This window comes from Vulpes lagopus, chromosome 3, assembly GCF_018345385.1.
Source record: "Vulpes lagopus strain Blue_001 chromosome 3, ASM1834538v1, whole genome shotgun sequence".
Classification (NCBI taxonomy): Eukaryota; Metazoa; Chordata; class Mammalia; order Carnivora; family Canidae; genus Vulpes; species Vulpes lagopus.
The window spans coordinates 78,252,135-78,323,492 of NC_054826.1; the positions used below are offsets into that span (position 1 = coordinate 78,252,135).

Here is a 71,358-nt window from a genome sequence, read left to right on the forward strand (position 1 = left end):
AGGAGGCATTCCCATATACTTCAGTATTTCTCACTAGGTCTTTGCTCACATTCCAGAATAAAGACGCTCTCACACTACCAGCATCCAAAGACTTTGATGGGTTCCCACTTTGTTTCTATGCTAAGTGAGCATAATCAGTCTCTGATACCCCCCCAAAACAATGGTCCTCCTATCTCCGAACACTTACTAAGAGCAATGATGAATAGCTATACAATCACCACACACATGCTACTTTCACACCTACTTATACCACATACAAATGCACACCATACATACACCACAAAATTGAGAGACACCAACGCTTTCATCACACATGAACAGCACAAACTACATATATACACCACAGACAACACATATAACACAGACACAACACGAATACATCACACACACAGTACCCATATACTAAACACCTACATATGATACATATACCACCCTCATCCTAGACATACACCATATACAATGCACAACTTATACACAGAACAGATACATATATACCACACTCACACTTCACACATAAAATATCCAGAATACATATATACCACACACTTCACCTACACCATACATGCATAAACACATATACCACACTATCACCATACACACAGTGCACATACACAACATACACCATACATAAGGCACATAAGGCACACACAAACCTCTCACACAACACACGTACCATACACATACAACAGACATACAGAACACACACCAAACACATTACATACACCACATACAACACACACTGCATACCACACACCCACTATACATACACCATGCAAATACCATACACAACAAACATACACCACACAAACATTTCATTTACCTCATACACAACACATGCACACCAAAAATGCCCAATATATTTACCACACATACAGCACATACACAGAGTACATACATTACATACACACAGAAGGCACACACAGCATATATTCCACAAAAACTCACCCACCACAAATACCATTTTCATACCATGTACATGACACATATCACTCATATATGACACAACTACATCACACACAAACCTCACAGACACAACACATGTAACACACACAACCACACACCCAATACATACAAACATGCACAACACAAATACTGAATACACATCGCACATACCACACACAGACATCACACTTGCACCACACAACTACACATACACTCCACACATACATAAACTGCACAAACACCACACACAAATACCAAACAGAGCAGAAATTAACCACACAAACTGAACGCACATACCAAGTGACAGTCATACCATATATACAACACCAATACCATGTAAATAACACAGACAGCTACCACACATATGTTACACTCACACATGTAGTATGCAGACACATGAACCCTTCATGCACCATACATAGTACACATACTCCAAAAAAGGCACCATACATATACAATATCACCTCCATTACAAACACACCACACACACCACACACGACACATACAACACACATACCACACATCACACATAATACACAATACAAACACCACACACATCCCAAATGTAAACCATTTGTATAATACACACACCAGATTCATACCACACATAGTAGACCCATTTTACCACATGTACATCACAAACAACACACACATGATACATACAACACATATGCCACACAAACGCAGAAATCACATGAACTAAATCATGCACACAACCATATACAACATAAACACTATGTGTATACCACACCTAACACACAGATCAAACACACACCACAACTCTATAAAACACAAAGACATAACAAATACATCACACACACCTATATAAAAACACACCAAATATTACACCTCACACACACCACACATGCGACAAAAATTCACCACACATACAACATCCACACACTGCACATACACCATCCACACACCACATCTATCCCACTCATACATGACTCACATACACCACAACTTACCACTGAAATACAATATATTTATCATACACACACATGTAATTATACACACACACCAAACTCACACACATACACTACACAAAAATCAACACACACAAAAACACTTTACACAATATACATCTACACCACACATGCAACTTAAATAATACACATATACTTCATACACACAGAACACATACAATACATGCCACATCTATACCAGAGACTCATAACACATACTGTAGAGAAACACACCAAACATATACAGTGCACACACACCATACATTCACAACAATACACCACACACACTATACATCTACCACAAACACACCACACATATACCACATAAAAATGCACCACCCTAAAAAAAAAAAATGCACCACCCACACACCATGCATACACCACACTCAGTACACATATACTACACAAAAACACACACTTACATCATGCACATAGCACACAAATAACACATATGTGACACATACACCACAGACAGACCATACATATAACATGCATACACAGCACACATACCCCCACATATTTATACCACACAGACACCAAACATACGCCATACAAAACACATCACCATCACACACAAACATACGGCACACAAAACACACACCTAGACAACACTCAATAACCGCACACACACCATACCCATACCACAAACTTACACCCACATATTCAACACACCTCCACACAGCACACAAGCAAGAGACACATATCAGATTTACGTCACAAACAACTCCAACTGCACACACAAACACACATATAGAGCACACTACACACTACATGTATACTGAACACAGGCTAGACATGCACACACGCACACATGCACATGCATGCACACACATACCTGCTTAGTTCTTGGCTGGTATAAGCATCATGTTAGGTAGCCAGCTTGTCTCCCTCCCCTGGCTGATTGACATGCCTTTGTTATAAAGAGAAGGTAATTCACCCATGCACAGAACCTTTCATGGCATGGCCAGCACAGAAATAGCCCTTTCTTGGACTATTGCACCAAGGTCCATCTCAAGTGCTTGAGATTGGGCCCCAAAGCACTCCTTGAGATTTACCCCCAAAGAGCTCCTGCTATCCCTGAGCCACTGCTACCCATATTCACTGATGGGAAGGGTAGGAAATATAGCCAAGACCAGAAGCTTTCTCTCTCTCTCTTGTTTTAAATATTTTATTTATTTATTCATGAGAGACACAGAGTGAGAAGCAGGCAGGGAGTCTGGCCTAGTCCTTGGGCCTGTGCAGTCAGTTGAGTCACAGGATCACTTGCAATTTGGTCTCAGAAATATATGGACACTGGGAAGTATAGGGCATTTTCATATGCTGGCATAGGATGTTTGCGTGTAGGCTGGGCCAGAGGTTTTGAGAGGGAACTGGCCACATTTCTGAAGCAAAGGGACACAAAGTTAACATCTTCCCAGATTTATTTCATTCCCACTGGAATGTAGAACTATGGCCCTCCGGGGAGTCATTCTCATAACCTTGATGTATTTCCAACTAGATCTTGGTTCACATCCATGGGATATGTAGCTATATCAGTCACACAGCCACCAGCCAGTGGTTGGTGGCAAGCTTCCATTCTGGTCCTGGGAAAGCAATCAGTGTCTGTTATCCCCAAGGAAAATGGGGCTCTTTTCTTCAAGTGCTTGATGCCTCATGCACGGAGTAAGTGCTGTAATGGGTAGTCAGCTTGCTGCTTTACTTTGGTTCACTGAGATGCCTATATTCTGAAGACCAGATGGTTCGGGCAGGCAGAGTATCTTCTAGGACCTGGTCAGTACAGAAAGAGCTCATTAAAAGAACTGAAGGCCTAGTTCCAAACACTTGGGCATCAGCAGAGAGCACTCACCTGCTTCCCTCAAACCATTTCTGTCTCTATTCACTGACTTGAAGGGCAGGAAAATCTTCCAAGGGCAGCAGCTTTCCTGATATTTCTGAAAGAAGGATGGAGGTCTCTTTCTAACTCCCTGGTGTAGCCAGGTTTCCCTTTGCCTGAGCTCAAAAGGGTTTCTTATTCCTGAGAAAGCCAACTTGTTAGGATATTATGCTAGTCACTCCATTCTCAACATTATCCCATTTTCACCTCTCTTGAAGATATTTGGCATTTTGTGTATCCATTTCCATTGTTTGGCTCCCTTTTAAAACTAGATTCACCTTTGGAAAAATTATGAGTCAGTATCTCAGAGCAAATTCATCTGCTTTAAATTAGGGAGCCTGGCCAAATCCTTGGGACTATGGGATAAGTAAGGACACTAAGCTCCTCAAAGTTTGGTCCCAGAACTCTGTGGATGTTGGGAGGCCTAGGGCATTTGAAGGTGCCCAGCAGAGCATGGTTGTGTGTATGCTGGGCAAGAGGTTTTAGGAGAGTGTTGGCCTCATTTCTGGGGCAATAGAAACAAATCTACATATCTCATTCCCAGATTCATCTCATTCCTATTCAAAATGTAGAACTTTGGTCCTCCTGTGGCCATTCCCAACACCTTGCTATATTTCTAACTAGTTCTTGGTTTCTATTTCCTGGCAATGAGGCTCTGACTGACACACCAACCCCTAGGAATTGCTAGTGAGTTCCCACTCTGGTCCTGTGAAAACCAAGTGAATCAGTGCCTGACATCTACCCCTTTACCCCCCACCAAATGTGACTGTGTTGTCCCTGAGTGCTTTCTGCTTACCCAGCTTAGCAAACGTAGTGATGGGCAGCCAGCTTGCTGACAACCCCTAGCTGACCTAGATGCCTGTGTTCTTAAAAGGAGGAAGTTCACACATATGAAGTTATGCTCTGGGACCTGGTCAATATAGAAAAAGCACTTTCAAGGAATACTACCCCAAACCCCAGTTCCAGACACTTGTGCATCAGTCCCAAGCACCTACCTGCTACCTCTGAACCCTCACTGCCTCTATCTACTGATAGGAATTGCAGGGAAAAAGAGCCAAGGCTGAAAGCTTTATCTCTTTGTGTGAAAGAAAATTGCAGGTGTCTTGCTGACAGAGCTCCCAGGTGTAGCCAATGGGGGTTTCCTTTAGCCAAAGCCCACTGGTGTTTCTTATTCCTGAGATGGCCAGTTTGCTAGGAGATTGTGTTGGTGACTTCATTTTCAACATTCATAGCCAGCATCTTAGAGCAGTATCCTCTGCTTTAAACTGAGGAGTCCAGCTGAGTCTGTGGGACTGTGGAATAGGTTGGGCAAGAGGATCCCTCAAAATTTGATTTCAGAAGGATGTGGACATCAGGAAGTCTAGAGTATTTGAAGGTGCCCAGGGAAAAGGAGACAAAATGAGTGGGAAATCGGAAAGGGTGACAGAACATGAGAGACTCCTAACTCCGGGAAATGAACAAGGAGTAGTGGAAGGGGAGGTGGGCAGGGGGATGGAGTGACTGGGTGACGGGCACTGAGGGGGGCACTTGACAGGATGAGCAATGGGTGTTATACTATATGTTGGCAAACCTAACTCCAATAAAAAATATACAAAAAAAAAAAAGAGAAGGTACCCAACAGAGAATGTTTGTTTATAGATTGGGCCACAGGGTTTGGGAAGAAGGTGGCCTTGTTTCTGTTATGAAAGAAAATTAATTTAGGCATTTGTTTCCCCAGTTGATTCAATTCCCACTTGAAATGTGGGACTTGGCCATTCTGGTTGCTATTTCCATTTTCTTGCTGTATGTACCTTGGTCCTCATTCATATTCAGGGGTGATAGGGCTGTAACTCATGCAGATAGCATAACAAGATTGATAGGCCTTTTTCTACTCTACTCCCATGCTAAGCAAGAGTGATTAGTGCCTGATATCTCCAGAAAAGATGGCCTTCCTGTCCCAGAGAACTTGTTCTTTGTCACCTGGAATAAGCCCAGTGATAGGTAGGCAGGCTGTCTCCAACCCCTGGCTGACCCAGATATTTTCATTCTGAAGAGCAGATGGTTTGCCCATGCACAGTTTGCTCCAGGAGCTGGTCAGTGCAAGAAGAGTCCTTTCAGATACTGCCCCAAAGCCTGATTCCAAACACTCGACCATTCACCTAAGCCACCCCCTAATACAACTGAACTAAAGCTTCCTGTAGCCACTGATCAGAAGAGCAGGAAAAACAGTACAAGGCCAGAAGCTCTCCTTCTCTTTCTGAAGGAAGAATGCAGTATTTTTCTAACAGGGTTCCCAGATGTAGTCAATTTCCCTTTGACCAAACCTACCACTATTTCTTAGTCTTGAGAGAGCCAGCTTTCTAGGAAATTGTGCTAGTTACTTCATTTTCACCATTATCATTCTTATCTCTAATGAAGAATTTTGGCTCCCAAAGTGTTTTATTTTCATCACTTTGATATTTTCTCAAATTAGGTTCTCCCTGGGGGCCATTCAGATCCAATGTCTCAGGACATACCCTCTCCATTGAACTGGGAGTCTGGCCAAGTCCTTGAGACTGGGGGACAATTTTGGCCACAGAGTCCTCTTATATTGGCTTCTGAACTATTTTGACATTGGCAGGACTAGGCGTTTGAAGGTGCCCAGCAGAGAATATTTGTGTGTAGCCATGGCCAGAGGATTTGAGGTGGAGAACTGCCTTCATTTGAAAGGTATTTCATTTGGAAGAAACTCAAACACGTGGAGGTTAAAGAGCATCCTGCTAAAAGATGAACGGGTCAACCAGGAAATTAGAGAAGAATTAAAAAGATTTATGGAAACTAATGAGAATAAAGATACAACTATTCAAAATCTTTGGGATACAGCAAAAGTGGTCCTAAGAGGGAAATACATCGCAATACAAGTATCCTTCAAAAAATTGGAAAAAACTAAAATACACACTAAAGGAACTTCGCACCTAAAAGGAACTAGAGAAAGAACAGCAAGTAAAACCTACACCAAGCAGAAGAGAGTTAATAAAGATTCAAGCAGAACTCAATGAAATAGAGATCAGAACTGTAGGACAGATAAACAAAACCAGGAGTTTGTTCTTTGAAAGAATTAATAAGATAGATAAACCATTAGCCATTTCTTCTTAAAAAGAAAAAAGACTCAAATTAATAAAATCACGAATGAAAAAGGAGAGATCACAACCAATACCAAGGAAATACAAACGATTTTAAAAACGTATTATGACCAGCCTATACACCACAAATTAGGCAATCTAGAAGAATTGGACACATTTCTGGAAAACCACAAATTACCAAAACTGGAACATGAAGAAATAGAAAACCTGAATGGGCCAATAACCAGAAGGAAATTGAAGCAGTCATCAAAAACATCTAAAGACACAAAAGGGGATCCCTGGGTGGCGCAGCGGTTTGGCGCCTGCCTTTGGCCCAGGGCGCGATCCTGGAGACCCGGGATCGAATCCCACATCGGGCTCCCGGTGCATGGAGCCTGCTTCTCCCTCCGCCTGTGTCTCTGCCTCTCTCTCTCTCTGTGACTATCATAAATAAATTAAAAAAAAAAAAAAGAACTTTAAAAAAAAAAAAAAGACACAAAAGTCCAGAGCCCAATGGCTTCCCAGGGGAATTCTATCAAACGCTTAAAGAAGAGACAATACCTATTCTACTAAAGCTATTATGAAATAGAAAGGGATGGAATACTAACAAACTCATTTTATGAGGCCAGAATCACCTTGATTACAAAGCCAGACAGAGACCCCACCAAAAAGGAGAAGTATAGACCAATATCCCTGATGGGGATGGAGCACACGCAGGCCTCCAGCTGGGCCATGTCTGTCTCATCGTCCCAGATGCAACATGTGTCTCATCGAACACAGATGCAAAAATTTTCAACAAGATACTAGCCAATAAGATCCAATAGTACATTAAGAAGATTATTCACCATGACCAAGTGGGATTTATCCCAGGATGCAAGGCTGGTTCAACACTCGTAAAACTAGATCACATCTATAAGAGTAAAAACAAGAACCATATGATCCTCTCAATAGATGCAGAGAAAGCATTTGACAAAATACAACATCCATTCCTGACCAAAACTTTTCAGAGTGTAGAGATAGAGGGAACATTCCTCAGCGTCTTAAAAGCCATCTATGAAAAGCCCACAGCAAATATCATTCTCAATGGGGAAACACTGGGAGCCTTTCCCCTAAGATGAGGAATACGACAGGGATGTCCACTCTCACCATTGCGATTCAACACAGTACTAGAAGTCCTAGCCTCAGCAATCAGACAACAAAAAAAAAATAAAAGGCATTCAGAATGGCAAAGAAGAAGTCAAACTCCCTCTTTGCAGATGACACGGTACTGTATATAGAAAACCCAAACACTCCACCCCAAGATGGCTAGAACTCATACAGCAATTCAGCAATGTGGCAGGATACAAAATCAATGCACAGAAATCAGTGACATTTCTATACATTAACAATGAGACTGGAGAAAGAGAAATTAAGGAATCAATCCCATTTACAACTGCACCCAAAAGCATAAGATACTTAGGAATAAATCTAACCAAAGAGGCAAAGGATCTATACCCTAAAAACTACAGAACACTTCTGAAAGACATTGAGGAAGACACAAAGAGATGGAAAAACATTCCATGCTCAGGGATTGGAAGAATTAATATTGTGAAAATGTCTATGCTACCCAGGGAAATTTACACGTTCAATGCAATCCCTATCAAAATACCATGGGTTTTCTTCAGAGAGCTGGAACAAATCACCTTAAGATTTGTACAGAATCAGAAAAGACCCCAAATAGCCAGGGGAATATTGAAAAAAGAAAACCAGAGCCGGGGGCATCACAATGCTGGTTTCAAGTTGTACTACAAAGCTGTGACATCAAGACCCTGTGGTACAGGCACAAAAACAGACACATAGATCAAAAGAGCAGAATAGGGAACCCAGAAATGGGCCCTCAACTCTATCGACAACTAATATTCAACAAAGCAGGAAAGACTATCCACTGGAAAAAGGACAGACTCTTCAGTAAATGGTGCTGAGAAAATTGGACAGCTACATGCAGAAGAATGAAACTAAACCATTCTCTTACACCATACACAAAGATCAACTCAAAATGGTTGAAAGAGGAGAACACAGGCAACACCCTTTTTGAACTTGGCCACAGCAACTTCTTGCAAGATACATATATGAAAGCAAGGGAAACAAAAGCAAATATGAACCATTGGGACTTAATCAAGATAAAAATCTTCTGCCAGCAAGAGAAACAGTCAACAAAACTAAAAGACAACCTACAGAATGGGAGGAGATATTTTCAAATGACATATCAGATAAAGGGCTAGTATCCAAGATCTAGAAAGAACTTATTAAACTCAACAGCAAAGAAACAAGCAATTCAATCATGAAATGGGCAAAAGACATGAACAGAAATTTTACCGAAGAAGACAGACATACACATGGCCAACAAGCACGTGAGAAAATTTTCTGCATCACTTGCCATCAGGGAAATACAAATCAAAACCTGAGATACCACCTCACACCAGTGAGAATGGGGAAAATTAACAAGACAGGAAACAACAAATGTTAGAGAGGATGTGGATAAAGGGGAACCCTCTTGCATTGTTGGTGGGAATGTGAACTGGTACAGCCATTCTGGAAAACAGTGTGTAGGTTCCTCAAATAGTTAAAAATAGAGCTACCCTATTACCAAGCAATTGCACTCCTGGGGATTTACCCCAAAGATACAGATGCAGTGAAAAACCAAGACATCTGCACCCTAATGTTTATAGCAACAATGTCCACAATAGCCAAACTGTGGAAGGAGCTTCAGTGTCCATCGAGAGATGAACAGATAAAGATGTGGTCTATATATAAAATGGAATATTCCTCAGCCATTAAAAGCCCACCATTTGCTTCAACGTGGATAGAACTTGAGGGTATTATGCTGAGTGAAGTAAGTCAATCAGAGAAGGACAAACATTATATGGTTTCATTCATTCGGGAAATATAAAAAATAGTGAAAGGGATTAAAGGGGAAACAAGAGAAAATGAGTGGGAAATATCAGAGAGGGTGAAAAACCATGAGAGACTCCTAACTCTGGGAAACAAACAAGGGGTAGTGGAAGGGGAGGTGGGCAGGGGGGATAGGGTGACTGGGTGACCGGCACTGAGGGGTGCACTTGACAGAATGAGCACTGGGTGTTATACAATATGTTGGCAAATTGAACTCCAATAAAAAAAATACAAAAAGAAAATATACAAATAAATAAATAAATAAACTAAAAAAATGAAAGGTATTTAATTTCTTATTTGAGAGGTAGAACTTTACGGATATTTCCATTTTCTTGTGGTTTTCTAACAAGGTCTTGGGTCACCATCAGGGGCCATGGTGCTGTCACTCACACAAAGAGCACCAAGGGATTGGCAGCAAGTTCCAATTCTGGTCCTGTATTAGGCAAGATATCAGTATTTGATATCCCAAAGGTAATATGACACTCTTCTTCCTGGGCACTTGATTCTTGGACAGCTAGGTAAAGTGCAGTGATGGGTAGCTAGCTTGCCTCCATTCCCTGGCTGTCAGAGATGCCTTTGTTTTGAAGAACAGACAATTCCCACGTGGGCAGCATGCTCCTGGAGCTGGTCAGTGCAGAAAAAACTTTGTCAAGGAATACTTCACCAATGGGCAGCCCAGGTGGCTCAGCGTTTTAGCACCACCTTCAGTCCAGGGCCTGATCCCTGCAGACCCAGGATCGAGTCCCACATCCGGCTCCCTGCATGGAGCCTGCTTCTCTCTCTCTCTCTCTCTCTCTCTCTCTCTCATGAATAAATAAATAAAATCTAAAAAAAAAAAAAGGAATACTTTACCAAGAAACAGTTCCAAATACTTGATCTTCAGGTGGGAGAACCCCTGAATCACTGCTACATTTAAGCACTTATGGAAAAGCAGGAATAAGAGCCACCATCAGAAGCATTCCTTACCTTTCTGGAGGAAGAATATAGGCCTCTGGCTAAAGCTTTCCTGGGGTGGCAGATGGAAGTTTCTCTTAACCCAAGCCTATGGGTGATTCTCTTTTTTTTTTTTTCTTAATTTTTACTTATGATAGTCACACAGAGAGGGAGAGAGAGAGGCAGAGACAGAAGCAGGCTCCATGCACCAGGAGCCTGATGTGGGATTCGATCCCAGGTCTCCAGGATTGTGCCCTGGGCCAAAGGCAGGCGCTAAACCGCTGCGCCACCCAGGGATCCCCTATGGGGTGATTCTTATTCCTGAAACTGACAACATTAGGAGATTGTGCTAGTCACTTCATGATCAACATTATCCTATTTTCATCTCTAATGAAGAACTTTGGCCCTCTGTGTATCTATTTCCATTCCTTTGTTCTTTTGTTCATAAGAGGTTTTCCCCAAGGATCATTCAAAGCTAGTGCCTCAGAACTATATCTTATACTTTAAACTGAAGTATGTGGGATTCCTGGGTGGCGCCGCGGGTTGGCGCCTGCCTTTGGCCCAGGGCGCGATCCTGGAGACCGGGGATCGAATCCCACGTCGGGCTTCCGGTGCATGGAGCCTGCTTCTCCCTCTGCCTGTCTCTCTGCCTCTCTCTCTCTCTGTGACTATCATAAATAAATTAAAAAAAACTAAAAAATAAAATAAACTGAAGTATGTGGCTGAATGCTTATCACTATGGGATAGGTTAGGTCAACATTCCTATGGTCACATTGACAACAGGAGGAATAGGGAATTTGAAGGTGCCCAGCAGAGAATGTTTGTGTGTAGGCTCAGGCAGAGGTTTGGGAAGGGAGCTGGCCCCCTTTTTCCACAAGTGGAAACAAAGGGAGATATTGTAAGATTTATCCCATTCTCACTTGACCTGTAGAACTTTGGCCCTCCTTGTAGTGATTCCCCAGTTCTCACTGTTTTTCAAACAATGTCTTGGGTCGTCTTCATGAGCCACCATGTTTGAACTCACATAGCACCCAGGGTCTTGTGGTGAATTCCCCTCTGGACCTGTGTAAGGTAGAACAATCTGTGACTAATATTTGAAAGAAAAGTTTGCCCTTCTGTCAAGGACAAACTTGAGCACTTGATTCTTGGCCAGCTGAGGAAGCACAGAGATGAGTATCTAGCTTGCTTCATTCTCCTGGTTGATTTAGATGCCTTCATTCAGAAGAACAGATGGACCGTGCATGCCTTCTATGCTCCAGAACCTGTTCCGTACAGAAATATAATGTTCTGTGTACCAGTTCCAAACATTTGATCATCCGCTGGGAGATCCAGCCCAGTACCTCTGAATCACTGTCTCTATCCACTGATGGAAGTGCAGGAAAACTCCCAATGTAAGAAGCTTTCCCTCTCTTTGTGAGGAAAGAATGAAAGCATATTGAGGAACCTGTGTGGCTCAGTTGATGAAGCATCTGACTCTCGATTTTGGCTCAGGTCTCACTTTCAGGCTCATGGGCTCAGCCACACATAGGGCTCTGTGCTGGACCTGGAGCCTGCTTAAGATTCTCTCTCACTCCCTCTGCCCCTCCCCCATCAAGTGTATGCTCTCTCTAGTTCTCTCTGTCTAAAAGGAAGAAAAGAAAGAGAAAGAAAAGAAAGAAAGCAAGAAAGAAAGAAAGAAAGAAGGAAGGAAGGAAGGAAGGAAAGAAAGAAAGAAAGAAAGAAAGAAAGAAAGAAAGAAAGAAAAAAGAAAAAAACAAAAAAAAGGAAAAAAAGAAAAGAAAAGAAAAGAAAAGAAAAGAAAAGAAAAGAAAAGAAAAGAAAAGAAAAGAAAAGAAAAGAAAAGAAAAGAAAAGAAAAGAAAAGAAAAGAAAAGAATGCAGGCATCACATTTACTCATTCCCCAGGTGTAGCCTATGGAAGTTTCCCTTTGGCCAAGCCCACTGGAGTTTCTTATTCCTGAAACAGCTAGATTTTTCACCTCCTTGTAGCCAATAGAGAACCTTGCCTCCATGTATAAATATTCATCCCTGTTCTATTTTTTCAAACTAGGTTCTTCCTGGAGGCCATTAAGTGCCAGTATTCCTAGCACAATATTTTCTGACTTAAACTGGGGAAACTGACGGAGCCCTCTGACTGTGAGATAGGTTGTGCTACAAGTCCCTTTGTAATTTGGCTTCAGAACAAGGTTGACATCAAGAGGGCCAGGGTATTTGAAGGAGCTCAAAAGATTGCGCATAGGCCAGAGGTTTTGGGAAGGAGCTTGCCTTTTTCTGGAGCAAAGGGAGATGAAGTTAGACATCTTACTCCCAGATAACTTTCATTTCCTTTTGAAATGGAGAACTTTGGTTTTCCTTGAAGCCATTCCCATCCTCTTGCTGTTTTTCTAGCTAGATTTGTTCACATACAGGAATAACATGATTGTCATCACACAACCAGCGCCCAGTGTTGGTGGCAAGTTCCCACTCTGGTCCTATACTATGAAAGAGCAAAAAGTGTCTGATAGCCAAAAGGAAAGCTTCCCCTTCTGCCTCTGAGTGATTTGTTCTTGTCCTGCTCCTTCTCATGCTGTGATTAGTAGCCAGGTTGTCTCCCTCCCCTGGCTGAGAGAGATGCCTTCATTCTGAAGAGCAGACAGTACAATATGCTCCAGAACCTATTCAGTATAGAAAGAGCTTTTTTTTTTTTTAAAAAAAAGAGCTTTTTCAAGGAATACTGCTCCAATGACCAGTGCCAAATACATCGTCAGTTGAAAGAACCAATCTTTTAGCCTTAAGTCATTTTTTTTTCCACTGGTGGAAAGGCAGAAGAAATATCCAAAACCAGAAGCTCTCCCTCTCTTTGTGAAGGAAGAATGAAGGTCCATTGCTTAACTGCCCCCTATGTGTAGCCAATAGATGTTCCCCGTGGCCAAGCCAACAGATGTTTCTTATTTCTGAGACTGCCAGCTTGCTAAGAGATTTTGCTAGATACTTTTAATTCTCAACATTATTTCATTCTCATCTCTAAGAAAGTCCTTCATTCCCTCTGTGTCTATTTCCATTCCTTTGCTCTTTTTCCAAACTAAGTTCTCCAGAATAGAGTTCTCAATCACCCAGGGGGAGGGAGGCACCCTGACCACCCATCAATGCATTGACCCAAGGTAGCCACGTATATACATCTTCTTTATACATTTACCTGTCGATGTGGACATATGGGCTCTTTCCATAGTTTAGCTATTGTGAATATTACTTATATAAGCCTCAGGGTGCATGTGCCCCCTTTGAATGACTATGTGTATTTCCTTTGGACAAATACCTAGTAGTGCGATCCCTAAATCATTGGGTCATTCCTTTTTTATACCCTTGAGGAACCTCCATACTGTTGTCCAGAGTGGCAGTACCAGTTTACATTTCCATGAACAGTGTAAGGGAGTTCCCTTTCCTCCGCATCTTTGCCAACATCTGTTGTTTCCTAAGTTGTTCATTTCAGCCATTTTGACCAGTATGAGATGGTATTTCATTGTGGTTTTGATATGGGTTTCCCTTAAATTTAGTGATGGTGAGCCTTTTTTCATATGCCTGTTAACCATTTTTGTATTTGGAGAAATGTCTTTTCATGTCTTTTGCCTATTTCTTGACTGGAGTTTTTAGTTTTGTGCTGTTGAGTTTGATCATTTCTTTATAGGTTTTGGATACTAGTCCTTTATATAGTGAGTCATTTGCAAATATCTTCTCCCATTCCTTGGGCTACCTTTTGGTTTTGTTGACTGATTCTTTTACTGTATCAAAGCTTTTTACCCTGATCAAGCCCCAATAGTTCATTTCTGCTTTTGTTTCTCTTGTCTTATATATGTGTCTTGGAATAAGTTGCTGGAGCCAACGTCAGAGAACTTACTGCCTGTGTTCTCCTCTAGGATTTTGATGGATTATTAGCTCCCATTTAGATCTTTCATCCATTTCGAGTTTGTTTTTGAGTAAGCTGTAAAAAAAAAAAGTGGTCAGTTTCATTCTGCATGTGGCTGTCCAATTTTCCCAACACAAGGATTTTGGTGTTGTCCTGTCTCACATTTAGGTCTTTCATCCCTTTTGAATTGATTTTTATGTATGGTGTAAGAGTGTGTCCAGTTTAATTCTTTGACATGTTACTTAATAGAGTCCTGGAAATCCTAGCCTTAGCATCTAATTGAAACTGCCCTGTGCTTAAACCGTGTGTCAAGCAACATATTCCCTTCATTAAGATATGATTGTTAAAATGTGATAAGTGATATCATATGTATAAATAAACTAGGAAAAACACATGTGTTTATATTCTTGAAACCATACTCTGCTTAAAGTGTCCCTCAATTAACATCTTCTTTTCATTTGATCCTTATGTGAAAACACATTAGTGGAAAATCTGCTTAACTCCTTTGAAACTACTCTGTTCTTAAATCATAGTTTAAGTAACAACTTCCTATATTACATATATGTTCATAAACTCATGTGTTTAAGCACTAGAAATAAGCCTTGTACTTAATTCCTTGAAGCTATAATACTTAAAACATCTTGAAGTAACATCAGAGTTTCATAATGTTAAGAAGTGTTTTTGACACCTGTATTGTTAACACAAGGAAGTGGCATTGTGCTTATTTTCCTGAAACCACATGGTTGTTGTTTTTTACCATACTCTAAGTAAAAATCTTCCTTTCCTCAGAATATGTGTTTTTAACTTATATGAATAAGATTATTAAAAACCATTTGTTTAACTCCTTGAAACAACACTGAGCTTAAACCACTTGCAGCTAACATCTTCCTTTCATGAACATATAGATAGATGATAGATAGATAGATAGATAGATAGATAGATAGATAGATAATGTATATAAGCATTAGGAAAAGCATATGCTTATCTACTTGGAACTATATGCTTAAATTGTCCTTCAAGTAACATCTCTTCTTTACTAAGATGTGTTTTTAAACTTATGTATATAAATACTAGTGGAAAGGCATGTGCTTAACTCCTTGAAACTACATTGTGTTTAAAGTTTCCCTAAAATAATAACTCCTTTCATTAAGATATAAGTGTTTTTGAGGTAGGTTTTCAAGGTGGCTGTGCAGTAGGGGGACCTGGAACTTCCCTTGTCCTTTGAATACAACTAGATCAACATTCAACTATTTTGAACTCTTAGGAAGCAGGAGGAGTAAGGAAAAAATCTCCAAACCTGGAGGGAGAGAATCTGGCAGAGAGGAGGTTCAGAGTCCTGAGTTGGAGGATTGGGAAGCCATGTAGCCAAAAAGGAGTTCCTGGTTAGTGGAACAAAGTCAGAAGCAGGAGAAGGTTGGAAAGAGCAGAGCAGGTTGTGATCACACAACAAGCCAGGGCAAGGAGATCCCTTGGGTCCTTCAAGAGGGATTGTTCCCCTCCTAGGAGGGCATGTGGAAGAGAGTATTAAGCCTCTCCAAAGACAAAAGGCTAGTTGGGGGGTGGGGGAGAGCAGAGCTCATCAACAGGGTCACAGTGGCCCACAGAGGGCAGAAAACCTCTTAATTTTTTATGTGAGCCACAATAGGCTCAAATCTCTATGCACAAAGATGTTATTTGAAAAATGCTTTCTATAGTGTTATTTCAATGAGTTACATATATGGCACGTTCCTTATGCTACCACACATACATTTACTAAGGCTACTATCTTCATGATAGATGTTAGTTGTAAGATGCTTTTCTACAGTGTTGTTTTAATGAGATAAATAATGGCACATTCCTTATGTTTCCACAGATACATTTGAAAACTCTTCTATATTCACGAAGGAAAACGTTAGTTGAAAGATGCTTTCTACCTGTACTGTTTCATTGAGTTAAGTATATTGCACTTTCCATGTCCTTCAACACATATATTCGAAAATACTACTATCTTCACCAAAGAAGATATCATTTGAAAGATACTTTCTACACAATGTTGTCTCATTGATTTCTAGTATTTTGCATTTTTCTTAGGCTTCCACAGATACATTTGAAAACATTCCTATCTTCATGATACATGTTAGTTGAAAGATGCTTTCTAAATGGTATTGTTTCAATGAGTTTAGTATATAACACTTCCTATATGCTTCCACACATACATTGAAAAGACTTCAGTCTTGATGAAGGAAGAAGTGATTTGAAAGATGTGTTCTACACAATGTTGTTTCAATGAATTAAGTATATGGAACTTTTCTTATGGTTGCACATACATATTTGAAAATGCTTCTATCCGCTCGAAAGAAGGTGTTAGTTGAAAGATGCTTTTTACGCAGTGTTGTTTTTTTGTTTGTTTTTTAATTTTTTTATTTGAGTTCAATTTGCCAACATATAGAATAACACCTAGTGCTCATCCCATCAAGCACCTCCCTCAGTGCCCATCACCCAGCCACCCCCACCCACCTCCCTTTCCACCACCCCTTGTTCATTTCCCAGAGTTAGGAGTCTCTCATGTTCTGTCTCCCTTTCTGATATTTCCCACTCATTTTTCTCCTTTCCCCTTTATTCCCTTTCACTATTTTTTATATTCCCCAAATGAATGAAACCATATAATGTTTGTCCTTCTCCGATTGACTTATTTCACTCAGCATAATACCCTCCAGTTCCATCCACGTCGAAGCAAATGGGTATTTGTCATTTCTTTTTTTTTTTTTTTTTTATTTATGTATGTATGATAGTCACAGAGAGAGAGAGAGAGAGGTAGAGACACAGGCAGAGGGAGAAGCAGGCTCCATGCACCGGGAGCCCGAGGTGGGATTCGATCCTGGGTCTCCAGGATCGCGCCCTGGGCCAAAGGCAGGCGCTAAACGGCTGCGCCACCCAGGGATCCCCCGGTATTTGTCATTTCTAATGGCTGAGTAATATTCCATTATATACATATACCACATCTTCTTTATCCATTCATCTTTCAATGGACACCGAGGCTCCTTCCACAGTTTGGCTATTGTGGACATTGCTGCTAGAAACATCGGGGTGCAGGTGTCTTGGTTTTTCACTGCATCTGTATCTTTGGGGTAAATCCCCAGCAGTGCAATTGCTGGGTCGTGGGCAGATCTATTTTTAACTCTTTGAGGAACCTCCACACAGTTTTCCAGAGTGGCCACACCAGTTCACATTCCCACCAACAGTGTAAGAGGGTTCCCCTTTCTCCACATCCTCTCCAACATTTGTTGTTTCCTGCCTTGTTAATGTTCCCCATTCTCACTGGTGTGAGGTGGTATCTCATTGCGGTTTTGATTTGTATTTACGCAGTGTTGTTTTGTTATGTATATTTCAATTTCCTTAGGCTTCCACAGCCTAAGGCTTCAGCCACAATTTCCTTAGGCTTTGAAAACACTTCTGTCTTAATGAAAGAAGATGTTTGTTGAAAGATGCTTTCTACACAGTGTTGGTTGAATGAGTCAAGTTTATGGCATTTTCCTTATACTTCCACACATATATTTGAAAACACAACTTCATGAATTCATGAGATTTTTTCCAAGATTACACGAGATCAGGCTAAGCCAGAGGTTGCTTATCAGGTGGAGACACAAACAGCCTTAACATGTTGAAAGTCTCAAAAGGCCCCCATAGAGCCTGTATATTCACATGGGTAGCTCCTGGGCTTGTTGTCCTGAGACTTCATGATATTTGGCCATTCATCTCATGAGAGCTGCCCCAAGATCTTATGAGATTTGGGTTGAGATGTCATGAGCTGTAGAACTAGAGAGAAGCACCCCAAACTTTCCTGATACCCCAAAGGGAAGAGGTGGCTTTTTTCTGCAAGTGTCGAGTCCCAGCCTGTCATGAATTGTTGAAAGCCTGAGCCAGCATCCAGGGAGCGTTTGTGTTCAGATGAGCCAGATCCCAGGGTCATTGCCTCTTCCTGCACCTACTGCCCTCCTGTGTCTATCTAACATAATGCCTCTAAGAAACCTGGAGGTCATTCATCTCTATTTTAGTGCTCCGTTTTGACCCCCAAATCAGAATGGCATCTGTGGGCTTTTGTGAAATGCCAGGTATTCCCAGAGTTTCCCAAACCAGAAATGTCCCTGTGCTACCTATAAGACTGTACAAGAATTGGTATTAGGGGTTCCAAATCATGTGAGTTCCTGTGAGATGTCTCCCCAGGCCTCATGAGGTTTTGCCATAGATTTTGTAAGATTAGGCCTGGCCTCTCAGGAAATTTGAGTGTAATTACATGAGATCTGGCGAAAGAAAGAAGTAACTTATCTTTTTTTCTGGGGGTGGTGGGTAGTGACTTGCACAGACAGAATTCAAGTGTTAAAAAACTGAGAAAGCCTCCAGGGAGTCTGCCTATGTGCTCAGATATCCATCTCCAGGGCACATTGCTTCTTCCTTTTCCTCTAGTCCTCTTGTTTCTACCACTTCCAATTTAGTGTGAATAAGAGGCTGCAGGGCCCGTTCATCTGGAATTAGTGCGATGTTCCCTTCCCCCTTCACCTAGGATGCTGAATCACTAGGGGTATAGGATGAAACACCTTATGTATTGGTGCAGGACGTGTCTGGGAGAATTTGTGAAACTGCAAATATTTCCAGTTGTTCCCAATCTTGGAATATGCCATACCTACGTACTTAAGTAGTTACAAAGCAGTCTTTCCTAGGGAGTGCCAGGTCCTACCAAGTGCCCAGGAGCATTGTCCAGAGATCTCATGAGTGTTGGACCTAGATCTCACTGACCATAAGACCATGATCTTTTGAGATTTCGATGAAGTCTCACAAGATTTGGACTGAGATCACTCAAGACTTGCCTGAAGATCAAGTGAGGTCCGGCAAAGGGAAGACGTTGCTAGATTCTGCATATGGTAAGTCTCAAACAGACTGTACTGAAATGTGAAAAGCCTGGGAAAGCACCCAGGGAGACTTCTTGTGTTCATATAAGCCAGCTCCCAGACTCCTTGCCTCTTCCTGCACCTTATGCCCTCCTGTCTCTCACCTATAACAATGCCAGTAAGGTATCTGGAGACCATTCATCCCTATTTCATTTTGACCCCAAATCAAAATGGCTAAGATCCCACCCCTGCCAAATTCCTATGAGATTTTTCTCCATGTCTCATGAAATTTATCCATATATCTCTCAAGACTAGGTTTGACCACTTGAGAGATTTTGGTCAAGTTCCAAGGAGTAAGCTTTGATCTCTCAAGATTTGTCCAGAGATCTCATGAGATTTGGTCCTAGGATTCCTGAGGGGTAGCCTGAGAGTTTTTGAGATTTGTCCAAATATTATAGGAGACCTTGCTAAGGAAAGAGGTGGCTTATCTTTTTTTACTAGAGTGAGGTGAGACAAACACAGAGAGCCTTAACCTGTTGAAAGACTAGGAAAGCCTCCAGGGAGTCTGCCTGTGTGCTCAGATATCCAGCTCCAGGGCACATTGCTTCTTCCTTCTCCATCTGCCCTCCTGTTTCTATCACATCCAGTTTAGTGTGTCTAAGAGGCCACAGGGCCCATTTATCCTGAAATTGCTACTACCTTGTTACCCCCACTTCACCCACGATGCTGAAACACCAGGAATTTGAGTGTGAGACACCATGTGTCTCCCTGCAGTTCCTATCTGGGAGCATTTGTGAAACTGCAAATATTAGCAATTGTGCTCAATCGGGGCATGTGCCATCCCTACCTAGTTATGCAGCACAAAGCAGGCTCTGCTAGGGAGTGCCAAGTCCCTCAAGGGACTGGAAGCTTTGGCTAAAGAAAGGTCTCATGAAATTTGGCCCTAGATCTTGATGGCTGGTTCCAATATTGGGAGATTTTGATGAAATCTCATGAGATTTGAACTAAGATCGTCCAAAACATGTTCCAAGATCATGTGAGATCTGGCAAAGGGAAGAGGTGACTTGTCTGCAGGTGAATCTAAAACAGGCCTTTCTGAAATGTCAGAAGCCTTGAAAAGTACCCAAGGAGCCTTTCTATGTGTTCAGATGAGCTAAGTTCCTGGCTCCTTGCCTCTTCCTGCACCTAATGCCCTCCTGTGTCTATTACCTCTAAGGTCATGTCGATAAGGGACTTGGAGGCCATTCATTCCTATTTTGGTGTCCTGTTTTGAACCACATATCACAATGGCATCTGAGGGTATTTGTGGAATGCCAGATGTTTCCAGGAATCCCCAAAATATGAATGTCTCAGTGCTATTATCCAGCACAGGAGTCCTGCCTAGGTTGTTCCCACCCTTGCCAAGTTCCCATGAGGTTAGCTCCAGGTATTGTGATATTTGGCCATAGATCTTCTGAGATTTGTACAGATGTCTCAGGAAATTTTGGCTTAGATCCAAGTAGTGGCCTTTGATCTCAAAAGATTTGTCTAGAGATCATAAGATTTGGTCCGATGATTCCTGAGATGTAGCCTGAAAATTCCCATGATTTGCTACAAGATGACATAGATCTGGCCAAGGAAAGAGATGGCTTATCTTTTGGGGGGGATGGCAAGAAAGATGGAGATAGCCTCTAAGTCTTGAAAACATGGAAAAGGCCAGGTCTCCAGGGAGCCTGCCTGTGTGCCCAGATGTCTAGCTCACCTTTTGCCTTCACCTCCTGCCCTCTTGTTTCTATTGCCAACATTTTAATGTGAATAAGTGGTCACAGAGTTCATTCGTCCTGAGTTCAGTGCTACCTTGTTATCCCCACAGAACTCAGGGTGTTGAAACTCCAGGGTTTAAGTGCAAAGCACTTCATCTCTTCCCGCAGTTCATGCCTTTGTGCATTTGTAAAACTGAAAATATTGGCAGTTGTGCCCAATCCTGGCATATGCCATCCCTATCCACTTAAGCAGTCCAAGTAGGCTCTGCTAGAAAGTGTCAGAGCTGCTGAAGGCCCGGGAGCTTTGACCAGAGATGTCATGAGTTTGGGCTCTTGATCTCCCCAGTGAGGCCCATGCTCTCACAAGATTTTGAATAAGATCTCATGATATTTGGACTGAGATTGCATGAAATTCCCCGAAGATCAACTGAGATCTGGCAAATAGAAGAGGTGGCTTATTTCTGCAGCTGGTGAGTCTCAGACATATTGTCCTGAAATGTGGAAATCCTAGGAAAGCACCTGGGGAGTCTTCCTGTGTGTTCAGATGAGTCAGCTCCTATGCTCATTTGCCTCTCCTGGTGTCTACTGGACTCCTTTTTCTATCACCTCTAACTTAATCACTGTAAGAGATCTGGAGGCCATTAATCCCTATTTCAGTGCTCCGTATTGAATCTTAACATCAGAATGACATCTATGGGCAGTTGTATAATGCCAGGTGCTCCCAAGGTTCCCCAAACCAAGAATGTTCCAACATTAGCTATTAGTTGCACAGGAGTCAAGGCTAGGGAGTTCCCAGTCCTGCCAAGTTTCCATAAGATTTCTCATCGGTTCTCCCAAGATTTGGCCATAGATCTTGTGAGATTAGGCCCGACCTCTCAGGAGATTTTGGCTGAGTTCCACAATGGCCTTTGATCTCTCAAGATATGTCCAGGGATCTCCTGAGATTTGGTCTGAGGTTTTCCTGATAGGTAACCTGAGAACTGGCATGATTTGCCCCAAGATTATGTGAGTTCTGTCTATGTTAAGAGGTGGCTTATCTTTATCTTTTTTGGGGGCGGGGGCTGGGGTTGAGGGGAAGACAACCACAGATTATTATTTGTATACCACAATGCTTTGATACTTGAACTCAATCACAAGAGGAAATGGGAAAGGAACTAAAATATTTGGAGGGTAAAGAGCATCCTATTAAATAATGAAAGCATCAACCAGGGAATTAAAGAAGAATTTTTTTTAAATCATAGAAAGAAATGAAAATGAAAACACAACTGTTCAAAACCTTTGGTATGCAGCAAAGGCAGTCCTAAGAAGGAAGTACATAGCAATACAAGCCTTTCTCAAGACACAAGAAAGGTCTCAAATATACAAGCTAACCATACATCAAAAGAAGCTGGAGAGAGAACAGCAAATAAAGCATAAACCAAACTGGAAATGGGAAATAATACAGAACAGAGCAGAAATCAATGAAAGAGGAACCAAAAAAACCCACAATTGAACATATCAATGAAGCTAGGAGCTGGTTCTTTGAAAGAAGTTATAAGGTCAACAAGCCCTTAACCAGTCTTATCAACAAGAAAACAGAAAGGATCCAAGTTAATAAAATCAAGAATGAAAAAGAAGAGATCACAACAAACACCAAGGAAATAAAAAACATCATAAGAACATATCATGAGCAAATATATGCCAACAAGTTAGGCAATCTGGAAGAAATGGATGCATTCCTGGAAACTTATAAACTACCAAATCTGAAACAGGAATAAAGAGAAAACCTGGGACCCCTGGGTGGCTCAGTGGTTGAGCATCTGTCTTCAGCTCAGGGTGTGATCCTGGAGGCCTGGGACTGAGTCCCACATCAGGCTCCCTGCATGGGGCCTGCTTCTCCCTCTGCCTGTGTCTCTGTCTCTGTCTCTATCTCTCTCTCTCATGAATAAATAAATAAAATCTTAAAAAAGAGAGAGAAAACCTGAACACACCCATAGCCAGCAAGAAATTAAAGCAGTCATAAAAAAAAAAATCTCCCAACAACAAACAAGAGCCCAAGGCTGGATGGCTTCCCAGGGGAATTCTACCAAACATTTAAAGAACTAATACCTATTCTCATGTAGCTGCTTCAAAAATAGAAATGGAAGGAAAACTTCCAAACTCATTCTATGAGACCAGCATTACCTTGATCCTAAAACCAAAGACCCTACCAAAAAAGAGAATTACAAACCAATATCCCTGATGAGCATGGATGACAAAATTCTAACCAAAATATTAGTCAATAGTATCCAAAAGTACATTAGAAGGATTATTCACCATGACCAAGTAGGATTTATTCCTGGGCTGCAAAGGTGGTTCAACATCAGCAAATCAATAAATGTGATATATTACATTATCAAAAGAAAGGACAAGAACTAAATGATTCTCTCAATTATTGCAAAAAAAGAGTTTGATAAAATACCTCATCCTTTCTTGACTAAAATTTTCCATAGTGTAGGGATGAAAGGAACATATCTTGGTATCATGAAAGCAATATACAAAAAGCCCACAGTGAATATCATTCTCAATGGGGAAAAACGAGTTTTTGGATATGACAATGCTCACTCTTACAACTGTTGTCCAACATAGTACTAAGAGCCCTAGCCTCAGCAATCAGACAACAAAAAGACATAAAAGGCATTCAAATTAACAAAGATGTCAAACTCTCACTCTTTGCAGATGCCATGAAAACGCAAAACCCAAAAGACTCCACCCCAAAATTGCTGTAACTTACACAGCAAGTCAGCAATGTGGCAGGATATAAAATCAATGGACAGAAATTAGTTGCATTTCTTTACACGAACAATGAGACATAAGAAAATAAATTAAGGAATATATGCCATTTACATTTGCACAAAAAAAAAAAAAAACCCACAAGGTACCTAGGAATAAACCTAACCAAAGAGATAAAGGATCTCTGCTCTAAAAATTACAGATGGCAGTTGAAGTCTCACCACACTTGGTGAAGGAGATATCACAAGATTTGAACTAGGATCCAACGAAATTTGGTGGAGAAGATATCGCGAGATGTGCGCTGAGATCTCTAGGTAAGAGGTGGAAGAGATCAAGATACGGTAGAGACCTCAAAATACTTGATAGAGGATATCTCAAGAGGCATGGGCCAAAATCACACGATAATTGGACAGCGACCTCATGAGACTTGGTAGAGGAGAACTGCAAGATGTGGGTAAAATCATGCAAGAATTGGATTAAGAACTCATGAGACTTGGTGAAGGAGATCTGATGAGATATGATCTAAGATCTCCCAAAACTTGGTGAAGGAGATTTCACACAATGTGGGCTGAGATCTCACAAAAATAGGCGGAGATATCTCTACCTATATTTGTACTGTGATCTCTCGAGGCTTGGTGGAAAAGATGTTGCAAAATGTGGTCCGAGATCACGTGAAATTTGGACTAATACCTCATGTCACTTGTGAGACATGGGCCAAGATTATGCAATATTTAGACTGTGATTTCATGGGCAGCCCCGGTGGCCCAGCGGTTTAGCGCCGTCTTCGGCCCCAGGGCCTGATCGTGGAGACCTGGAATCAAGTCACACGTAGGGCTCCCTTCATGGAGTCAGCTTCTCCCTCTGCCTGTGTCTCTGCCCCCCTCTCTCTCTCTCTCTGTGCCTCTCATGAATGAATACATAAAATATTTTTAAAAAAAGACTGTGATTTCACGAAGCTTACGGAAGAGATCTCCAGAAACATGGACCAAGATTTCGCAAATTCGGGTGAAGATCACGTGAGATTTGGACAGAAACCTCGTGAGGCCTTAAGGAGTAGATCTCTGGAGATGTCGGCTGAGATCTCATGAGATTTGGACTGAAATGGGGGGGGGGGAGCTTGAGGGAGCAGAGCTCACGAGCTAAGATATCACCCAAGATTTGTACTGTGATCTCACAAGTACAGTGGGAGGAGATTTCAGGAGATGTGTAATGAGATCTTGCAAAATGCCTGTGAAGATCCTGCAAGATTTGAGAGAGATCTCACCAAATGAGAGCTGTTATCACGTGAGATTTGGACAGAGATATAAAGACTTTTTCAGAGTAGACCACTGGAATTGCAGGCCAAGATCTCATGATCTTGGCGGAGGAGATCTTGGACAATCCTGGTGAGACCTCAAGAGATTTGTGCTGAAGTCATGCGAGAATTGGCGGTGACTTCTTGAGATATGGACTGAGACCTCTCGACGTTTAATGGAGGAAATATCACCATTGCCAGGACAAGATCACATGAGACTTGCACTGAGATCTTGCTAGGGTAGGTAGAAGAGATCATGCAACATGCTGGCTGAGATCTTGCATATTTGTCCTGATACCATGTCAGGCTTGAAAGAGGAAATCTTACAATATGCGGCCTGGGATCATAATAGATATGGAATGAGATCTTGAGAGGCTTTTCAGAGGATACTCTGCAGAATTGCCAGCCGAGATCACATGAGATTAGCCCTGAGATCTAGTGAGGCTTGGCAGAGGACATCTTACCAATTGCTAGCTGAAATTATGGGAGGTTTGGCTGGAGACCTCGCAATACTTAGCAGAGGAGTTCTTGCAAGATAGAAGACCAGATTACGTGAGATTTGGAGTGAGATCTTTCAGGGATTGGCAGAGGAGATCTGCATCAGCACTGCAGGCCGAGATCAACAAAGATTTGGACTGACATCTCACAAGAGGGGAAGCAAAATCATGCGAAATTTTAATGAGATCTTGTCAGGTTTGGAGGAGGAGATCTCATGATTTGAGGGCTGAGATCATGAGAGATTTGGACTTGAAATCTCCCAATGCTTGGTAGAGGAGAGATCACAAGATGTGGGAGGAGATCACATGACATATCATGATCACATGATATCTTATGAAGCTTCCTGCAGTAGATTTCATGAGATGCCTGGCTAAGATCACAGGAGACTTGAACTGAAACTTCCTGAGGCTTGGCAGAGGAGGTCACTAAAACTGTGAGCCAAGACCTCACAAGATTTACACTGAAGTCTTATGATATTTTGCGGTGACCTACTGAGATTTGGACTGAGAACTCACAGTACTTGGTGGAAGAAATTTCACAAATGCCTGGACAGGATCACATGCAATTTGGCCTGAGAAATCATGAGGCTTCACAGAGGATAACTCACGAGACATGAGATGAGATTCTGTGAAATTTAGACAGAGAACTCAAGAAATGATGGGCACAATCATGTGAGATTTGGATCACCCAATACTTGTCAGAGGTGATCAAGGAAAATGCAAGTGAGAGTTGCACAGAAGTCACATGAGATTTAATGGAGTCTACATGATTTGGTCTGAGATTTCCTGAGGCTTGGTGGATGAGACCTCACAATTTGAGGGTAGACATCTTGTGATATATATACGTTTTTTTAATGTTAAAGTTTTTATTTATTTACTCATGAGAGAGTCAGAAACATACGCAGAGTAAGAAGCAAGTTCCCTGCAGGAAGTCTAAGCAAGCCTCCATTATAGGACCCCCCCAAAAAAATGAATAAAGCCAAAGTTAAATGCTCAACGAATGAGTCACCCAGAAGGCATGATCAAGCCAGATTTAAACTGAGATCTCAAGAGGCTTGGAGGACTAGATCTCGTGAAACACTGGCCAAATAATACAAGGTTTGGAATCAGATATCTCAAAGCATCAGAAAGGAGATTTCACCAGATGTAGGCAGAGATCAGGGAAAAATATGTACTGAGGTCTTCCAGACTTTTAAGAGAGAAGGGGGATTGATGACCAAGATGAAATAATTTGGACTGAGATCTCAAAGCCTTGAAAGAGGAAATATCAAAAGTGCGGGCAGAGATCAAAACACTTTTGCACTGAAGTCAAGGAGATTTAGTCCTGTGCTCCAAGGAATATAAGTAAGAACTTGCATTCCCTGATAGAGAAAATCGTGTGAGATACCAAAGGTATAACATCTAATATTGCAGTGAGATGAAGTGAATCTACCTATCTGTCTCAAAATTTGATAGCCTATTTCACAAGACTTCAAGGGAGATAACAAGAGGATTGGGGGAGAAGATCTCCCATGGAAGACAAGATCCTGAACATAAGAATATAAATAATAAAGACATGCACAGGATATTTACAAAATATGGACTGAAGATTTCCGAATTTGGAAGAATACACTGACAGAACTCACATACAAAATTCAAAAAACCAAACGATAATAACAAGAATTGCATTTAGAAAACTAAAATATAAAAAAAAAAAAAAGAAAGAAAGAAACCTAAAATATGGACATGGAGATTACAAGTATCAGCCAAACAGATGACTTTTCTACCAAATTATGAGACTCCCTGCCTCCACTATACCCCAAGAAATAAGCAAGTTAAGCAACGCCCCCGCGTTGGTCGAGGGGGGCGTTGGCGGCCAAGGGACAGACAGGAAGGCAGGCAAAAGGCCGAGGAAAAAAAGCCTACAGCACCCGGTATTCCCAGGCGGTCTCCCATCCAAGTACTAACCAGGCCCGACCCTGCTTAGCTTCCGAGATCAGACGAGATCGGGCGCGTTCAGGGTGGTATGGCCGTAGACGTCCGCGGCTGCCGCTGGGCGCCCCAAGAGCCTGCTCTGCGCCTCTCCGGGCCAGGCGCCCGCCGCTCCTCAGCCCTCCTCCCGCCCGATCGCGCCTGCCCGCCTGCATGCTCGCCTGCCGGCCCGACTGATTGATTGACTGACCCAGCCTCCCGCGCCGCGCCCGGGGTGGCGGAGGGCGCCTGCCCCGGGCCGGGCGGGGGGGGTGGGGGCCAAGACGCCTCCCGCACCCCGGAGCGGAGGCTGTCGCCGGAGCCCGGGCGCGCTCCCGTCCCCGGCCTGGCGGGCGCGTCGCCGCCGCTCGGCTCGCCGGATGGCACGCCGCCCCCCACATCGGACCGCTCACTGGCTGGGGGGGTGCCGCGGGCCGGCGCCGGCCGGCTCCGGACGACCCCTGGCCTCTCCTGTTCTTCAGCCGGCCTGGCTCAAAGCCAAGCCGGGGCCGCCCGCGCCGCCGGACCCCATCCTCGGACAGGCAGGGACACAGACACAGGTGCCCACGACAGACAGACAGACAGACACACACACACACACACACACACAGACGGAGGGACACGGGCACTCGGAGCTGGGCCACAAGGCCTGTGGGGGCGAGGCAGCCACCCCGCCGGAGGGGCGCAGGCCCTGGAGCTGCCTTAGGAGCCCTGGCAGCCGCGGGCCCTGCAGCCACGGTGTCAGGGATGCCGTTCTGCCCCCATTCCTGCCCATCAGCCGAACCGCCGCGGGGCCGTGTGCCTGTGTGCGTGCGCGGCGCCCACGCCCAGGCGCGGAGCGAGTCTCTCTTGTGTCTCTTGCTGTGTTCCGCGCGGCCCTTTTCGGCATGGGTGCCGGCCGCCCCCGCGTCGCTGTGGCCTTGGCTGTTGCGGGGCCACGGAGCGCGCAGCCCGGTGCCAACGGGGCCTGAGGCCCCGGGCGGTCGGGCCATCTGGTGTCCTGGGCCCGCGGAGCGTGGACGTCGTGGCTGAGGGCCGAAGGGACGGTGGTCCGCGGGGGAGGGAGGGCATGTCCTTCGGTGAGAAGGTGCAGGCGGGCCCGGGCGGAAGGTGGGGGGCGGGTTGCGGGTGGCCTGGTGGCTTGGTGGCTGGGGGCGGTGCCAGGGAATTGCTAGGGGCTGGGGGCGGGCCTGGGGGCGGGGATTGGGGCGGGGCGAGGAGGGCCCGCAGGCAGGCCCGGCCCGGCCCCGGCCCCGGCCCGGCCGAGTCCCAGGCCCGGCCCCGGCCCCGGCCCCGGCCCCGGCCCCGGCCCCGGCCCCGGCCTGGGCCCCCAAAGCCCCGCCCCGGCCCCCCTGAGGGGCTCGCAAGCCTGCGGAGACGGGATCCGGCCCCCGCCCGGCTCCCCCCAGCGACCGCCCCCTCCCCGCCCCGGCCCCGAGGTTCCTGCTGTCGCCCCGTCCCCTCCGTCGGCCCCCTTCGGGCCCCCTCCGCCCCCTGGGACGCGCGGCCCGCTAGGACGTGGGTGGGCGTGCTTGAAGGGCTGCGAGGTGGAAGGGCTTGAGAGGAAGAGGAGGTGGTGCATGTGTGTGGCCTCCTGCCGGTGCAGCGGGCGCGCTCGGTGCTCCGCGGCACCCTGCGGTGCTCCCGGCGGGGCGGGGGCCATGCCACGGGTCGCCCGGAGGGGGGCGCCGCCGCCGCCGCCGCCGCCGCCGCCGCCGCCGCCGCCGCGTTGGTCGAGGGGGGCGTTGGCGGCCAAGGGACAGACAGGAAGGCAGGCAAAAGGCCGAGGAAAAAAAGCCTACAGCACCCGGTATTCCCAGGCGGTCTCCCATCCAAGTACTAACCAGGCCCGACCCTGCTTAGCTTCCGAGATCAGACGAGATCGGGCGCGTTCAGGGTGGTATGGCCGTAGACGTCCGCGGCTGCCGCTGGGCGCCCCAAGAGCCTGCTCTGCGCCTCTCCGGGCCAGGCGCCCGCCGCTCCTCAGCCCTCCTCCCGCCCGATCGCGCCTGCCCGCCTGCATGCTCGCCTGCCGGCCCGACTGATTGATTGACTGACCCAGCCTCCCGCGCCGCGCCCGGGGTGGCGGAGGGCGCCTGCCCCGGGCCGGGCGGGGGGGGTGGGGGCCAAGACGCCTCCCGCACCCCGGAGCGGAGGCTGTCGCCGGAGCCCGGGCGCGCTCCCGTCCCCGGCCTGGCGGGCGCGTCGCCGCCGCTCGGCTCCCCGGATGGCACGCCGCCCCCCACATCGGACCGCTCACTGGCTGGGGGGGTGCCGCGGGCCGGCGCCGGCCGGCTCCGGACGACCCCTGGCCTCTCCTGTTCTTCAGCCGGCCTGGCTCAAAGCCAAGCCGGGGCCGCCCGCGCCGCCGGACCCCATCCTCGGACAGGCAGGGACACAGACACAGGTGCCCACGACAGACAGACAGACACACACACACACACACACACACACAGACGGAGGGACACGGGCACTCGGAGCTGGGCCACAAGGCCTGTGGGGGCGAGGCAGCCACCCCGCCGGAGGGGCGCAGGCCCTGGAGCTGCCTTAGGAGCCCTGGCAGCCGCGGGCCCTGCAGCCACGGTGTCAGGGATGCCGTTCTGCCCCCATTCCTGCCCATCAGCCGAACCGCCGCGGGGCCGTGTGCCTGTGTGCGTGCGCGGCGCCCACGCCCAGGCGCGGAGCGAGTCTCTCTTGTGTCTCTTGCTGTGTTCCGCGCGGCCCTTTTCGGCATGGGTGCCGGCCGCCCCCGCGTCGCTGTGGCCTTGGCTGTTGCGGGGCCACGGAGCGCGCAGCCCGGTGCCAACGGGGCCTGAGGCCCCGGGCGGTCGGGCCATCTGGTGTCCTGGGCCCGCGGAGCGTGGACGTCGTGGCTGAGGGCCGAAGGGACGGTGGTCCGCGGGGGAGGGAGGGCATGTCCTTCGGTGAGAAGGTGCAGGCGGGCCCGGGCGGAAGGTGGGGGGCGGGTTGCGGGTGGCCTGGTGGCTTGGTGGCTGGGGGCGGTGCCAGGGAATTGCTAGGGGCTGGGGGCGGGCCTGGGGGCGGGGATTGGGGCGGGGCGAGGAGGGCCCGCAGGCAGGCCCGGCCCCGGCCCCGGCCCCGGCCCCGGCCCAGTCCCAGGCCCGGCCCCGGCCCCGGCCCCGGCCCCGGCCCCGGCCCCGGCCCCGGCCTGGGCCCCCAAAGCCCCGCCCCGGCCCCCCTGAGGGGCTCGCAAGCCTGCGGAGACGGGATCCGGCCCCCGCCCGGCTCCCCCCAGCGACCGCCCCCTCCCCGCCCCGGCCCCGAGGTTCCTGCTGTCGCCCCGTCCCCTCCGTCGGCCCCCTTCGGGCCCCCTCCGCCCCCTGGGACGCGCGGCCCGCTAGGACGTGGGTGGGCGTGCTTGAAGGGCTGCGAGGTGGAAGGGCTTGAGAGGAAGAGGAGGTGGTGCATGTGTGTGGCCTCCTGCCGGTGCAGCGGGCGCGCTCGGTGCTCCGCGGCACCCTGCGGTGCTCCCGGCGGGGCGGGGGCCATGCCACGGGTCGCCCGGAGGGGGGCGCCGCCGCCGCCGCCGCCGCCGCCGCCGCCGCCGCCGCGTTGGTCGAGGGGGGCGTTGGCGGCCAAGGGACAGACAGGAAGGCAGGCAAAAGGCCGAGGAAAAAAAGCCTACAGCACCCGGTATTCCCAGGCGGTCTCCCATCCAAGTACTAACCAGGCCCGACCCTGCTTAGCTTCCGAGATCAGACGAGATCGGGCGCGTTCAGGGTGGTATGGCCGTAGACGTCCGCGGCTGCCGCTGGGCGCCCCAAGAGCCTGCTCTGCGCCTCTCCGGGCCAGGCGCCCGCCGCTCCTCAGCCCTCCTCCCGCCCGATCGCGCCTGCCCGCCTGCATGCTCGCCTGCCGGCCCGACTGATTGATTGACTGACCCAGCCTCCCGCGCCGCGCCCGGGGTGGCGGAGGGCGCCTGCCCCGGGCCGGGCGGGGGGGGTGGGGGCCAAGACGCCTCCCGCACCCCGGAGCGGAGGCTGTCGCCGGAGCCCGGGCGCGCTCCCGTCCCCGGCCTGGCGGGCGCGTCGCCGCCGCTCGGCTCCCCGGATGGCACGCCGCCCCCCACATCGGACCGCTCACTGGCTGGGGGGGTGCCGCGGGCCGGCGCCGGCCGGCTCCGGACGACCCCTGGCCTCTCCTGTTCTTCAGCCGGCCTGGCTCAAAGCCAAGCCGGGGCCGCCCGCGCCGCCGGACCCCATCCTCGGACAGGCAGGGACACAGACACAGGTGCCCACGACAGACAGACAGACAGACACACACACACACACACACAGACGGAGGGACACGGGCACTCGGAGCTGGGCCACAAGGCCTGTGGGGGCGAGGCAGCCACCCCGCCGGAGGGGCGCAGGCCCTGGAGCTGCCTTAGGAGCCCTGGCAGCCGCGGGCCCTGCAGCCACGGTGTCAGGGATGCCGTTCTGCCCCCATTCCTGCCCATCAGCCGAACCGCCGCGGGGCCGTGTGCCTGTGTGCGTGCGCGGCGCCCACGCCCAGGCGCGGAGCGAGTCTCTCTTGTGTCTCTTGCTGTGTTCCGCGCGGCCCTTTTCGGCATGGGTGCCGGCCGCCCCCGCGTCGCTGTGGCCTTGGCTGTTGCGGGGCCACGGAGCGCGCAGCCCGGTGCCAACGGGGCCTGAGGCCCCGGGCGGTCGGGCCATCTGGTGTCCTGGGCCCGCGGAGCGTGGACGTCGTGGCTGAGGGCCGAAGGGACGGTGGTCCGCGGGGGAGGGAGGGCATGTCCTTCGGTGAGAAGGTGCAGGCGGGCCCGGGCGGAAGGTGGGGGGCGGGTTGCGGGTGGCCTGGTGGCTTGGTGGCTGGGGGCGGTGCCAGGGAATTGCTAGGGGCTGGGGGCGGGCCTGGGGGCGGGGATTGGGGCGGGGCGAGGAGGGCCCGCAGGCAGGCCCGGCCCCGGCCCCGGCCCAGTCCCAGGCCCGGCCCGGCCCCGGCCCCGGCCCCGGCCCCGGCCTGGGCCCCCAAAGCCCCGCCACGGCCCCCCTGAGGGGCTCGCAAGCCTGCGGAGACGGGATCCGGCCCCCGCCCGGCTCCCCCCAGCGACCGCCCCCTCCCCGCCCCGGCCCCGAGGTTCCTGCTGTCGCCCCGTCCCCTCCGTCGGCCCCCTTCGGGCCCCCTCCGCCCCCTGGGACGCGCGGCCCGCTAGGACGTGGGTGGGCGTGCTTGAAGGGCTGCGAGGTGGAAGGGCTTGAGAGGAAGAGGAGGTGGTGCATGTGTGTGGCCTCCTGCCGGTGCAGCGGGCGCGCTCGGTGCTCCGCGGCACCCTGCGGTGCTCCCGGCGGGGCGGGGGCCATGCCACGGGTCGCCCGGAGGGGGGCGCCGCCGCCGCCGCCGCCGCCGCCGCCGCCGCCGCCGCCGCGTTGGTCGAGGGGGGCGTTGGCGGCCAAGGGACAGACAGGAAGGCAGGCAAAAGGCCGAGGAAAAAAAGCCTACAGCACCCGGTATTCCCAGGCGGTCTCCCATCCAAGTACTAACCAGGCCCGACCCTGCTTAGCTTCCGAGATCAGACGAGATCGGGCGCGTTCAGGGTGGTATGGCCGTAGACGTCCGCGGCTGCCGCTGGGCGCCCCAAGAGCCTGCTCTGCGCCTCTCCGGGCCAGGCGCCCGCCGCTCCTCAGCCCTCCTCCCGCCCGATCGCGCCTGCCCGCCTGCATGCTCGCCTGCCGGCCCGACTGATTGATTGACTGACCCAGCCTCCCGCGCCGCGCCCGGGGTGGCGGAGGGCGCCTGCCCCGGGCCGGGCGGGGGGGGTGGGGGCCAAGACGCCTCCCGCACCCCGGAGCGGAGGCTGTCGCCGGAGCCCGGGCGCGCTCCCGTCCCCGGCCTGGCGGGCGCGTCGCCGCCGCTCGGCTCCCCGGATGGCACGCCGCCCCCCACATCGGACCGCTCACTGGCTGGGGGGGTGCCGCGGGCCGGCGCCGGCCGGCTCCGGACGACCCCTGGCCTCTCCTGTTCTTCAGCCGGCCTGGCTCAAAGCCAAGCCGGGGCCGCCCGCGCCGCCGGACCCCATCCTCGGACAGGCAGGGACACAGACACAGGTGCCCACGACAGACAGACAGACAGACACACACACACACACACACACACAGACGGAGGGACACGGGCACTCGGAGCTGGGCCACAAGGCCTGTGGGGGCGAGGCAGCCACCCCGCCGGAGGGGCGCAGGCCCTGGAGCTGCCTTAGGAGCCCTGGCAGCCGCGGGCCCTGCAGCCACGGTGTCAGGGATGCCGTTCTGCCCCCATTCCTGCCCATCAGCCGAACCGCCGCGGGGCCGTGTGCCTGTGTGCGTGCGCGGCGCCCACGCCCAGGCGCGGAGCGAGTCTCTCTTGTGTCTCTTGCTGTGTTCCGCGCGGCCCTTTTCGGCATGGGTGCCGGCCGCCCCCGCGTCGCTGTGGCCTTGGCTGTTGCGGGGCCACGGAGCGCGCAGCCCGGTGCCAACGGGGCCTGAGGCCCCGGGCGGTCGGGCCATCTGGTGTCCTGGGCCCGCGGAGCGTGGACGTCGTGGCTGAGGGCCGAAGGGACGGTGGTCCGCGGGGGAGGGAGGGCATGTCCTTCGGTGAGAAGGTGCAGGCGGGCCCGGGCGGAAGGTGGGGGGCGGGTTGCGGGTGGCCTGGTGGCTTGGTGGCTGGGGGCGGTGCCAGGGAATTGCTAGGGGCTGGGGGCGGGCCTGGGGGCGGGGATTGGGGCGGGGCGAGGAGGGCCCGCAGGCAGGCCCGGCCCCGGCCCCGGCCCCGGCCCCGCCCCGGCCCCGGCCCCGGCCCCGGCCCCGGCCTGGGCCCCCAAAGCCCCGCCACGGCCCCCCTGAGGGGCTCGCAAGCCTGCGGAGACGGGATCCGGCCCCCGCCCGGCTCCCCCCAGCGACCGCCCCCTCCCCGCCCGGGCCCCGAGGTTCCTGCTGTCGCCCCGTCCCCTCCGTTGGCCCCCTTCGGGCCCCCTCCGCCCCCTGGGACGCGCGGCCCGCTAGGACGTGGGTGGGCGTGCTTGAAGGGCTGCGAGGTGGAAGGGCTTGAGAGGAAGAGGAGGTGGTGCATGTGTGTGGCCTCCTGCCGGTGCAGCGGGCGCGCTCGGTGCTCCGCGGCACCCTGCGGTGCTCCCGGCGGGGCGGGGGCCATGCCACGGGTCGCCCGGAGGGGGGCGCCGTCGCCGCCGCCGCCGCCGCCGCCGCCGCCGCCGCGTTGGTCGAGGGGGGCGTTGGCGGCCAAGGGACAGACAGGAAGGCAGGCAAAAGGCCGAGGAAAAAAAGCCTACAGCACCCGGTATTCCCAGGCGGTCTCCCATCCAAGTACTAACCAGGCCCGACCCTGCTTAGCTTCCGAGATCAGACGAGATCGGGCGCGTTCAGGGTGGTATGGCCGTAGACGTCCGCGGCTGCCGCTGGGCGCCCCAAGAGCCTGCTCTGCGCCTCTCCGGGCCAGGCGCCCGCCGCTCCTCAGCCCTCCTCCCGCCCGATCGCGCCTGCCCGCCTGCATGCTCGCCTGCCGGCCCGACTGATTGATTGACTGACCCAGCCTCCCGCGCCGCGCCCGGGGTGGCGGAGGGCGCCTGCCCCGGGCCGGGCGGGGGGGGTGGGGGCCAAGACGCCTCCCGCACCCCGGAGCGGAGGCTGTCGCCGGAGCCCGGGCGCGCTCCCGTCCCCGGCCTGGCGGGCGCGTCGCCGCCGCTCGGCTCCCCGGATGGCACGCCGCCCCCCACATCGGACCGCTCACTGGCTGGGGGGGTGCCGCGGGCCGGCGCCGGCCGGCTCCGGACGACCCCTGGCCTCTCCTGTTCTTCAGCCGGCCTGGCTCAAAGCCAAGCCGGGGCCGCCCGCGCCGCCGGACCCCATCCTCGGACAGGCAGGGACACAGACACAGGTGCCCACGACAGACAGACAGACACACACACACACACACACACACAGACGGAGGGACACGGGCACTCGGAGCTGGGCCACAAGGCCTGTGGGGGCGAGGCAGCCACCCCGCCGGAGGGGCGCAGGCCCTGGAGCTGCCTTAGGAGCCCTGGCAGCCGCGGGCCCTGCAGCCACGGTGTCAGGGATGCCGTTCTGCCCCCATTCCTGCCCATCAGCCGAACCGCCGCGGGGCCGTGTGCCTGTGTGCGTGCGCGGCGCCCACGCCCAGGCGCGGAGCGAGTCTCTCTTGTGTCTCTTGCTGTGTTCCGCGCGGCCCTTTTCGGCATGGGTGCCGGCCGCCCCCGCGTCGCTGTGGCCTTGGCTGTTGCGGGGCCACGGAGCGCGCAGCCCGGTGCCAACGGGGCCTGAGGCCCCGGGCGGTCGGGCCATCTGGTGTCCTGGGCCCGCGGAGCGTGGACGTCGTGGCTGAGGGCCGAAGGGACGGTGGTCCGCGGGGGAGGGAGGGCATGTCCTTCGGTGAGAAGGTGCAGGCGGGCCCGGGCGGAAGGTGGGGGGCGGGTTGCGGGTGGCCTGGTGGCTTGGTGGCTGGGGGCGGTGCCAGGGAATTGCTAGGGGCTGGGGGCGGGCCTGGGGGCGGGGATTGGGGCGGGGCGAGGAGGGCCCGCAGGCAGGCCCGGCCCCGGCCCCGGCCCCGGCCCCGGCCTGGGCCCCCAAAGCCCCGCCCCGGCCCCCCTGAGGGGCTCGCAAGCCTGCGGAGACGGGATCCGGCCCCCGCCCGGCTACCCCCAGCGACCGCCCCCTCCCCGCCCGGGCCCCGAGGTTCCTGCTGTCGCCCCGTCCCCTCCGTCGGCCCCCTTCGGGCCCCCTCCGCCCCCTGGGACGCGCGGCCCGCTAGGACGTGGGTGGGCGTGCTTGAAGGGCTGCGAGGTGGAAGGGCTTGAGAGGAAGAGGAGGTGGTGCATGTGTGTGGCCTCCTGCCGGTGCAGCGGGCGCGCTCGGTGCTCCGCGGCACCCTGCGGTGCTCCCGGCGGGGCGGGGGCCATGCCACGGGTCGCCCGGAGGGGGGCGCCGCCGCCGCCGCCGCCGCCGCCGCCGCCGCCGCCGCCGCCGCGTTGGTCGAGGGGGGCGTTGGCGGCCAAGGGACAGACAGGAAGGCAGGCAAAAGGCCGAGGAAAAAAAGCCTACAGCACCCGGTATTCCCAGGCGGTCTCCCATCCAAGTACTAACCAGGCCCGACCCTGCTTAGCTTCCGAGATCAGACGAGATCGGGCGCGTTCAGGGTGGTATGGCCGTAGACGTCCGCGGCTGCCGCTGGGCGCCCCAAGAGCCTGCTCTGCGCCTCTCCGGGCCAGGCGCCCGCCGCTCCTCAGCCCTCCTCCCGCCCGATCGCGCCTGCCCGCCTGCATGCTCGCCTGCCGGCCCGACTGATTGATTGACTGACCCAGCCTCCCGCGCCGCGCCCGGGGTGGCGGAGGGCGCCTGCCCCGGGCCGGGCGGGGGGGGTGGGGGCCAAGACGCCTCCCGCACCCCGGAGCGGAGGCTGTCGCCGGAGCCCGGGCGCGCTCCCGTCCCCGGCCTGGCGGGCGCGTCGCCGCCGCTCGGCTCCCCGGATGGCACGCCGCCCCCCACATCGGACCGCTCACTGGCTGGGGGGGTGCCGCGGGCCGGCGCCGGCCGGCTCCGGACGACCCCTGGCCTCTCCTGTTCTTCAGCCGGCCTGGCTCAAAGCCAAGCCGGGGCCGCCCGCGCCGCCGGACCCCATCCTCGGACAGGCAGGGACACAGACACAGGTGCCCACGACAGACAGACAGACAGACACACACACACACACACACACAGACGGAGGGACACGGGCACTCGGAGCTGGGCCACAAGGCCTGTGGGGGCGAGGCAGCCACCCCGCCGGAGGGGCGCAGGCCCTGGAGCTGCCTTAGGAGCCCTGGCAGCCGCGGGCCCTGCAGCCACGGTGTCAGGGATGCCGTTCTGCCCCCATTCCTGCCCATCAGCCGAACCGCCGCGGGGCCGTGTGCCTGTGTGCGTGCGCGGCGCCCACGCCCAGGCGCGGAGCGAGTCTCTCTTGTGTCTCTTGCTGTGTTCCGCGCGGCCCTTTTCGGCATGGGTGCCGGCCGCCCCCGCGTCGCTGTGGCCTTGGCTGTTGCGGGGCCACGGAGCGCGCAGCCCGGTGCCAACGGGGCCTGAGGCCCCGGGCGGTCGGGCCATCTGGTGTCCTGGGCCCGCGGAGCGTGGACGTCGTGGCTGAGGGCCGAAGGGACGGTGGTCCGCGGGGGAGGGAGGGCATGTCCTTCGGTGAGAAGGTGCAGGCGGGCCCGGGCGGAAGGTGGGGGGCGGGTTGCGGGTGGCCTGGTGGCTTGGTGGCTGGGGGCGGTGCCAGGGAATTGCTAGGGGCTGGGGGCGGGCCTGGGGGCGGGGATTGGGGCGGGGCGAGGAGGGCCCGCAGGCAGGCCCGGCCCCGGCCCCGGCCCCGGCCCCGGCCTGGGCCCCCAAAGCCCCGCCCCGGCCCCCCTGAGGGGCTCGCAAGCCTGCGGAGACGGGATCCGGCCCCCGCCCGGCTACCCCCAGCGACCGCCCCCTCCCCGCCCGGGCCCCGAGGTTCCTGCTGTCGCCCCGTCCCCTCCGTCGGCCCCCTTCGGGCCCCCTCCGCCCCCTGGGACGCGCGGCCCGCTAGGACGTGGGTGGGCGTGCTTGAAGGGCTGCGAGGTGGAAGGGCTTGAGAGGAAGAGGAGGTGGTGCATGTGTGTGGCCTCCTGCCGGTGCAGCGGGCGCGCTCGGTGCTCCGCGGCACCCTGCGGTGCTCCCGGCGGGGCGGGGGCCATGCCACGGGTCGCCCGGAGGGGGGCGCCGCCGCCGCCGCCGCCGCCGCCGCCGCCGCGTTGGTCGAGGGGGGCGTTGGCGGCCAAGGGACAGACAGGAAGGCAGGCAAAAGGCCGAGGAAAAAAAGCCTACAGCACCCGGTATTCCCAGGCGGTCTCCCATCCAAGTACTAACCAGGCCCGACCCTGCTTAGCTTCCGAGATCAGACGAGATCGGGCGCGTTCAGGGTGGTATGGCCGTAGACGTCCGCGGCTGCCGCTGGGCGCCCCAAGAGCCTGCTCTGCGCCTCTCCGGGCCAGGCGCCCGCCGCTCCTCAGCCCTCCTCCCGCCCGATCGCGCCTGCCCGCCTGCATGCTCGCCTGCCGGCCCGACTGATTGATTGACTGACCCAGCCTCCCGCGCCGCGCCCGGGGTGGCGGAGGGCGCCTGCCCCGGGCCGGGCGGGGGGGGTGGGGGCCAAGACGCCTCCCGCACCCCGGAGCGGAGGCTGTCGCCGGAGCCCGGGCGCGCTCCCGTCCCCGGCCTGGCGGGCGCGTCGCCGCCGCTCGGCTCCCCGGATGGCACGCCGCCCCCCACATCGGACCGCTCACTGGCTGGGGGGGTGCCGCGGGCCGGCGCCGGCCGGCTCCGGACGACCCCTGGCCTCTCCTGTTCTTCAGCCGGCCTGGCTCAAAGCCAAGCCGGGGCCGCCCGCGCCGCCGGACCCCATCCTCGGACAGGCAGGGACACAGACACAGGTGCCCACGACAGACAGACAGACACACACACACACACACACACACAGACGGAGGGACACGGGCACTCGGAGCTGGGCCACAAGGCCTGTGGGGGCGAGGCAGCCACCCCGCCGGAGGGGCGCAGGCCCTGGAGCTGCCTTAGGAGCCCTGGCAGCCGCGGGCCCTGCAGCCACGGTGTCAGGGATGCCGTTCTGCCCCCATTCCTGCCCATCAGCCGAACCGCCGCGGGGCCGTGTGCCTGTGTGCGTGCGCGGCGCCCACGCCCAGGCGCGGAGCGAGTCTCTCTTGTGTCTCTTGCTGTGTTCCGCGCGGCCCTTTTCGGCAATGGGTGCCGGCCGCCCCCGCGTCGCTGTGGCCTTGGCTGTTGCGGGGCCACGGAGCGCGCAGCCCGGTGCCAACGGGGCCTGAGGCCCCGGGCGGTCGGGCCATCTGGTGTCCTGGGCCCGCGGAGCGTGGACGTCGTGGCTGAGGGCCGAAGGGACGGTGGTCCGCGGGGGAGGGAGGGCATGTCCTTCGGTGAGAAGGTGCAGGCGGGCCCGGGCGGAAGGTGGGGGGCGGGTTGCGGGTGGCCTGGTGGCTTGGTGGCTGGGGGCGGTGCCAGGGAATTGCTAGGGGCTGGGGGCGGGGCTGGGGGCGGGGCTGGGGGCGGGGATTGGGGCGGGGCGAGGAGGGCCCGCAGGCAGGCCCGGCCCCGGCCCCGGCCCAGTCCCAGGCCCGTCCCCGGCCCCGGCCCCGGCCCCGGCCCCGGCCCGGGCCCGCAAAGCCCCGCCCCGGCCCCCCTGAGGGGCTCGCAAGCCTGCGGAGACGGGATCCGGCCCCCGCCCGGCTCCCCCCAGCGACCGCCCCCTCCCCGCCCCGGCCCCGAGGTTCCTGCTGTCGCCCCGTCCCCTCCGTCGGCCCCCTTCGGGCCCCCTCCGCCCCCTGGGACGCGCGGCCCGCTAGGACGTGGGTGGGCGTGCTTGAAGGGCTGCGAGGTGGAAGGGCTTGAGAGGAAGAGGAGGTGGTGCATGTGTGTGGCCTCCTGCCGGTGCAGCGGGCGCGCTCGGTGCTCCGCGGCACCCTGCGGTGCTCCCGGCGGGGCGGGGGCCATGCCACGGGTCGCCCGGAGGGGGGCGCCGCCGCCGCCGCCGCCGCCGCCGCCGCCGCCGCCGCGTTGGTCGAGGGGGGCGTTGGCGGCCAAGGGACAGACAGGAAGGCAGGCAAAAGGCCGAGGAAAAAAAGCCTACAGCACCCGGTATTCCCAGGCGGTCTCCCATCCAAGTACTAACCAGGCCCGACCCTGCTTAGCTTCCGAGATCAGACGAGATCGGGCGCGTTCAGGGTGGTATGGCCGTAGACGTCCGCGGCTGCCGCTGGGCGCCCCAAGAGCCTGCTCTGCGCCTCTCCGGGCCAGGCGCCCGCCGCTCCTCAGCCCTCCTCCCGCCCGATCGCGCCTGCCCGCCTGCATGCTCGCCTGCCGGCCCGACTGATTGATTGACTGACCCAGCCTCCCGCGCTGCGCCACGCCCGGGGTGGCGGAGGGCGCCTGCCCCGGGCCGGGCGGGGGGGGTGGGGGCCAAGACGCCTCCCGCACCCCGGAGCGGAGGCGGAGGCTCTCTCTTCCCGGTCACGGAAGGGCGTTGCCCTTCGTGGTACTGGCTTCCCCTCGTGCCTCCCCTTGACTCTAGGATCTCCTGGAAAGACAGGGAGAGCTCTGGTCGACGGATATGCGGGTCGACTCTCATTTTTGACACACATGCTCACACTGCGGGAGTTTAGAAACAAAGGGAGTCAGGGTAGCGTCGAGGGGGTGCAAGAAATGCGGCCTAAGAGACAGACCCTCGAGGATCCAACACACAGACCCCATCGCACCCCAGGATGTACACGCAGGCCCTGTCCCGGACCAGCACGGGACACGGAGAGGCAGGTTTAGTGTCTCAGTTGTACCCCACCCTCTAAATGTGGTTCCATTTGCTACTGCTTTTATCTTGAGTAAATGGCTCTGTGATGCTTGATCTAGATCTGTTCTTTTGTAAGAGAATTGGAATGTTCGCGTTGTCTTCTTCCTGAGTTTCTGTTGGTGGTAATCCGGGCTGTGGTGTGAGAAGGCCAAGGTATATAAATGGACCACTTATGCTTTCTCAGTTAAAATGTCGTGCTGAGCTCCCTGTCATCCAGGAGAAGCATTAGCTGTTGTGTTTTCCAATTGTCCACGATTCACTTGAACCTTTAGATGGCTGCTGCTTCATCTACCATTTCATTGCACCAGCAGGTGAAACTCTAAGCATGATCCACTTAGTTGTGCCCAGGCCTCACACAGAACTATGATTTAACTTTAAATATTTTTAAACCACTAAGTATGTCGTGGCCAGGAATACCAGTTTGTTTTCTGTAATAATTGCTTTAATAATTGCTTTAAAGCAAATGTATCCTTGAAATGAAGTATAAGTCCCTTAAGAGCTCCAAGGAGGTTTATTTGTGTTGGTTCCTTTTACTAAGCACAGGAAATGCAATCTTCATTCTTTGAGAAATGCTCTTGGGCAGCTACTATTGTTAGTGGATGAAGTTCAGTTCTAACAGGATGCCTGGAGGCCAGGAAAGAGGGAGTTTTTGGTAGCTATCCTTAAGGCCACAGGCCCTCTTGCAATATTCCAAAACCAAGCCACCAGAAGCTGGATCAAACCAGGTAGGCCCAAGATGGCAGATGCTGTAACGCAGAAAACCCTTTACCAAATAATGAAGAAAGCATAAACTCTGCTTCTAAGAAATTCAGTCCCCAAATAATATTTCACTCTCGTTAATCACTGTCAATTAAAAATAGAAACCTGTGGCACGCATCTCTCTCTCCAGCTCACCTGCTGTTACATCTTGAGAGTGTACTTTCACTTTAATAAATTTTTCTGCTTTTACCACTTACTTGCTGTGTTGTGTCTCTCCTAGAATTCTTTCTTGTGACAAGACCAAGAGCCTTCCATGACATCTTTGGGATGGGCTGAGTTGAGGCTTCAAAGGCCTCCCAAGTTCATCCAGCACTGTTGTTGTTTCAGGTCATGCTATAGGTACTAGAGTTTCAACAATGCATAAGAAAATCCCTAATGAGGGCATAGACATTCACCCAATGAGGAAACCGTAAACAAGACCATTTCAAGTCACAGTAAGCATTTGTTGAGCCCAGCACTGATTTCTGATGTAGGCAGGGCAATGACACAACCCCTGCTGCACCTGTGAGCCTGGCATTATGGGGAGGGAGACAGACAATGTATGTAACACAACATGTTAGAAGGGATAAGTCCTATGGAAATGAAAGAAGGTCTCAGGGAAAACCCTATGCCCCAGACCTCTGAAGTTATTTGAGTTAGCTGATCCTAAATATCGGCCTACTCTGCCTTGCATGCTCCTTCTGTTAAGAAAATTTTTTAACTGAATAAATTTTAATGATTTTATTAGATTTGTTTATTAATTTATTTATTTGACAGAGCAAGAGAGCACAAGCAGTGAGAAGGGCAGGCAGAGGAAGAGGGAAAGGGAGAAGCAGGGTGGACAAGGAGCCTGATACAGGACTTGATCCCCATACCCTAGGATTACGACCTGAGCCACACAAGCACCACAATTTTATTGGCTTTAGTCAATAATTCATGAAGCCAGTTAGCATCCCATCTAGCAGATAGAAAGGTGTTCCAGGGGTTATATAAAATGAAAGGCTTTTATAGGTAGAAGGAAACAGGAACAAGGAAGTTATAGTAGCAAAAGTGGATTGGTTGTAGCCAGGTCACTTTCCTTTAGGGATAGCAGGAGATCTATCAGGCATATAACCTCACCAGTGCTGACCTAGTGATTCCTGATTGACTGGTTTAAGATTCCATTTATGAAAGAGCCAAAACTGTAATTAAGTCACTGGTGACATGGGGCCTAGCACCATTTTGTCATTTCATTTTGGACCTGTTATCTTGTTTTTAACACTTAGTTCAGAGACCACAGTAAAGATTCTTATCTGTACTCCCTTCCTCTCTCTTTTCCTCTTTCTGGTGCTTTCTTTTCTGGTGCTTCCCTCATGGCATGCCCCTCCGCTTGGGTACTGTAAGAAACAAACTATATTTTCAATGGCAATTGAATAACTTATTGGTCTTAGTATAACTGAGATTTTCTATTAATATACTATATTTTAAAACAGCTCCAAATGACAAGACACTTTACAGGCATTTTGAAGAGTGAACAGATAAAGAATGGATGAACAAGGCACTTTTTTAGAATTGTTAAAAATTAACAACAGGCCAAGATGGAATAACTTATGGTAAACTCTACAAGACTTAACCACCATAAGAGTATCACCTTAAACCCAACTTCAGTTTCAGCCTCTCTCAGAAGTGGAATTTTAAACCAATTAGCCTGGAATTTCCTGATCAGTACCCGAGAGGTAATCTGCATGATAAGAACCCCTGCTCTTCCAGCTACTGCTACCTGGAGGTGACCTTTCCTCAAATAATGGTTTCTTTTCTTTTACTAATAACCTCCTTGTTCTGCCTCAATTCTACCTATAAAATCCTTTTATTATGTACAGCTCCTTGGAGTTTCCTTCTCTTTGTTAGATGGGATGCTGTCCAATTCAAGAATCATTGAATGGGAATCCCTGGGTGGTGCAGTGGTTTGGCGCTTGCCTTTGGCCCAGGGCGTGATCCTGGAGACCCGGGATCGAATCCCACATCAGGCTCCCGGTGCATGGAGCCTGCTTCTCCCTCTGCCTATGTCTCTGCCTCTCTCTCTGTGTGACTATCATAAATAAATAAAAATTAAAAAAAAATTGATAAAACTCAATAAAAAAAAGAAAAAGAATCATTGAATGAAACCCATTAAACCTTTAAATTTCCTCATTTGAATTTTTGTTCTTTAAGTCAATATTCTGGGACTCCTGGGTGGCTCAGCGGTTGAGCGCCTGCCTTTGGCTCAGGGTGTGATCCTGGAGTCTGGGAATTGAGTCCCACATCAGGTTTCTTCTGCCTGTATCTCTGCCTCTATGTGTCTTTCATCAATGTATTAAAACAAAACAAAACACAATATTCTCAACAAGTTTCATATTTTAATACATATTAGAGTTTCTTTTCTCCATAAAATTACAGATTCCGTCAAGTGGAGGACATATAAGACTTTATATGGGGGAGAAAAAGACTTCATATGGAAAAGACCAGACTTTTGGAGGTCTGGAGAGACAGGGTTAAGTATTTGTCACCCTAAACTGAGCATCTCAGATGAAGACTGACCCAGTCTCTGCCTTTGTCCTGAAAAAGGAGTTTGGTTTATTTTTTCTTTTTTGAAAAATTAAACTATTAAAAACAAGGTAACCAGCTCAAAATGAAGCCCTATATCACCAAACTAAGAATTAACTTAATTGCAGTTTTGGCTCTCCCAGAAATGAAATCTTAAACCATTTAATCTGGAATCACCCATCAGCTCTAATTAGGTAATCTGTTTTATGCTTATAAAGAAAGTAAATTTAAGCAATTTTTAAAAAAGATTTTATTTATTTATTCATGAGAGACAATGAGAGAGAGACAGAGACACAGGAAAAGGGAGAAGCAGGCTCCACACAAGGAGCCCGATGTGGGACTCAATCCCGGATGCCAGGATCACGCCCTGAGCCAAAGGCAGACACTCAACGGCTGAGCTACCCGGGTATCCCAAACTTAAGCAATTTGATTTTTGCCTAGCATAACTTCCTTGTTCCTGCTCTCTTCTTCCTATAAAATTCTTTCATTTCATACAGCTCTTCAGAGTTCTTTCCTATCTGCTAGCTAGGATACTGCCTGATTGATGAACCATAGAATAAAGCCAATAAAATCTTTAAAATCTATCCAGTTGATTTTTTTTTTATTTATGTATTATAATCACAGAGGGAGAGAGAGAGAGGCAGAGACACAGGCAGAGGGAGAAGCAGGCTCCATGCACCGGGAGCCCAACGTGGGATTCAACCCCGGGTCTCCAGGATCGCGCCCCAGGCCAAAGGCAGGCGCCAAACCGCTGCGCCACCCAGGGATCCCTTTTTTTTTTTTATTTTTTTTTTATTTATGATAGTCAGTCACAGAGAGAGAGAGAGGCAGAGACACAGGCGGAGGAAGAAGCAGACGGTTTGGCTTTTAAAGAGCTACTAACAATCTTAAAATATTCAATTCATTTTTCTTTAAATTCTGAATGATTGATCTCAGAATGATGCTACAACTCAACCAACATCATGATAATAAATGAAATGTGTTCTATTGCATAAGACATAATAAGGTACGTTATTAATACATCTATAAAGCTAAAAGGAAGATAATTTTAATTATATTTTCCCCAGTAATATTATCAGCAGATTTCTCATCAAAAACCTTAGAGGCCAGAAGGAAAATAAGTGTCAACCAAGAATCCTATATCCTGCAAACTTTTCTTCAAAAATGAGGGGAAAATGAAGACATTCCCAGATAAACAAAAGCCTGTACTACAAGAAATGCCAAATGAAATCCTCCAGAATGAAATGAAAGGACACTAGACACTAGTAATTAGTAGCTAGAGAGCAGTAATTTGAAACTATATGGAAAAGGAAAGATCTCTGATAAAGCTAAATATGTGGATAGTTATAGAAGCTAGTATTATTGTTACTTTGATTTGGTAATTCCACACTTTTTCTATATGATGTGAGACTGATGCTTGAAAACAATTAATAGTCTATGTTTTTGGACACATAATACATAAAGATGTAATTTTGTGACATTAATAACTGAAAGGAGATGGAAATTGACTTGTATAAGAAAAGATTGTATGTTATTGAACTTAAGCTATATAAATTTAGTGATAACTTTAAGATGTTGCTGTAGACTGAATGTTTGTATCTCTCCAAAATTCATATGTTGGAACTTAACTCTCAATCTGACGGTATTTGGAAGTGGGGCCTTCAGGAGATACTTAGGTCATAAGGGTGGAACCCTCATAAATGAGATTAGTGCCCTTATGAAAGAGATCCCAGAGAAATCCCTCCCCTCTTCTGCCATATGAGGACACAGTGAAAAGAGCCTATGAACCTATGAACCAGGAATTTCATTCTCCCCAGATATCAAATTTGCTGGTGGCTTGATTTTGGACTTCAGGGCCTCCACAGCTATGAGAAACACATTTTAATTATTTACAAGCCACCCATTCTATGGTATTTTGTTATAATGTTAGAGTAGGCGATTAGTTAGGTTCTAAGAGGAAACCTGGAGGTCAGTAACAAGAAAGTCATAACCAGCTATTGGGAAGGTCAGAGGCCTGTCCAGGCAGCACTCCACAAGAAGCTGGATCAAACCAGACAAGCCCAAGATGGCAGGTACCATGACAGGAAACCTGACCAAATTAGAAAGAAAAAGCATGTTTCTCTGCCCCAAGTAATGAATATTCCACACCTTATTTTTTTTCTCAAATATTTTATTTATTTTTTCATGAGAGACACAGAGGCAGAGACATAGGCAGAGAGAGAAGCAGGTTCCCCACAGAGAGCCCAATGCAGGACTTGATCCCCAGACTCCCAGATCATACCCTGAGCTGAAGGCAGCTGCTCAACTGCTGAACCACCCAGATGTCCCAATATTCCACCCCTTAGTTAACAACTGTCAATAGAAGATAGATAGAAATGCAACCCCTAGGGTGCACAGCTCTCTTTTTCTTCCTCTCTCTCTCTCTCTTTCACCTATTCTCATATCTCGAATGTACCTTTTGCTTTAATAAACTTTCTTGATTATGTCTCTTGTAAGTTGTGCTGCATGTCCATCTTTGAATTTATTCTCATGACAAGACCAAGAACCTTTGGGTCTGTCTGGGTTGAGGCTCCAGGGCCTGGGGTCTCCCCAGTTTACCTGGCAATAATAGACTGAACAGGCTAAGACCAGTCTGATCCTATCAGGATGTGGATAGACCCGGGTGGATGACAAAGTACAGATTGCAGATCCAAACTGGCCAGCACTTTTTTTTGTACATAGTTTTTACATTTTTACATCTATCTATCATCTATCTATCTATCTATCTATCTATCATCTATCTATCTTCTACCTATCTATCTATCAGGGGCAGGGAGAGGCAGAGGGAGTAGGAGAAAGAGAATCCTAAGCAGACTCCATGCTCAGCCCAATGCGGGGCTCTGATTACCCTGAAATCATGACTTGAGTGAAAACCAAGAGTCTGACACTTACCTGATTGAGCCACCAAGGCACCACTGGTATAAAATTTTCTAACATGTGAAAATTATGAGAAATTCAAATCCCATCTTTTATTTTTATTTATTTATTTTAAGCGTTCTGGATTCTTTCTTTCTTTCTTTCTTTCTTTCTTTCTTTCTTTCTTTCTTTCTTTCAAGATTTTATTTATTTATTCATGAGAGAGAGAGAGAGAAAGGCAGAGACAGGCTCCGTGCAGGGAGCCCGATGTGGGACTCAATCCCAGATCTCCAGGATCACTCCTGGAGCCAAAGGCAGATGCTCAACCACTGGGCCACCCAGGCATCCCCAAATGTCATCTTTTATGAGAAAAGCTTCATCAGAACACAGAGGGACATTTGCTCATTTCTGTATTGTCCTGCTGCTTTGACACATTACAAATCAGAGTGACCTGGTTTTCATACCACAACGTTTCTGGCAAGTGCTGCTTGCCACAGAGCTATGCTGGCAGTGCTGAAAGAATGACTAGATCAGGGAGTCATCCCAATATTCTCAACTCACAGGAAGGCAAAAATCATGAAAACTAGAAAGCTTAAACAGGAATATCTCATCATAGCTAATTTTCTCCATAAAAATAAAAGTTGGAAATGAGGCTGCAGCCAAAGTAAGTTGCCAAAGTGGCTTGTTATTTTGCCACATGAGGAAAACCATTTACTGAGAGTGATTTAATTCGATCATGTTTGAACACAGGAGCCAAAGAAATGTGCTCAGAGCATATAAACTTGTTGAAGATTATTAGCTTTTTTTGCTGGATGAATTGGGGACGAGAAGTTAATTTCTTTCTTTCTTTCTTTCTTTCTTTCTTTCTTTCTTTCTTTCTTTCTTTTTCTTCTTTCTTCTTTCTTTTTCTTTCTTTCTTTCTTCTTTTTCTTTCTTCTTTCTCTCTTTTTTTTTTTAGAAGTTAATTTCTAAAAATGCATAGCTATCCAGCAGAGGGCAGCATTACCCCACAGAGCTAACACCTTCACAGGCAGAAAGCATCACCTTCCAGGGGCCTGAAGTGTGGATATAGGCTCATTTGCCAAGATTTGATAACCAATGTATTAGCTTATTTAATCTTCATGAAACCCCTGTAAGACAGGTGTTATTTTTATCCCTTTTTTTTTTTAAATAAGGAAGCTGAAGCTCAGAATTTTTTTTTTTTTTTTCAGAATGGTTAAGTCTAGCCAAGTCTAAACCATTTGTCTGACTCTAGGACCTGTATTTTTATTTAAGAAAGCAATTATAAGGTGCTTGCTATGCACCAAGTATTGTCTAAGCACTTTGCATGTTTTCACTCCTTTCATCCTTATACTAATCCTAGGATTTAGGTACCATTATCATCACCCCCATTTTCCAGATAAGGAAACTAAGATATGGAGGTTAACAATTTTCCTAAGGTAATTCCACCTGTCTCAGCCCTGCCCCAGCTTTCTGCTGGTGAGCTCATTATGATGATAAGCCAGGGCTTCTCAAAGTGGGGGTTAGTGTCACCTGGGAGCCTTTTAGAATTGCAATTTTGAGGACACACCCTGGACTTCCTAAATCTGAAACTTTGTGGGTACAGCCCAACAATCTGAGTTTAACAAGCCCTTGAGGTGGTTACAAACCACACTAAAGTTAGGGACCACAAGTTACTGATTCTCACTGTGGTCCTTCCACCCCAGTGCCCTCAATGCACACAAGTAAGTATGTAACACACATCTGCCAGTTTATATACTTTGACTAAGGGATGATTTGAACACACACACATGTTATGGGTTGAGGCAAATGTGTTTGTGTTGAATCTGTATCGTGTCTTGCTTTTAATTACCAGGAGCAAATTTTCTGGGATGTGGTCTTAGGCTACCTATGTAACAGATTATTACAACAGCAATACCCTTTCTTCTTCCTGCCTTGTGTCTGTGTAGCTCTTTTCTCATTATAAAGCTTTTATTCCTTTTCTTATCATTTATCCTTATACACAGAAATGGTGATTTCCAAACAAGTATCAGGAACTTTGTGACTTACTCTGAGCTAGCACTTTCTGAAAGAGAGATACTAGCCAGACTTCTACAGAAAGGCAAGGGAATGGTGCTGCTCTGTGTGGCCAGGACCAAGTGAGGCAGGCAAGGGTCCCACTTCTGGCTAGATAAAATAGAGAGCTGCTGGGGTCTGAGCGAGGTGTCAACTCCCTCAGTGAATCCCTAGCCAGGCTTCTGAAGGACTTGGTTACTTTGCATGAGGGGTAAGGAGGTAGGACGTCAGTGCAGTGGGAAGTGGGGACTGCCTGAGCAAACAGGAAATAGGAGGCTGTCTTTTCCTCACCTGCCCACCCCTGTTTCATTTTCTTTTGCTTCCTTACTTTATTTTCTTTTAGCTGTTTATTGTCTCTAATCTTTTTTTCTACCTTTTTTCCTTTTCTGTCTCTTCTTTCCATCTTTGCCCTCTCTTTTTCTTTATCACAAAACTGAGGCAATTTGTACTGTATCAGTACAAATCCAATCAGGAGAGAGGAACCACATATTGATTTCAACAGGAAGGATTCTGTGTAGTAACTGCACCGCGCCGCCACCGCCCGCCCCCCCACCCCACCTCTGCCTTACCTAAAGTTTCACTTTCCACAGTTTTAGTTACCTGAGCTTGACTGAGATCTGGAAGCAAATGATCCTCCAGACATATTGTCAGAAGGTCAATAGTAGCCTAGCACTATGTCACAATGCCTGCATCATTTGCCTCAGTCTTATCATATGGGCATTTTATGACATCATCACAAGATGAAGAAGAGTGAATACAGTACAATAACATATTTTGAGAACGAGATCACATTCACATGACTTTCATTACAGCATAGTGTTATAATTGTTCTATTTTATTATTCTTGTTTATCTCTTACTCAGCCTAATTTACAGTTAAGCTTTATCACAAGTATGTATAGTATAGGAAAAAACAGTATCTATGGGATCTGTTATTGTCCATGGTTTCAGGCATCCACTAGCAGTCCTGGATTTTATCCTCTGTGGAGAAGGGGTGGGGGGGGACTGTTGTATTGATAATTATAGTGATATATATATATATATATATATATATATATATATATATATATATAGAATATTAGCCATCAAAAAGAATGAAATCTGCTATTTGCAACAGCCTGGATGGAGTTAGAGGGTGTTCTGCTAGGTGAAACAAGTCAGTCAGAGAAAGACAAATACCATATGATTTCACTCATGTGGAATTTAAGAAACAAAACATGAACAAGAGGAAGGGAAGGAAAAATAATCTTCTAGTTCTTAGACTTATACTTTGTCATGTCTGCCTTGCAGATGCTTTTTCTGAAGCTGATAATAATGGCATGACTGCTCAGTAGGGAAGGGTGTAATTTCTTAGAAGTTAAAGATATTTTATTCTCAATTTTTAAATTTAAATTTGATTAATTAACATATAGTGTATTATTAATTTTAGAGGTAGAGGTCAGTGACTCATCAGTCTTATATAATATCCAGTGCTCATTATATACGTGCCCTCCTTAATGTCCATCACCCAGTTTCCCCATCTCCCCACCCACCTCCCTTCCAGCAACCCTCAGTTTGTTTCCTATAATTAGGGGTCTCTTGTTGTTTGTCTCCCTAATTTTGTGTTGTTTTATTAAAAAATATGGAATGCTTCACAAATTCACATAGCATCCTTGCACAGGGGCCATGCTAATCTCCTCTGTATTGTTCCACTTTTAGTATATGCGCTGCTGAAGTGAGCACAAGTTAAAGACTTCATTGTGAAATGCAACTTAATTGTGAAATGCATTTCCATCCAGAATTCTCCCAAAGTCATGGTATGCCTTAAGGGTAGGATTCATTCTTTTGTATGCTTTAGGCTGAAAATCATACTGAGATGTGTATTAAAGGATACCATCAGATTATAAACATGAAATTCATTTAACTGCTTGCTTTTGGAAACCCTCTGCTAGCACAGAGCAGTCGACTGGTCAAACATAAGCCCCTTCTGGGGCCTGGCACTGCTCTTGTCAATGAGGGTAAACAAAGTCTCTGCTGTTGAGGCTATCGCTGGGCCAATGAGTAGATAAGTTAATGGCAGGTGTTGATAAGGACAATGACAAAGATAAAATAGAGTAACATGGCAGAGAGTGAGCGGTGCTGATTAGTTAGGGTGATCAGAGGAGGCCTCTCTGAAGAAAGTTATGTATGTCTAAGTTAAAACCTGAATAAACATCCTTGTCAAAATTTGGCCCAGACATCAACATTACCATCACCCCCTATCCTCAGCAGAACTGGACTAAGAGGTGGTCTCTCCACCTGCTGGGCAGTTGTCCAGAGTACTAATAAGAGGAACAATAGATCACTAGAAGAATTCAGCAAAGTGTGAATCAGTCCTTCTAACAAAGTTGGGGAGAACTTCCCAATGGGAATAGAAACTGCTGGTCAAAGTAGAGCTGTCTCTGTACCGAATTTTTGCACAGCTGCTTGCAGCCTCAACCCACCAGCTAAGAAAGGGGAGGGTGAAGGGCTGATTATAAGGAAGGAGAGATTTCTTTTAGTAAATACTAACCCTTTCAGTATGAAAGTCTTTCAGCAAGAAAGTCATTGCTTCAGAAAAATTATGAAAAAGAACATGAGCTCTCACCTCCTAGAGTCTTTCCTTTAGGATGGGTCCAATTTTATTTTATTTTACTTTATTTTATTTTATTTTATTAAGATTTTATTTATTCATGAGAGACACACAGGGAGAGACAGGCAGAGACACAGGCAGAGGGAGAAGCAGGCTCCATGCAGGAAGCCCAATGACGTGGGACTCAACCCTGGGACCCCAGGATCATGCCCTGGGCCAAAGGCAGGCACTAAACCGCTGAGCCACCCAGGGATCCCCTGGGTCCAATTTTAGAACTTGATGTAACAACTGGCTCACAAGGTAGTAAGAATAGCCAGTTACAGGCCACTTACACATTTTTCTGGAACATTCTGTGACTTACCTGGTTGAGATCCTTTTCTTCATCCCCAGCATAAATGTTGTATCATCTTTTTCTTAGGATCAAAGAGGTGGTACATTTTACTATTATTTTTTGATGTGAAAATGTGAATTTAAAAATATGACAGCCAAGAGAGAAGGATAGACAGAAAAGGCACTTGAAACTTCACACTTTCAACTTTACCATAGTGATCTCTGCCTGTGGACACTGGGAATCTAAGAGGTCATCTCCTTGTGACTTGGCATGCATTCGTTTCCATTTTTGGACCTTTCATACTAAAGAAAAACTTTTATTAGCACAAATTTAACTTTACAACTTAACTTTATATAACCTAAATTTTATAAACTTAACTTTATAAAGTTAACTTATCACTTAAATGTTAAGTCACTATTGAGCCTGGTCAATAGTGACCTCTCTAGCTAAGTTAAAACCTACCAATAAGAGCATGAGAATAAGATGTATTCCCTGAAGGAAGATGATGCACAGGTTTACAGTGAAGCAGCAGGAAGAAAATCATTGAATTTAAACCACCTAGTACACTATTCTCATAAATCACCCTTGCCATCACTCAGGAAGTCAGAGATTTTACCTGTTGGTATGATCCAAATGATTCCCATACTTTTCCAAGCCTTTTTTAGTGGTCTTTTTTTGGCAATCTTTACTGGATTGCTACTGGGTACCGCTACAGTTTCCCACTGACCAGTATTATGGGCTAGGGAACTAAGAAACATTCAGTAAATGGAGTGGCTTTCAGCCATAGAACTTTATTCTCAGTGGGTAGCAGTAGCCTAATTTCCATCTAGTAATCAGCATCAATCATCATGGTTTATTCTCTGCTTTTTGTTTAGTGACCCAAAGATCCCCAAATGGGCAGGGCAGTCCCCGTTTTCACTTTCATTTTTATTTGATAAAAAAAAAACAACAGGAGGAGAAGATTACAAGGTTACAAGGAAGGTAATGCTATCTTTTGATGTTCAGATATTCCTAATTTTGATTTACTCCAATTTGTAAATGTTTTCCTTAGTGGTTAGTGCCATTTGTATCCATTAGGAAATTATTTCCTGCCCAAAACTATGAAGATATTGTCCTATATTTTATTCTATAAATCTTTACTGCTTTTCTTTTTTACATTTGTAATTCACCAAGAATGATATTTTTGCATATTATTTGAGTAGAAATCAAGTTTTCTTTTTTAAAGATTTTTATTTATTTATTCATGAGAGACACACAGAGAGAGAGGCAGAGACAGAGGAAGAAGCAGGCTCCATGCAGGGAACCTGATGTGGGACTTGATGTGGGACTTGATGTGGGACTTGATCCCGGGTTTCCAGGATCACATCCTGGGCCAAAGGCAGGTGCTAAACCACTGAGCCATCCAGGGATCCCCTAGGAATCAAATTTTATTCCCCTCCTTATTAATAATACATAATTGAACCACAGCTCTTTAATGAAAAGATTGTCCTTTCTCAACTTTTTGCAGTATCTCCAGTCATAGATCAAGTGTTCAATGGAAGGGTGGGTCTGTTTCTGGAATCTCTAATCTTTCCATCAGTTTATTTGTCATATTTATTATATCTTTACAACAAATCTCTATACACAGACTGTTTGTCCTCTAACTATGTCCTTCTATATTTCCTTAGTTACCTTTGTCTTTTCTATTTCCATAAATTTTAGAATTAAGTTCTAAAGTCACACAAATGCACTCACTATGACTTTACTTGGGAGAGCTGTGGATCCTATACATAAACTTGGTCTTTACCATATATTGACTCTTTCAAATCTTGGGCATAGTATATTACTTCTCCCCATTTATTAAGTTTTCCTTAATACCTCTCAATTATATATACAGTTGTTGTGTTGCTGTTTTTAAGTAGGCTCTATGTGGAGCCCAATGCAGAGCTTGAACTCACAACCCTGAGATCAAGAGTCAGACACAACCAACTTACCCACCCAGGTGCCCCTAACTCCTCTCAAATTCCTCTCAAAACATAAGTTTTATACATTCTGTGTAGAGGTATATTTTTTAAAAAAGATTTTACTTACTTATTCATGAGAGATATAGAGAGGGGCAGAGACACAGGCAGAGGGAGAAGCAAGGTCCCTGCAAGGAGTCTGATACAGGACTCAATCCCAGGACCCCGGGATCAACCCTGAGCCAAAGGTGGATGCTTAACCATTGAGGCACCCAGGTGCCCTGAAGTTTCTTTTTTAAAGGCTGCTATGACAGCCTTTCTCTGTGTGTGTAATTTTATTTAAGTGCTCGTTGCTGTTATAAACAAAATATAGATTTGATTCTTGCATGATGACTTTAAATTCAGTGACTTGCAAAAGATTATATATAGATTCATTTGGATTCTCCTTCATCTCTGTTTCTCTGTGTATCGCTCTATATATATAATAATTATTATTAAAAAAATAATTATTATTACTTAATATTCTTGTTAATTAACTTCCTTAAATCAACTAGGACCTGCCCTGTGATGTTGAATGGAGTTATAATAATGAGCACATTTGAGTTTTATTTTGTTTTTGTCAGAATAGGGAGTTTTCTTTCTATTTCTAGTTTGCTAAGTTTTTTTTTTTTTTAAGATTTTATTTATTTATTCATGAGAGACAAAGAGAAAGAAAGAGAGAGAGAGAGGCAGAGACACAGGCAAAGGGAGAAGCAGGCTTCATGCAGGGAGCCTGATGCAGGATTCAATCCCAGGACTCCAGGATCACGACCTGGGGTGAAGGCAGGCGTCAAACCACTGAGCCACCCAGGGAATCACCTTAAGTTTCTTTCTTTTTTTAAGGGTTTTATTTATTTATTCGTGAGAGATACAGAGAGAGAGAGGCAGAGACACAGGCAGCAGGAGAAGCAGAAGGAGAAGCAGGCTCCACGCAGGGAGCCTGACCTGGGACTCGATCCGGGGTCTTCAGGATCACACCCTGGGCTGAGGGCAGGCGCTAAACTGCTAAGCCACCCAGGGTTCCCAAGTTTCTTCTTTTAAAAAGGAAATCACGGGATCCCTGGTTTGGCGCCTGCCTTTGGCCCAGGGTGCGATCCTGGAGACCGGGGATCGAATCCCATGTCGGGCTCCCAGTGCATGGAGCCTGCTTCCCCCTCTGCCTGTGTCTTTGCCTCTCTCTCTCTCTCTGTGTGATTATCATAAAAAAAAAAAGATTAAAAAAAAATAAAAAGGAAATCACTAATAGGGTACTCCAGGTAAAGATGACTATGTTCAGCCCATCTGGTAAAAATGCCCAGATTGGCTATACTAGAGGAGCTTCTTCAGTAGAGGAATTAAAGCTGTAAGTGGTGTGGTTTTAGCAACTGAGAAGAAACAGAAATCCATTCTGTCTGATGAGCAAAGTGTACACAAAAGTGGAACCAATTACCAAATGCATAGGTTTGGTGTACAGCCGCATGGGCCCCAGATTACAGACTGTTCCAGTGCAGAGCTCGAAAACTAGAGTTCAGCAACACTATCTCCTTTCCCAAGAATTCATTCCCACAGTCCAGCTGGTATGGAGAGTAGCTCTTGTGATGCAAGAATACACTCATTCAGGTGATGTTCATCCACTTGAAGTTTACTAATTTGTGGTTGGCATAGCCATCTGGAGCTTACTTTGCCTAGAAAGCCATAGCAATGTTAAAGAACTATGTGAATGGACAGACTTTCCTTACAAAAATATAATGAAGATCTAGACTTAAAGATGCCATTCATACAGCTATATTAAATCCAAAGGAAAGCTTGAAGGGCAAATGACTGAAGATAATGTAGAGGTTAGAGTCTGCAATGAAGCTGGATTCAGGAGGCTCACTCCTACTGAAGTTAAGGATTACTTGGGTGCCATAACATAACAAAGTGATGGAAAAATCTGGAATTTCAGATAATCTATCTACTTAAACATGTCTAAAATATGTTTAGTTTTGTATACCTTTTACATACTTATTTCTACATGGTTTAATGGACTGATGTTTTTTATTTTTTTATTTTTGGACTGATGTTTTTTATTTTTTATTTTTATTTTCATTTATTTAGTTTTGGACTGATGTTTTTTAAATGGCACTTATAAATCATAATAAGTTGTGAAATACAAAAAATCATGAGTAGATATTGAATTCTATCAAATAATTTTTCTTGAATCAATGGAGAAAGTCATTTAATGACTTTCTTATTCTTTATTCTGTTGGTGGCATAAGTTATATTGATTGATTTCAAATATTAAGCTATGCATGGATTTCTAGATCAAATACAATTTGGACACAGTATATTATCTTTTTTCATGTGTCACTAGATTCAGTTTGCTAATCTGTTCAGGATTTTTTACATGTGTATGAGTAGGATTGACCTGTTTTACAAAGGCACACCATATCCCCTGTCTTACCTCAGATTTTGGCTACATCTGTGGTGGGCACTGTAGAAGTTGACCTCTCAAGTGCACACAGAGTATCTTCCAGAATTCTCCTCCAAAACATTTATTTGCTACTAAGGAACCTTCTTAGCCAACACACACCCTGTAAGTTTGAGGGAATCAATGCCCACAGGGGCAAACTTCAAGCAAAGGGAGCAGGAGGCTACCTATTACCTGTCAAATTAGCAATTCTGGGAGGAATTCTGTGTGTTTCTCAAAGGCTTTAAGAAAAATGACCCCTCCATGACCTATAGCATTAATCTTAATAACAAACCCTCACATTGGCTCGTTTTAATATAAATTTTTTACTGTGTTATAACCTATGTGCAGATAATTGCCCGGATTATAAGTGTCCAGCTAGTAAATTTCCACAAAGTAAGCATATTTACATAACTGGATCAAGAAACAGATGCTCAGAGCATCTCAGCAATCCATCTCAGGCCCCCTTCCATGTTTTTCCTGTTCTCCCTTGCTAGGTTCAATTCTGTGGCCACTGTAATAGAGCATCACAATATTAGCACCTCGCAAAACACAAATCTATTTTCTTGCAGGTCTGACATGTGTCTCCCCCATGGGCTAAAGTCAAGGTGTTAATAGGGCTGCATTCCTTTCTGGAGGATCTGGGAGAGAATTGGTTTCCTGCTCATTCAAGTTGTTGGTGAAATTCAGTTCTTCATGGTTATAGGACTGTAGTGGCCATTCCTTGCTGGTTGCCAGCTAAAGGCCACTCCCAGTTTCTAGAGGTCCTCACATTCCTTGACTCCTGGCTCCCTTTTTATATCTTCAAAGCTAGCAACCATCACATCTTTATCCATTTATCTATTGATGGACAAATGGGCTGCTTCCATAATTTGGTTATCGTATATAATGCTGTTATAAACATTGGGGTGCATGTATCCTTTTGAATTAGTGTTTTTGTATTTTGAGGGTAAGTACCCAGTAGTGCGATTACTAGATTGTAGGATAGTTCTATTTAAAAAGAAATTTTTTTCCAAGTAAGCTCCACACCCAACGTGGAGCTTGAACTCAACAATCCTGAGATCAATAATCCTGTGCTCCAGCAACTGAGCCAGACAGCCTACCTCCTAGTAGTTCTATTTTTAACTTTTTTGAGAAATCTCCGTACTTCCAGAGTATCTGCACCAGTTTACATTCTCACCCACAGTGCAAGAATGTTCCTGTTTCTCCACATCCTGACCAACACTTGTTTCTTTCTTTTTTTTTTTAATTTTATTTATTCATTCATAAGAGACACAGAAAGATAGAAAGGCAGAGACATAGGCTGAGGGAGAAGGCTCCATGCAAGGAGCCTGATGTGGGACTCAATTCTGCAACTCCAGGATCACACCCTGAGCCAAAAGCAGACTCTGAGCCACCCAGGCATCCCCAAGACTTGTTTCTTGTGTTTTTGATTTTACCCATTCTGACAGGTGTGAGGTGATATCTCATTACGGTTTTGATTTGCATTTCTCTGATGATGGGTAATGTTGAGCATCTTCTCACGTGTCTGTTTGCCATCTGGATGTCTTCTTTGGAGAAATGTCTGTTCATGTTTTCTGTCCATTTTTAAATAGATTATTTGCTTTTCTGGTGTTGAGTTGTGTAAGTTCTTTATATACTTTGGATATAACCCTTTGTCAGATATGTCATTTGCAAATATTGTCTTTCATTCAGTAGGTTGCTTTAGTTTTGTTGTTTCCATAACTATGCAAAAGCTTTTTAATTTGATGTAGTCCCTTTTATGCTTCAAATTGTGACTTTTTTGTTATCATGTCTTCTGACTAATTTTTCCCTTCCTCTTCCACTTTTAAGGGCTCAGGATATTACTTTTGCCTACCCACATAATCCAGTATAATTTCCCTATTTTAAGGCCCATGGACTTAATTTCATCTGCAAAATCCCTTTTGCCATATGAGAGAACATATTTATAGGTCTCAGGGATAAAAATTTGAACATGTTGGGAACCGTTATTCTATCACATCCCTACCTGCCCCCATAATAAAAATAATTATTTTCTAAACTTTTAACACCAAAGATGAGTTTTCCTGTCTTGTGTGTAGAGGGAATAATCCAACATATACATCTTGGAGTTTGGATTCTTTCACTCATTGTTGTTTGTGCAGATGTTTTAAGACCCAGTGCACAATTTATCATGTTCCCTTTGCCCTGATGCAATGTTTGTGGAAATATGTGTTGAGATGAAGACTGCCCCCTAGATCCTTGATTGACTGCTGAACAGATCACCTAAGTGAAACATTTAACATGATTAAGAAATATATTTTTCCTATATTAAGCCAATGAGATTCTGGGATTGTTTGTCACCCAGCAACTGAATCTGTAGCAACACAAACTTCTGCAACCTAATCATAGAAGTGATTCCCATTACTTTTGCCATATACCATTGGTCAGAAATATGTCATTCAGTTCAGCCCACACTCAAGGGGAGGAATTGTACAAAGGTTTTGTTATGGGCTGAATTGTGTTTCCCTAGAATTCATTTGTTGAAGCTCTAACTCCCAGTACTTCGGAGTGTGACTGTAGCTGGAGATAGAGCCTTTAAAGAGGTAATTAGGGGGATCCCTGGGTGGCGCAGCGGTTTGGCGCCTGCCTTTGGCCCAGGGCGCGATCCTGGAGACCCGGGATCGAATCCCACATCAGGCTCCCGGTGCATGGAGCCTGCTTCTCCCTCCGCCTGTGTCTCTGCCTCTCTCTCTCTCTCTGTGACTATCATAAATAAATAAAAAATTAAAAAAAAAAAGTTTAAAGAGGTAATTAGGTTAACAGATTTCTAGGGTGGGTTCTAATCATCCAATCTGATTGGTATCTTTATAAGGAGAGGAAATTTGGACACACAAAGAGACATCAGATGCATATGTCCATGAAGGGAAGGCCATCTGCAAGCCAAGAAAAGAGGCCTCAAAAGAAACCAACCCCATCAACATCTTGATCTTAGACTTTCAATCTCCAGAACTGTGATAAAATAAATTTATATTTTTTGTGGTGTTTTGTAATGGCAGCCCAAGCAAACTAATACAAGTATGGATTCCTTGAGATGGGATTCATTGGGGGGCCATTTTGAAAGACTTGTCTATCAGAGTGTGACTCTTGCCACAAATCATTGGCTAAAATCAAACTGATAAAAGCAAAGATCTTGAGAAATTTGTACTATCAGAAGCATGACCAGCTTGGAATACAGATATTTAAAACTAACCCTCAGGTACCCATATCTCTCTGGATAGGCAGTAGGCTGAGATCAAAAGTCAGATGTTTAACCAATTGAGGCACCCAGGTGCCCATTGAATTCTTAATTTAATGAATACTTACTTAAATAATAAGAAAAAAAAGCACAAAATCTATAAAGGAAAAGAATGACAAGTTTGACAACATCAAGATTAAAAAATCTTTTCTTAATAAGACAATCTAATTTTTTATTGAGTGAGTTGAACAAGCATTTTACAAAAGAATACATATAAATGGCCAAAAAACATGAAAAGATGCTTAGTATTATTAATAATCAGGGAAATGCAAATTAAAATCACAATAAGATATCACCACAAATCCACTAAAATGACTGACATTAAACAGATTGACAATATGTGTTGACAAGGACACAGAGCAACTGGAAGTCTCAGACTGCTTGTGGGGGTGTAAAATGATAGACCACATTGTTTTTATTTAATTAAATTAAATTTTATTTAAATTCAATTAATTAACATATAGTGTATTATTAGTTTCAGAGGTAGAGTTCAGTGATTCATCAGGTGTATATAACACCGAGTGCTCCCACACACCAAAAAAAAAAAGAAGAAGAAGAAGAAGAAGAACCACACACCACAGGCCATGTGACTCTCCTCTCTCTCTCTCTCTCTCTCTCTAAAAAAAAAAGAAAAAAAAAAAACAAAAAACACCGAGTGCTCATTACATTACGTGCCATTCTTAATGCCCATCACTCAATTACCCCATTCTTCCAACAACCTCCCCTCCAGCAACTCTCAGTTTGTTTCCTAGAGTTATGAGTCCCTTTTGGTTTGTCTCCCTCTCTGATTTCATCTTATTTTATTTCCCCCAAGATTTGAAAACTTTTTAAAACAAATAAAATAATAAAATAAATGAAAAATACTTTTTTTTTTTAGTTTTATTTATTCATGAGAGACATACAGAGGCAGAGACATAGGCAGAAGGTAAAGCAGACTCCCTGGGGGAAGCCTGTTGCAGAACTTGATCCCAGGACCCTGGGATCATGACCTAAGCCAAAGGCAGAAGCTCAACTACTGAGCCCCCTAAAAAAGACATTCTTAATGAATCTTAACAAATTCTAATTAAGCAATAGGTAAAAATATTTGTAGCATGTATATTAAAAGGGTAATATTTATTTTTTATTTTTTAAAAATTAATTTATTTGACAGAGAGAGCACAAGCAGGGGGAGTGGCAGAGAGAGAGAGGGAGAAACAGGCTCCCTCTCAGGGAGCCTGATGTGGGCTCAATCCTAGGACTCTGGGATCATGACCTGAGCTGAAGGCAGATGCTTAACTGACTGAGCCACTAAAAGGATAATATTTAGAATATATAAAACTTTGCTAGAAATAAAAAAAAAGACAATCTAGAAAAAAATGGGCAAAGGATAAGAATACAAAATTTATAAAAGAAGAAATTATATATATATATATATATATATATATAATGGTGCCTATCCTCATTGGCAACTAGGAAAATACAAATTAAATAATGACATACCACTTTAAATCTAGTAAAATGGCAATATACTTGAAGTTTGATAAAATCAAGGTTGGCTATGTTGTAGGGCAATTATATACTACTATTGGCGAAACTATTTTGGAAAACAATTTGGCAGTATCTAGGAATATCCAGTAAAGTGCATATTCACTGTGATTTAGTGCCATCACTCCTCAGTATCTACCCTACAGAAGCACTTATATATGTGCATTAAAGGCACGTGAAGTTGTTTTTGTTGTAACATTTATAATACAAAAAACAATCTAAATGTCCACCAATAGTGGAATGATTGGGGAACATCTATACTGTGGAACATCTATATGTGGAACATCTATATTGTGAAACAGCTGTCAGCTGGGGCCATTAGTCTCCTCCATGTGGCCTTGAAGCAGAGGGGTCTCCATGGATCCAATTTCTCATGTGGTGGTTGGCATCCTCTAGTGCAAAAGCAGATGCTTCCACATCAATTTAAGGCTTCAGCTCTGAACTAAAGAACTCATCACTGTTGTATGTGGTAGGGCAAAGGCAGATGCAGCCAGATTAGATCTGTGGGGCTGGAGAATAAGTTGCCCCTCTTGATGGGTAGAGCAGTTGGGCAGAATAGTCTGCTTCTACAAGGAGGGGAGAAATCAAGGCTGTTGTAGGAGATGGGCTGTCACAACTTGGCTGGAGATTTCAAGGATGGTTTTCCTAAGGATGTGACAAGTGAGCTGAAATCTGAAGGTCAATAACTCTTAGGCAAAGAGGAGAAGAAAGAGCACTCCAGGGAAAGAAAGGAGCAAAAGCAATGGTGCTTTGTGGGGAAGTCTCATAACAATTTACAGGGACCGGGGGAAAGGTCCAATATGTCTTGAGAGCAGGAAGTGAGGAAGAGTGCAATTCTAGAGGCGTGGAGGAGCCAGGTCACTCTGAACATCTTAGCTATGTTTAAGATTTCAGATTTTATATGAGATGTGAGGATCTGTAGAAAGGTTGTTAGTAGGAGGTGGGATAGGGAGATGGGTTCCATCAGATTGACATTTTCACAGAAAACTGTCTGACTGCCTGTGCAGCATGGAATGGAAGGCCAAGATAGGTGGCCAGCAACTTAGGAGACCATTGGAATGCCTGAGGCAGAAGATCATGGAGTTTTGGGGTTGTTGGTAGCCGTGGACATGGACAAAAATGAAACCCTGTGTGCTGGAAAAAATATACTTCCAATGTATGCTGTGGCCCCAGTATGATTATTATTATCCTTTTTTACTCTCAAGAGTGTTCACATTTGGATACTAGATTATGCTATCTTTCCCTGTATATGGCAGGAAAAATAAGCTGGATCTGGTGATAGAGTAGTTGTGGGGGTGAGGGAGACAAAATGTCCAGGATGACTCTGAGTTTCTGACTTGAAGACCAGAAAGGAAGATAGTGCCAATTGCTGAGCACTGTGAACTGTGTATAGACAGGCTGAGGAGATGTCATAAGGTCAGACTGCAGGGCTGGAGTTCAGAGTATGAATCTTGGCTGGGAATAGGAATTATAAATAAGTTGATGATGAATAGATAGTTGGTCACCAAAACTATGAGTGGGAAAGACCTGGGAAAGAAGAAAACAGTGCTGCAAAAATAAGATTATAGGAGGGGGTCAGGGGAGAGGAGGCTGGATATGCAAGCTGGAAACAAAGTGAACACCATTCTAAGGAGGATCCACTTATTTCTGTCAAAAATTCAAATGGAAACCCATTAAAAGTTTGAGTTGAGACACGACAGGATATTTCTCTAAGCGTTCACTCAGGAATGTGAGAATTTTAGAAGATAGCTTAAGTATTCAGAGACTTATGGAGTGATTGTGTGAACAGGTATCTTCCAGTTAGAAGTATATATAAATTAAATTACTTTTAATCAAATTTCACTTTCATGACTTACATTCTAATTTTTTTTTTTTTTTTAATGATAGTCACAGAGAGAGAGAGAGAGAGGCAGAGACACAGGCAGAGGGAGAAGCAGGCTCCATGCACCGGGAGCCCGACGTGGGATTCGATTCCGGGTCTCCAGGATCGCGCCCTGGGCCAAAGGCAGGCGCTAAACCGCTGCGCCACCCAGGGATCCCTACATTCTAATTCTAAGACAATTTATTTTCCTCTTATGAGCCCTAATTAGCAGCATTAGACATTTGACAGCATTTTCTCTATCCCCTCCCTGCTGTTCAAGAGTTAATTCTTAATTACTCTCTAAAGCTATTATTAATAGAATCTGTATGGTAATGTTTTAAAAACCAAGAATCTTACTGAGGTGGGCACTTGACGGGATGAGCACTGGGTGTTATTCTATATGTTGGCAAATTGAACACCAATAAAAAATAAATTTGCAAAAAAAAAAAACAAGAATCTTCACAATTTCATCCTGATCAAAGTGTATAAGATCAGAGCTTTTACAGTTTGGCATCTTATTAGAGAAAGATAATATTTAATTATCATGAGAAAACACAATGTAAGTTATGATCAGGCTTCTCTATTAGTCCATTGACCTAAAAATCTCACTTGCTCACAGGGTTGTGTAGATGTATCTAAGTTTGAATTATGATCCTACTACTTACTAGATTTAGAGCAACTGGTTAGATATCCCTTATCTTCAACTTCATCAATAAAATAAAAATAGAAATACCTACCTTATGGAGTTCCTGTAATGCTTAAATGAGACAATGTCTATATGGTATTTTATAGTTAATGTACTTATGAATTAATATTGCAATACTGAGTTTATGTTTGGGATGATGAAAAATTTTGGAAATAGAGGCTGTACAGCATTATGAATGTATTTAATGCCCCTGAATTGTACACGTAAAATGACTAAAATGGTAACTTTTATGTTATATACATATATATGTAACAAGATAAAAATTTAAAATATGAAATAGAATAATTACATACTTACAGCATATATATTTAAATAAATATATTTCTGAATTTCAGTTTCAGAGCTCCAATGGTAGCTTTATTCCTATGCAATGTGACAGCTGTGATATTTAGCAATTGAAACCATGCTGAGCGCTTGTCCTTTTTTAGCAGATGGAGCTATAGAAAAGTCTGGAACTTTTGATTTATGAGTATACTGCCTTCCAATGGCTAACATATGTCATTGCAACTACTGCTGCATTAAAGAAAATATTTGCAGCAGGATCTGCTCTTAAAACCCTAAGTTTCTAATTTTTTAAGCCTTGATAATCAGAATCAAAAAGCAAAGGAGAAGTTAAGAAACTATATTGAGCTGACTAATAAGAGAGAGTGCATATAACTAATTTTCTATTATTTAAGTGAGCCATTGGTTGCTCATTAGGAAGCAGGGAAGCATAGGAGAAGGAAAATCGGTTTGTGTCGGTTCTGCTCACTGGTGCTGTAGGACTGGGACATGAAGGGAGAAAGTGACTTAAATCACTTACTTGTAAAATATTGGTTGTAAAGAAAACTAGATTTACTGTGATGATTTAGGCTACATTTTTAAAAAAGATTTTATTTATTTGATAGATTGATCGATCGATAGATAGAGCAAGCATCAGGGAGGGCCAGAGGGAAAGAATCTCAAGCAAACTCCTGCTAAGCTCAAGCCCAAAATGGGACTCAATATCCCAACCCTGAGATCATGGCCTGAGCCACCCAGGTACCTCAATCTTTTTTTAAAGATTTTATTTTTCAGAGCAGTTTTAAATTCCCAACAAAATTGAGCAGAAGGTAGACTTTCAATGTACCCACTGCCTCACATATGCACAGCCCCACCACTATCAATATCCCCTGTGGGGGGGCCAGGGCCGGGGTGTGTGTGAAGGGCCTTTGTTAAAATTGATGAATCTGCATGGACACATCATTATCACCCAAAGTCCATAGTTACATTATATATACTCTTAGTGTTGTAATTCTATGATAAATATATAATGACATGTTTTTACCATTTAGTATCATACTGTAAAAATCCTCTGTGCTCTGCCTATTTCTCTCTCCTACCAACCCCTGGCAATCACAGCTTTTTTTATTGTCTCCACAGTTTTGCCTTTTCCAGAATGTGATTGTAGTTGGAATCAGAGTATATAGACTTCAGATTGGCTTCTCTTACTTGATAATATACATTTAAGTTTCTTCCGTGTCTTTTCCTGGTTTGCTAGCTCATTTCTTTTTAGTATTGAATAGTATTCCATTGTCTAGATGTACCATGGTTTATTCATTCACCTACTGAAGGACATCTTGGATACTTCAAGTCTTGGCAATTATGAACAAGCTGCCTTAAACATCCTTGTGAAGTTTTTGTGTGGACATAAATTTTCTAGGCCGTAATTTTTCATTTTTAGTTTTCATTATCTGTGAAGAGTGGCTCATAAAATTTGACCCAGGCAGTAGAGCTATAAATCTAGTTCCTGCTATGCCTCCTCACCAAGGCAACCATTCCAAATATTAGCCAAGTCAATACAAAGGTTGAAAAAAACCAAGGCGGAAGTATTTAATCACATTATCTAGAGTTTATTGTATTTGGGAATGATTAGATTGTGAGTATGCAGTAAATGCAAACTAAATGCAATCACAAACTTCCTTTTGATTTCGTGAGACCTTCAAATGTGCTGTGGTTGCATTTAACCATAAAAAGTTTAGGCTATAATTACGAAGAGGCATTGTGCAAATGTCTTGCACAAACACTTTGAGAAAGGTTATGACAACTGAGCCAGGGACAACCGCTGGATGGCTAAGCAGTTAAGCTCTGCTTTCCGCTCAGGGCGTGATCCTGGAGTTCAGGGATCAAGTCCCACATCAATTGACAGCTGTGAAGCTAAGCAAAGATGATTTTTTTTAAAAAATTTTTTATTTATTTATGATAGTTACAGAGAGAGAGAGAGAGAGAGAGGCAGAGACACAGGCAGAGGGAGAAGCAGGCTCCATGCACCGGGAGCCCGACGTGGGATTCGATCCCGGGTCTCCAGGATCGCGCCCTGGGCCAAAGGCAGGCGCCAAACTGCTGCGCCACCCAGGGATCCCCCAATTTTTTAATATTTTTTTTTATTGTGATGTAATTGAGATACGTTACATTAGTTTCTGGTGTATAACATAATAATTTACTATTTGTATCTATTGCAAAATGATCATCACCATAATAAAATTAGTTAATATCCATCAGCATTACATAGTTACAAAAATGTTTTTCTTGTGATGAGAACTTTAAGATTTATTCTCTTAGCAACTTTCAAATATGCTATATAGTATTATTAGCTATAGTTACCATGCTGCACATTACATCCCCTGGACCTATTTATTTATTTATTTATTTATGTTTCAAGTTTTTTTTTTTTTAATTTTTATTTATTTATGATAGTCACAGAGAGAGAGGCAGAGACATAGGCAGAGGGAAAAGCAGGCTCCATGCACTGGGAGCCCGATGTGGGATTCGATCCCGGGTCTCCAGGATTGCGCCCTGGGCCAAAGACAGGCGCCAAACTGCTGCGCCACCCAGGGATCCCTGTTTCAAGTTTTAATTTAAATTCTAGCTAGTTAATATAAGTTAATATATAGGGTAATATTGGTTTCAGGTGTTGAATCGTGATTTATCACTTACAACACCTAGTACTTACCACAATAAGTGCCTTCCTTGATCCCTGTCACCCATCTAGCCCATCTTCCACCCTCTTCCCTTCATCAACCCTTAGTGTTCCCTATTGTTAAGAGTATCATGTTTTGCTTCTCTTTTTTTTCTCTTCCCCTATGTTCATCCATTTTGGTTCTTAAATTCCACATATGAGTGAAATCATATGGTATTTGTCTTTCTCTGATTAATTTCACTTAGCACAATAAACTCTAGCTCCATCCATGTCATTGCAAATAGCAAGATTTCATTCTTTTTGATGCTGAGTAAAAATCCATTATATATAAAATATATAAATATATTTTACTCAAAAAGGTAAAAATAGAACTACCCTACCACCTAGCAATTGTTCTACTGGGTATTTACACAAAGGATAGAAAAATACTGATTTGAAAGGGCACATGGGCCCTGATGTTCATAGCAGCACTATAAAAAATAGCCAGATCTACTTATTTTATAAGTGAAAGTTTATACCATTTGATCCCCTTCATCCATTTTTCCCATCCCCCACTCTTACTCTAGCAACCACCAGTTTGTTCCCTGTGAAATCTGTTCTAAAAATATTCACATATAGGGCCACCTGGGTAGCTCAGGGGTTGAGTGTCTGCTTGGAGTTCCACATTGGGCTTCCACATTGGAGTTCCACATTGGGCTCCTGGCAGGGAGTCTGTTTCTCCCTCTGCCTATCTCTGCCTCTCTCTGTGTCTCTCATGAATAAATAAAATCTTAAAAAAATATGTTCACATATAAGTGAGATTATCAAAGATGATTTTTAAAGTTAGTGTTACCTATTACCAAGCAATGTTCTTCCTCCCCTCTCACCAAGGATAGGTGATTCATGAAATGAAAGCATTAGAATAATAGGATTCTAGGGCTAGAAAGAACCAACTTCTATATGAAAGTTCAAAGGTTTGTCCCATATACTGCTCATGTTCTACTAATTAGTTTAGGCAAGATCATAAATCTGAGTACTCAGTACCAGACCAGATCTCAGAATTTGCAGCTCAGTGTTTTTCCATAGTTCCATGCCCGTTTTGAATTGTCCAGGGCAGACATTTCTTTCCATAAAGTGTTTAATCAGCTACTGTATCTCCTTGTAGTTCCGGGTTGGGTGCTTTGCACACATTGTTTTTCAGTAATTGAGAGGATATAGTTACAATTAGCTTCTGTGGTAACTATCAAGCTTTCTGGACCTATATGCAGTCATGGAGAGCATTTTAGTAATGATCTCTCCTATGATTAAGATAGTGGCCTGTTTTCATTTCATTTTATTATTTTTTGAAACTTTAATTCCAGTATAGCTAACATACAGTGTTCTATTAGTTTCAGGTATACAATATAATGATTCAACAAATGTACACTAGACATTCTTCAGTGATCATCAAGATAAGGGTACCCTTAATCTGCTTCATCAATTTCATCCATACCCCTTCCCCACCTCCTCTCTGGTAACTATCAGTTTGTTCTCTACAGTTAAGATTAAAATCTGTTTCTTTTCTTTTCTTTTTTCTTCTCCTCCCCCCTTCTTTTCTCTCCTTTTCTTTTCTTTTTTTTCTCTTTTAATTTTTTTCTCCTTTTATTTTCTTTAAGAGTCTGTTTCTTGGTTTACATCTCTTTCTCTTCATTCCTCCTTTGCTCTTTTGCTTTGTTTCTTAAATTCCACATATGAGTGAAATCATATGGTATTTATTTTTCTATGATTGAATTATTTTGCTTAGCACTCTGCTCTCTAGCTCCATCCATATAATTGCAAATGGCAAGATTTCATTCTTTCTTCTGGCTGAATAATATTCCATGATATATATATATATACCCCTTCTTTATCCATTCATCTACCAGTGGACACTTGGACTGCTTCCATAATTTGGCTATTGTAAATAATGCTGCAATAAGCATAAGTGTGCATGTATCCTTTTTTTTTAATTATTTATTTATGATAGTCACAGAGAGAGAGAGAGAGAGAGAGAGAGAGAGAGAGAGAGAGGCAGAGACACAGGCAGAGGGAGAAGCAGGCTCCATGCACCGGGAGCCCGACGTGGGATTCGATCCTGGGTCTCCAGGATCGCGCCCTGGGCCAAAGGCAGGTGCTAAACCGCTGCGCCACCCAGGGATCCCTCCTTTTGAATTAGTGTTGTATTTTTTGGGTAAATAGCCAGTAGTGTGATTGCTGGATCAAAGGATAATTCCACTTTTAACTTTTTGAGAAAACTCCATCCTGTTTTCCAGAGTGGCTATACCAGTTTGCATTCCACCAACAGTGCAAGAGGGTTCCTTCCTTCCTTCCTTCTTTTCTTTTTTTTTTTTTTTAAAGATTTTATTTATTTATTTATTCATGACAGAGAGAGAGAGAGAGAGAGAGAGGCACTCCAGGATCACACCCCAGGCCAAAGGTGGTGCCAAACTGCAGGGCCACCGGGGCTGCCTGAGGGTTCCTTTCTTGCATCCTCACCAACATGTGTTGTTTCCTGAGTTGTTAATATTAGCCATTCTGACAGGTGTGAGGTATCTCATCATGGTTTTGATTTGTATTTCCCTGATAACGAATGATGTTAAGCATCTTTTCTTTTTAAAGATTTTATTTATTTATTCATGAGAGATGCAGAGAGAGAAAGAGGCAGAGACACAGGCAGAAGGAGAAGCGGGCTCTATGCAGGGAGCCTGATGTGGGACTTGATCCCGGGACCCCAGGACCATGCCCTGAGCTGAAGGCAGGCACTTTTAACCCAGGCGTCCCTTGAGCATCTTTTCTTTTCTTATTTTTGTATATTTTTTATTGGAGTTCGATTTGCCGACATATAGTATAACACCCAGTGCTCATCCCGTCAAGTGCCCCCCTCAGTGCCCGTCACCCAGTCACCCCACTCCCCACCCACTTCCCTTTCCACCACCCATTGTTCGTTTCCCAGAGTTAGGAGTCTCTCATGTTCTGTCATCCTCACTGATATTTCCACTCATTTTTTCTCCTTTCCCCTTTAATCCCTTTCACTATTTTTTATATTCCCCAAATGAATGAGACATATAATGTTTGTCTTTCTCCGATTGATTTACTTCACTCAGCATAATACCCTCCAGTTCCATCCACGTTGAAGCAAATGGTGGGTATTTGTTGTTTCTAATGGCTGAGGAATATTCCATTGGATACATAGACCACATCTTCTTTATCCATTCGTCTTTCAATGGACACCAGGGCTCCTTTCACAGTTGGGCTATTGTGGACATTGCTGCTATAAACATTGGGGTGAGGAGTCCTGCCATTTCACTGCATCTGTATCTTTGGGGTAAATCCCCAGCAGTACAATTGCTGGGTTGCAGGGTAGCTCTATTTTTAACTCTTTGAGGAACCTCCACACAGTTTTTCACAATGGCTGTACCAGTTCACATTCCCACCAACAGTGCAAGAGGGTTCCCCTTTCACCACATCCTCTCCAACATTTGTTGTTTCTGGTCTTGTTAATTTTCACCATTTTCACTGGTGTGAGGAGGTATCTCATTGTGGTTTTGATTTGTATTTCCCTGATGGCAAGTGATGGATTTTCCCTTGAGCATCTTTTCTATTAGCCATATGGATGTCTTCTTTGGAAAAATGTTTATTCATGTCTTCTGCCCGTTTCTTAACTGAACTGTTTGTTTTTTGAGCATTAAGTTTGGTAAGTTCTTTATAGATTTTATACACTAACTCTTTATCAGATTTGTCATTTGCAAATATCTTCTCCCATTCTGTAGGCTGCCTTTTAGTTTTGTTGACTGTTTCCTTCACTGTGCAGAAGCTTTTTATCTTGGGATGCCTGGGTGGCTCAGTGGTTGAGTGTCTGCCTTCAGCTCAGGACATGATCCCACAGTCCCAGGATTGATTCCCACATTGGGAAACAGGCTCTCGAGGAGCCTGTTTCTCCTTCTGCCTATGTCTCTGCATCTCTCTGTGTGTCTCTCATGAATAAATAAATAGAATCTAAAAAAAAAATAAACTTTCATCTTGATGAAATCCTAATAGTTCATTTTTGCTTTGTTTCCCTTGTGTCTGGTGACATGTCTAGCAAGAAGTTGCTACAGCTGAGGTCAAAGAGACCTGTATTCTCCTCCAGGTTTCTGATGGATTCCTGTCTCACCTTTAGGTCTTTCATCCATTTTAAATTTCTTTTTATTTATGGTAGGAGAAAGTGGTCCAGTTTCATTCTTCTACATGTTGCTGTCCATTTGTTGAAAAGACTGCCTTTTTTCTATTGGATATTCTTTCTTGCTTTGTCAAAGATTAGTTGACCATATAGTTGTCGATTCATTTCTGGGTTTTCTATTCTGTTCCATTGATCTGTGTGTCTGTTGTTGTGCCA

The 71,358-nt window shown here is 46.8% G+C and overlaps 1 protein-coding gene, 9 non-coding genes and 1 pseudogene across 10 annotated transcripts; 1 reads left to right on the forward strand and 10 right to left on the reverse strand.

Moving 5' to 3' along the window:
- Positions 1 to 18,998: 18,998 nt before the first annotated feature.
- On the reverse strand, positions 18,999 to 36,023 carry LOC121487026 (collagen alpha-1(I) chain-like). Its single transcript, XM_041748498.1, has 10 exons — positions 35,641 to 36,023; positions 33,825 to 34,293; positions 33,517 to 33,690; positions 32,001 to 32,423; positions 31,697 to 31,870; positions 30,159 to 30,581; positions 29,853 to 30,026; positions 28,314 to 28,736; positions 28,006 to 28,179; positions 18,999 to 19,145 (listed from the first exon to the last, which is right to left on the reverse strand). Exons 1-10 carry the CDS (start codon positions 36,021 to 36,023, stop codon positions 18,999 to 19,001), a joined length of 2,964 nt encoding a protein of 987 aa, XP_041604432.1.
- On the reverse strand, positions 27,657 to 27,775 carry LOC121488398. Its single transcript, XR_005987044.1, has one exon. It is a non-coding gene; the product is annotated as a 5S ribosomal RNA (ribosomal RNA).
- On the reverse strand, positions 29,504 to 29,622 carry LOC121488507. Its single transcript, XR_005987126.1, has one exon. It is a non-coding gene; the product is annotated as a 5S ribosomal RNA (ribosomal RNA).
- Positions 31,348 to 31,466, reverse strand: LOC121488568. The gene has a single exon (XR_005987180.1). It is a non-coding gene; the product is annotated as a 5S ribosomal RNA (ribosomal RNA).
- LOC121488579 lies at positions 33,168 to 33,286 on the reverse strand. The gene has a single exon (XR_005987186.1). It is a non-coding gene; the product is annotated as a 5S ribosomal RNA (ribosomal RNA).
- On the reverse strand, positions 34,984 to 35,102 carry LOC121488591. The gene has a single exon (XR_005987191.1). It is a non-coding gene; the product is annotated as a 5S ribosomal RNA (ribosomal RNA).
- A 749-nt stretch (positions 36,024 to 36,772) lies between the features above and the next one.
- LOC121488404 lies at positions 36,773 to 36,891 on the reverse strand. Its single transcript, XR_005987045.1, has one exon. It is a non-coding gene; the product is annotated as a 5S ribosomal RNA (ribosomal RNA).
- Positions 36,892 to 38,551: 1,660 nt separating this feature from the next.
- LOC121488415 lies at positions 38,552 to 38,670 on the reverse strand. The gene has a single exon (XR_005987047.1). It is a non-coding gene; the product is annotated as a 5S ribosomal RNA (ribosomal RNA).
- A 1,712-nt stretch (positions 38,671 to 40,382) lies between these two features.
- LOC121488427 lies at positions 40,383 to 40,501 on the reverse strand. The gene has a single exon (XR_005987056.1). It is a non-coding gene; the product is annotated as a 5S ribosomal RNA (ribosomal RNA).
- Positions 40,502 to 50,967: 10,466 nt separating this feature from the next.
- Positions 50,968 to 51,074, reverse strand: LOC121488445. Its single transcript, XR_005987074.1, has one exon. It is a non-coding gene; the product is annotated as a U6 spliceosomal RNA (small nuclear RNA).
- Positions 51,075 to 55,514: 4,440 nt separating this feature from the next.
- LOC121487027 lies at positions 55,515 to 56,147 on the forward strand (annotated as a pseudogene).
- The last annotated feature ends 15,211 nt before the right edge of the window (positions 56,148 to 71,358 follow it).

Bases quoted from the DNA above. Each gene is read 5' to 3' on its own strand.
- LOC121487026 (XM_041748498.1), bottom strand. From the start codon at position 36,023: ATGGCCCGACCGCCCGGGGCCTCAGGCCCCGTTGGCACCGGGCTGCGC. The intron at 33,691-33,824 runs GTGTGTGTGTGT...GCTGAAGAACAG, and splicing joins CCGTGTCCCTCCGTCTGTGT to GAGAGGCCAGGGGTCGTCCG. The intron at 28,737-29,852 runs GTGCGGGAGGCG...TTCGGCCCTCAG, and splicing joins GCGACAGCCTCCGCTCCGGG to CCACGACGTCCACGCTCCGC.